This window comes from Phocoena phocoena, chromosome 5, assembly GCF_963924675.1.
Source record: "Phocoena phocoena chromosome 5, mPhoPho1.1, whole genome shotgun sequence".
NCBI classification, from domain to species: Eukaryota; Metazoa; Chordata; class Mammalia; order Artiodactyla; family Phocoenidae; genus Phocoena; species Phocoena phocoena.
In genome coordinates this window covers 52,258,212-52,330,300 of record NC_089223.1, presented here as the reverse complement: position 1 = coordinate 52,330,300, position 72,089 = coordinate 52,258,212, and the positions used below count along the sequence as shown (strand labels likewise).

The 72,089-nt window shown below is 36.5% G+C and overlaps 2 protein-coding genes across 2 annotated transcripts in view; both read left to right on the top strand.

Annotated features, from left to right (window-relative positions):
- Nucleotides 1-27,065: 27,065 nt before the first annotated feature.
- On the top strand, nucleotides 27,066-54,795 carry LOC136123162 (alpha-S2-casein-like). Its single transcript, XM_065877225.1, has 17 exons — nucleotides 27,066-27,116; nucleotides 28,553-28,579; nucleotides 29,344-29,367; nucleotides 29,451-29,492; nucleotides 29,884-29,910; nucleotides 31,443-31,466; nucleotides 31,564-31,608; nucleotides 33,193-33,315; nucleotides 33,679-33,716; nucleotides 33,826-33,847; nucleotides 35,034-35,060; nucleotides 36,517-36,540; nucleotides 36,629-36,673; nucleotides 37,545-37,664; nucleotides 50,262-50,411; nucleotides 52,360-52,447; nucleotides 54,764-54,795. The coding sequence occupies exons 1-17, from the start codon at nucleotides 27,066-27,068 to the stop codon at nucleotides 54,793-54,795; spliced, it is 909 nt and encodes a 302-aa protein (XP_065733297.1).
- A 15,343-nt stretch (nucleotides 54,796-70,138) lies between these two features.
- Nucleotides 70,139-72,089, top strand: part of ODAM (odontogenic, ameloblast associated) — a 6,593-nt gene continuing 4,642 nt past the window's right edge. Inside the window, 5 exon segments of the mRNA XM_065878007.1 lie at nucleotides 70,139-70,189; nucleotides 70,281-70,322; nucleotides 70,863-70,910; nucleotides 71,480-71,536; nucleotides 71,538-71,720. Of these exon segments, the coding sequence (XP_065734079.1) occupies nucleotides 70,139-70,189; nucleotides 70,281-70,322; nucleotides 70,863-70,910; nucleotides 71,480-71,536; nucleotides 71,538-71,720 (381 nt within the window).

The window sequence follows — 72,089 nt, the reverse complement described above, 5'->3', positions numbered from 1 at the left end:
ATAATAAGGCCACAGACACCCCAAAACACACCACCAGACGTGAACCTGCCCACTAGAGAGACAAGATCCAGCCTCATCCAGCACAACACAGGCACTAGTCCCCTCCACCAGGAAGCCTACACAACCCACTGAAACAACCTTAGCCACTGGAGACAGACATCAAAAACAACGGGAACTACGAACCTGCAGCCTGCAAAAAGGAGACCCCAAACACAGTAAGCTAAGTAAAATGAGAAGACAGAAAAACACACAGCAGATGAAGGAGCAAGATAAAAACCCACCAGACCTAACAAATGAAGAGGAAATAGGCAATCTACCTGAAGAAGAATTCAGAATAATGATAGTAAGGATGATCCGAAATCTTGGAAGTAGAATGGACAAAATGCAAGAAACAGTTAACAAGGACCTACAAGAACTAAAGATGAAACAAGCAACGATGAACAATGCAATTAATGAAATTAAAATCACTCTAGATAGGATCAATAGCAGAATAACTGAGGCAGAAGAACGGATAAGTGACCTGGAAGATAAAGTAGTGGAAATAACTACTGCAGAGCAGAATAAAGAAAAAAGAATGAAAAGAACTGAGGACAGTCTCAGAGACCTCTGGGACAACATGAAACGCACCAACATTCGAATTATAGGGGTTCCAGAAGAAGAAGAAAGAAAGAAAGGGACTGAGAAAATATTTGAAGAGATTATAGTTGAAAACTTCCCTAATATGGGAAAGGAAATAGTTAATCAAGTCCAGGAAGCACAGAGGGTCCCATACAGGATAAATACAAGGAGAAACATGCCAAGACACATATTAATCAAACTGTCAAAAATTAAATACAAAGAAAGCATATTAAAAGCAGCAAGGGAAAAACAACAAATAAAACACAAGGGAATCCCCATAAGGTTAACAGCTGATCTCTCAGCAGAAACCCTACAAGCCAGAAGGGAGTGGCAGGACATACTGAAAGTGATGAAGGAGAATAGCCTGAAACCAAGACTACTCTACCCAGCAAGGATCTCATTCACATTTGATGGAGAAATTAAAACCTTTACAGACAAGCAAAAGCTGAGAGAGTTCAGCACCACCAAACCAGCTTTACAACAAATGCTAAAGGAACTTCTCTAGACACGAAACACAAGAGAAGGAAATGACCTATAGTAGCGAACCCAAAACAATATATAAAATGGAAATAGGAACATACATATCAATAATTACCTTAAATGTAAATGGACTAAATGCTCCCACCAAAAGACACAGATTGGCTGAATGGATACAAAAACAAGACCCTTATATATGCTGTCTACAAGAGACCCACTTCAGAACTAGAGACACATACAGACTGAAAGTAAGGGGATGGAAAAAGATATTCCATGCAAATGGAAACCAAAAGAAAGCTGGAGTAGCAATTCTCATATCAGACAAAATAGACTTTAAAATAAGGACTATTAAAAGGGACAAAGAAGGACACTACATAATGATCAAGGGATCGATCCAAGAAGAAGATATAACAATTGTAAATATTTATGCACCCAACATAGGAGCACCTCAATACATAAGGCAAATACTAACAACCATAAAAGGGGAGATCAACAGTAACACATTCATAGTAGGGGACTTTAACACCCCACTTTCACAGATGGACAGATCATCCAAAATGAAAATAAATAAGGAAACACAAGCTTTAAATGATACATTAAACAAGATGGACTTAATTGATATTTATAGGACACTCCATCCAAAAACAACAGAATACACATTTTTCTCAAGTGCTCATGGAACATTCTCCAGGATAGATCATATCTTGGGTCACAAATCAAGCCTTGGTAAATTTAAGAAAACTGAAATTGTATCAAGTATCTTTTCCGACCACAATGCCATGAGACTAGATATCAATTACAGGAAAAGATCTGTAAAAAATACGAACACATGGAGGCTAAACAATACACTACTTAATAATGAAGTGATCACTGAAGAAATCAAAGAGGAAATAAAAAAATACCTAGAAACAAATGACAATGGAGACACAACGACCCAAAACCTATGGGATGCAGCAAAAGCAGTCCTAAGGGGGAAGTTTATAGCAATACAAGCCCACCTTAAGAAGCAGGAAACATCTCGAATAAACAACCTAACCTTGCACCTCAAGCAATTAGAGAAAGAAGAACAAAAAAACCCCAAAGCTAGCAGAAGGAAAGAAATCATAAAAATCAGATCAGAAATAAATGAAAAAGAAATGAAGGAAACAATAGCAAAGATCAATAAAACTAAAAGCTGGTTCTTTGAGAAGATAAACAAAATAGATAAACCACTAGCCAGACTCATCAAGAAAAAAAGGGAGAAGACTCAAATCAATAGAATTAGAAATGAAAAAGGAGAAGTAACAACTGACACTGCAGAAATAAAAAAAATCATGAGAGATTACTACAAGCAACTCTATGCCAATAAAATGGACAATCTGGAAGAAATGGACAAATTCTTAGAATTGCACAACCTGCCAAGACTGAATCAGGAAGAAATAGAAAATATGAACAGACCAATCACAAGCACTGAAATTGAAACTGTGATTAAAAACCTTCCAACAAACAAAAGCCCAGGACCAGATGGCTTCACAGGTGAATTCTATCAAACCTTTAGAGAAGAGCTAACACCTATCCTTCTCAAACTCTTCCAAAATATAGCAGAGGGAGGAACACTCCCAAATTCCTTCTACGAAGCCACCATCACCTTGATACAAAAACCAGACAAGGATGTCACAAAGAAAGAAAACTACAGGCCAATATCACTGATGAACATAGATGCAAAAATCCTCAACAAAATACTAGCAAACAGAATCCAACAGCACACTAAAAGGATCATACACCATGATCAAGTGGGGTTTATTCCAGGAATGCAAGGATTCTTCAATATACGCAAATCTATCAATGTGATAAACCATATTAACAAATTGAAGGAGAAAAACCATATGATCATCTCAATAGATGCAGAGAAAGCTTTCGACAAAATTCAACACCCATTTATAATAAAAACCCTCCAGAAAGTAGGCATAGAGGGAACTTTCCTAAACATAATAAAAGCCATATATGACAAGCCCACAGCAAACATCATCCTCAATGGTGAAAAACTGAAAGCATTTCCACTAAGATCAGGAACAAGACAAGGTTGCCCACTCTCACCACTCTTATTCAACATAGTTTTGGAAGTTTTAGCCACAGCAATCAGAGAAGAAAAGGAAATAAAAGGAATCCAAATCGGAAAAGAAGAAGTAAAGCTGTCACTGTTTGCAGATGACATGATACTATTCATAGAGAATCCTAAAGATGCTACCAGAAAACTACTAGAGCTAATCAATGAATTTGGTAAAGTAGCAGGATACAAAATTAATGCACAGAAATCTCTGGCATTCCTATATACTAATGATGAAAAATCTGAAAATGAAATCAAGAAAACACTCCCATTTACCATTGCAACAAAAATAATAAAATATCTAGGAATAAATCTACCTAAGGAGACGAAAGACCTGTATGCAGAAAATTATAAGACACTGATGAAAGAAATTAAAGATGATACAAATAGATGGAGAGATATACCATGTTCTTGGATGGGAAGAATCAACATTGTGAAAATGACTCTACTACCCAAAGCAATCTACAGATTCAATGCAATCCCTATCAAACTACCACTGGCATTTTTCACAGAACTAGAACAAAAAATTTCGCAATTTGTATGGAAACACAAAAGACCCCGAATAGCCAAAGCAATCTTTAGAACGAAAAAAGGAGCTGTAGGAATAAGGCTCCCTGACTTCAGACTATATTACAAAGCAACAGTAATCAAGACAGTATGGTACTGGCACAAAAACAGAAAGATAGATCAGTGGAACAGGATAGAAAGCCCAGAGATAAACCCACGCACATATGGACACCTTATCTTTGATAAAGGAGGCAGGAATGTACAGTGGAGAAAGGACAGCCTCTTCAATAAATGGTGCTGGGAAAACTGGACAGGTACATGTAAAAGTATGAGATTAGATCACTCCCTAACACCATACACAAAAATAAGCTCAAAATGGATTAAAGACCTAAATGTAAGGCCAGAAACTATCAAACTCTTAGAAGAAAACATAGGCAGAACACTCTATGACATAAATCACAGCAAGATCCTTTCTGACCCACCTCCTAGAGTAATGGAAATAAAAACAAAAATAAACAAATGGGACCTAATGAAACTTCAAAGCTTTTGCACAGCAAAGGAAACCATAACCAAGACCAAAAGACAACCCTCAGAATGGGAGAAAACATTTGCAAATGAAGCAACTGACAAAGGATTAATCTCCAAAATTTACAAGCAGCTCATGCAGCTTAATAACAAAAAAAAAAAACCCCATCCAAAAATGGGCAGAAGACCTAAATAGACATTTCTCCAAAGAAGATATACAGAATGCCAACAAACACATGAAAGAATGCTCAACATCATTAATCATTAGAGAAATGCAAATCAAAACTACAATGAGATATCATCTCACACCAGTCAGAATGGCCATCATCAAAAAATCTAGAAACAATAAATGCTGGAGAGGGTGTGGAGAAAAGGGGACACTCTTGCACTGCTGGTGGGAATGTGAATTGGTTCAGCCACTGTGGAGAACAGTATGGAGGTTCCTTAAAAAACTACAAATAGAATGACCATATGACCCAGCAATCCCACTACTTGGCATATACCCTGAGAAAACCAAAATTCAAAGAGAGTCATGTACCAAAATGTTCATTGCATCTCTATTTACAATAGCCAGGACATGGAAACAACCTAAGCGCCCATCATCGGATGAATGGATAAAGAAGATGTGGCACATATACACTGTGGGAAGCCGGTGTTCTGCCATGGGAAGCCGTTGTTCTGCCATGTCGCAGATAACGCTTATCAGGGAGTAGCCCAAAGGCTATGTGCCACACATGCGCCACGACGAGCCAATATGCTAATAAAGGCTCAGAATTGCAACCAATAAATTGTGAACAGCACATATCTTGTTGAGTTAACCAGCCAACCACAGATTGAGTTAACCAGCCAACCACAGGTTGAGTTAACCAGCCAACCACAGGTTGCCACAGGTTCTAATGCATTATAAAAAGCCAGTGTGAACAAAGCTCGGGGTCTTCCTTCCATCTGTCTAAAACCAAGCTGTACTCCAATAAAGTGTGATACGAGAAGAATCTAGCGTGTGGTGACTTGTCTTTCTGCTGGTCAGAAGAGGCTCGCCGCAAGTGGTGCCGAAACCCGGGAACTTCGCACCCCGCGTGGGAGACCGATTCAGAACTCGACACACGGAGTGGACCGTCGGTGAGTAGTCCAGGTATGCTATTGTTGCTTTCGTCCTTTTGTGGTTCTCGCATTTTTGTCTGCATGTAGCTGCGGGTCCATCAGCTTGACCGAGTGTGTCTCCCACTTTAGTAAGTTGTTTGTTTAGGAGAGTGAACTATGGGGAACAGTTTATCTACGGAACCGTCTGCTGGATTTCATGAACCCATTCAAGCTCTTTTGAACAGCCAAGGACTTAAGCTTTCGCACAAAACGATTAGTAAGTTATTGCAGGATATTGATGGTGCCGCTCCATGGTTTGCAGTGTCCGGAAGCCTGACTGTTCCATCTTGGGAAAAATTGGGGGAAGACTTAGCTGATCGTCATGAAATGGGGGAGCTCTCTCGAGGCACGTTTCCGTTATGGAGAATGATACATTCGTGCTTAAGAGAAGGGAAATGCGAAGATATTGTACAGATGGGCCGTAAAGCTCTTAACATATATCAAGATAGTGCGTCAGAAAGTGACAATATAGGGACTACAGTAGATAGGCCTAAGACTCCTAGGAAAAGGAGAGAAAAACAAACAGAAAAATCGGATCCAAGAGAAAAACAAATAGAAAAATCGGATGCAACGCCAGGATTGTATCCACTTTTAGATGAATTTAAAGCGCTTTATTTGTCTCAGGATGTTGATACTAGAGCTGATCGCAGTATTATTACTGCCACCTACTGGCCAAAATCCTGGCCTTTACAGACCTCCTCTCAGACCTTACAGGGTTTAGGATATGCCAAAGCACCCCAAATTAGCTCTAAAACACTGACCTGGATTTTTGAAGATCAGAAAGGGAAGTTTCAACCCTTTGTGGTTGAAGGATTGCCACTTAATCTGTGGGGAAGGGATGTGCAAAGCCAGATGAAATTAAAACTTACTAATGATTATTCCGAGGCTGCACAGCAAATGATGCTCAGGTCTGGTTTTATACCAGGCAGAGGGATAAAGAAAAATTTACAAGGTACTGCTGCTCCTATAGAAGCTCAGGGAAACCCCAATCGCAGGGGGTTGGGTTTTTCTCAGGGGTCACTGAGTTAATGATTCCTATTACATGGAAGACCACGATGCCCGTGTGGATTCCTCAGTGGCCATTGTCTAAGGAGAAACTGGAAGCAGCGTCACAGCTTGTGGAGGAACAATTACAATTGGGACACTTGGAACCCTCTCAATCACCCTGGAATACTCCTATTTTTGTTATTAAAAAGAAGTCGGGGAAGTGGCGCTTGCTCCATGATTTGAGAGCAATAAATCAACAAATGCAAGTTATGGGACCCATACAGCGCGGTCTACCGGCCTTGACAGCCATCCCGCAAGGGTGGCCTGTTATAGCTGTTGATATAAAAGATTGTTTTTTCTCTATCCCATTGAATAAGAAAGACAAAGAGAGGTTTGCCTTTACATTACCCTCAATTAATCATGAAAGACCTGATAAAAGGTATCAATGGGTCGTGCTTCCTCAGGGTATGGCCAATAGCCCCACCATATGCCAGCTTTATGTTGACACTGCCTTACAGCCAGTACGGGAGAAGTTCCCGGGTGTTAAAATCATTCATTATATGGATGATGTTTTGCTGTCAGCCCCTAGCATGACACTGCTTGAGCAGGTTTTAGGAGATTTATCAATGAATTTGGAGACTAGAGGTTTATATTTGGCCCCTGAAAAAATTCAAAAGGGAGATTCTATTAGTTTTTTGGGAGCCGTTATAAATAAGACCACAATAATACCTCAGAAAATTGAAATTAGAACTAATCATTTAACAACTTTGAATGATTTTCAGAAATTGCTCGGGGATATTAATTGGCTTCGACCGTATTTGAGTCTGACTCGCTTTGAACTACAGCCTTTGTTTGCTGTATTGGAAGGTAATCCTGATCTTAACTCCCCGCGTCAGATGACCCCCGAGGCCCAAACAGCTCTTCAGAAGGTGGAACAGGCTCTTATGAAAGCACAATTACAGCGTTATAACAATGCCTTGCCTATTTGGATGTGTGTTCTTCCAACCTTAGGATTTCCAACAGGTGTTCTTTGGCAAGATGGGCCTTTGCTTTGGATTCATACCAAGTCTCTGGGGATGAAGACGCTGTCTCACTATCCATCTATGGTTGCTGAGGTTGCCTTTTTGGGTATTAAACAATGTGTTTCCGCCTTTGCAATGTTGCCGGAAAAACTTGTAGTTCCCTATACTAAAGATCAAATAGAAATATTAACTGCCACTACCTCTGAGTGGTCTATACTTATGTATACCTTTTCTGGAATTATTGATAACCATTTGCCCAAGAGTGAAATTTTGAAATTCATTATCCAACAACCTGTCATTTTTCCAAGGGTCACTGTAGAGCGACCACTAAATGATGCCCTGACCATTTATATGGACGGATCAAAATCCAGAAAAGGAGCTTATATGGTTCAGGGTCAGCATCCTGTCGTTATAGACTATCGACCTGATGCTCCTCAAGTGGTGGAATGTCATGTGGTTTTGGAAGTTTTTCAACGATTTCAAGAACCTTTTAATTTGATCTCTGATTCATTGTATGTGGTTAATGCAATGAAACATCTCGAAGTGACCCCCCATATTCGATCATCCAGCACAGTGGCATCCTTGTTGGCCGGAATAAGGTTTCAGATATTGCGCCGCCAACACCCCTTTTATGTTACCCATATACGGGCTCATTCCCTGTTGCCTGGTCCAATGGCGAAAGCCAATGAACAAGTTGATATGGCAACGCGTGTTTTCTTATCCTTGGATCAAAAGCAGCAAGCACAAGAATTTCATGAGCTATATCATGTATCATCTGCAGTGTTGAGAAAGAAATTCTTCATTACTAGAGCCGAGGCCAGACATATTGTTAAGTCTTGTTCCACTTGTGCCCAATTTTTGCCAGCCCAAAAGACTGGTGTAAATCCCAGAGGTTTGTCCCCAAACGAGCTGTGGCAAATGGATGTCACTCATGTTCCCTCCTTTGGGAAGCTCCAGTATGTTCATGTGTCTGTGGATACCTATTCCGGGGTGGTACATGCTACCCCTCTCTCTGGAGAACGGGTTCAACATGTTATTACTCATTGCCTTGAAGCCTGGGCAGCCTGGGGCAAGCCTGCTAAACTAAAGACAGATAACGGCCCAGCTTATAGTTCCAAGAGCTTTGCTCTCTTCTGTCAAAAAATGCAAATAGAACATGTTACAGGCCTGCCTTACAATCCACAAGGCCAAGGTATAATAGAGCGAACTAATCGCACACTTAAAGAATTGCTTTTAAAACAAAAAGGGGGAATAGTGGAGAATTGCACCCCGAAGCAGAAATTGTCGCTTGCCTTATTTACTATTAATTTTTTAAATTTACATGATGAGAAAAAAACTTCTGCTGAACGCCATACTATACATGAACAAAAGGAACATGGTATAGTGATGTGGAAAGATGTATTGACCAATCGATGGAAAGGCCCGGATCGCGTTGTTGCGCGATCCAGGGGATCTCTTTGTGTTTTTCCGCAGGATCAAGATCCAATTTGGGTCCCAACAAGATTAACAAGAGTCGTGGAAGAGGATCCCAAGGGCGATGCAGGGCGCTCAAGGGATGATGCTGAGCTGGATGGTGTTGATGAGCCTTTCCCTACTCAAGGCGGAGGACAAGATGTTTTGGGGAATTAGCCGGTCCTGGCCAGTTCCTCTACCGGTCCATTCCCATAGCAGAGTGCTTCCAATATTTTATTCCACCAGTTGTGAGATGAATACAGCCTGCACTGCATCGTTAAATGATGAATGGATGCCCTGAACCGGAGCAGGGAGATTGGCAATTTCCTGAGAGGAAATTGGTCCCGAGAGGCTGAATTGATGCTGTTAAACCAGAAGATACAGATTAAGACTTTAAATGCTACTAGGCTATACCCCGTTACGCTTGGGGACTTTACTACCTGGCTGTCTTCTGCCTTTACTTTCTTTAAGGAGTGGGTCGGTGTAGGGATGTTTGCAGTGTGTTGCATGGCGGGACTTGTGGTGTGCCTGTGGTTGATATGTCGTTTACGAACTCGGACAAAGCGAGATAAGATGTTGTTCACGCAGGCATTGGTGGCCATTAGTAAAGGCGACTCCCCTGGCGCCTGGATCTCCATCTTGAATGACCCGTAGTGATTGCCCTTGCACAAAAAGGTTTATGACCATTGCACTTTTGATGGGAATCACGAGGCAACATCAGCCCCTGCACTCTGCGGTCTGTATGGACATTGCACGACGGGGAGGGTGATGAGCCAGCTTCTCGAACCAGCTCTTGCTCAGCGAGCATCCCATGGGGTGAGCGCTTGTGCGGACATTGTTCGAGTTCAGCTCCTGGGTCTAAGAAAACAAAAAGGGGGAGATGTGGGAAGCCGGTGTTCTGCCATGGGAAGCCGTTGTTCTGCCATGTCGCAGATAACGCTTATCAGGGAGTAGCCCAAAGGCTATGTGCCACACATGCGCCACGACGAGCCAATATGCTAATAAAGGCTCAGAATTGCAACCAATAAATTGTGAACAGCACATATCTTGTTGAGTTAACCAGCCAACCACAGATTGAGTTAACCAGCCAACCACAGGTTGAGTTAACCAGCCAACCACAGGTTGCCACAGGTTCTAATGCATTATAAAAAGCCAGTGTGAACAAAGCTCGGGGTCTTCCTTCCATCTGTCTAAAACCAAGCTGTACTCCAATAAAGTGTGATACGAGAAGAATCTAGCGTGTGGTGACTTGTCTTTCTGTTGGTCAGAAGAGGCTCGCCGCAATACACAATGGAATATTACTCAGCCTTAAAAAGAAATGAAATTGAGCTATTTGTAATGAGATGGATAGACCTAGAATCTGTCATACAGAGTGAAGTAAGTCAGAAAGAAAAAGACAAATACCGTATGCTAACACATATATATGGAATTTAAGGGAAAAAAATGTCATGAAGAACCTAGGGGTAAGATAGGAATAAAGACGCAGACCTACTGGAGAACGGACTTGAGGATATGGGGAGGGGGAAGGGTGAGCTTTGACAGGGCGAGAGAGAGTCATGGACATATACACACTAACAAACGTAGTAAGGTAGATAGATGGGGGGAAGCATCCGCAAGGCACAGGGATATTAGCTCGGTGCTTTGTGACAGCCTGGAGGGGTGGGATGGGGAGAGTGGGAGGGAGGGAGACGCAAGAGGGAAGACATATGGGAATATATGTATATGTATAGCTGATTCACTTTGTTGTAAAGCAGAAACTAACACACCATTGTAAAGCAATTATACCCCAATAAAGATGTTTAAAAAAAAAAAAAAATCTAGGCCATGGCAGAGGTGAGGCTACATAAAAACAGAATGTTAATAATCAATGAACATAATAACATCTTCATTTCCTCTAACCATATTCTAAATCATCCTGTATAAAATACTCCTTAGAATATGTGGGTACAAAAATTGGTCAGAAAAACAACATGTGATCATAGTGAGTTCTTACAATTCAAGTAGGTTACTTGTATTTTAAACCACAGAATTACCACATGATGGAGAAACAAGGTTTAAATAATATTAAGATAAACTATCTTAGCACATTCACTGTCTGGACTTCTTTTCTTTGTTTCACAAAACAAGGTAATATTTTCATATATCCTTTCTCTCATACTTCTTACCTATGAAGAATATCTGTACAACAAATACTATTATATAGAAAAAAATACAAACTATTTTAAAAGATAATAGAATGTTTTAAAGAAGATTTCTTCTAATTAGCCCAAGACTCTTATTTATCATTCTTTACCAGGTTTTTCTTGATGAAACTGACATTTAGACACTAGAAACAGTTTATTGTATTTTTTTTTTATTATTATGTGCTCAGACCTTGCTTTTGATGCAGGGAATTAAAAATAAAGATTACAGAAACTCAGGAGAATCTCCCTCTGTAAAATAGAAAAAAAGTTATTCACCTTACATTACTCTGGTGCAGAAAATACACATAACATGACTAGCAGAGTGAAAATAGCAGATGCTGAGTGATTAGTAGATCTTTTGTTTTATTTTTTAAACCTACATTTTAAGAAAATTTGTTTCTCATTTAATTTTTTATGATATAATTTATTTCATTAATCTAAAGAAAATTCCTAACTATAACATATTGGGAACAGCTGTGGTGAATAAGCTTATTTCACATCATTAAATGTCACATAATATTAAAGATGTTCTAATGAAAATGTCCTTTGTTATATGAAATTTAACTTTAGTGTACAATGTTAGGGAAAATACAATTTTAATCTGTCTACTTAAATATAAGTAAATTTATTTATATATCAAAACTATGCAACAAATATACTATATGAAAAAGAGAAATTATGCAGCTTACTACTTGGAAATTATTTATTAATGCAAATCTTGAGATAGAAAATTGAGGGAAGGAGCTTCAAGATGGCTGAAGAGTAAGACACAGAGATCACCTTCTTCCCCACAAGTACATCAGAAATACATCTACGTGTGGAACAACTCCTACAGAACACCTACTGAACGCTGGCAGAAGATCTCAGACCTCCCTAAAGGCAAGAAACTCCCCACGTACCTGGGTAGGGCAAAAGAAAAAAGAAAAGACAAAAGAATAGGCACGGGACCTTGCACCCGTGGGAGGGAGCTGTGAAGGAGGAAAGGTTTCCACACACTAGAAGCCCCTTCGTGGGGCGGAGACTGTGGGGGGGGGGGTGGAGGGGGAAGCCTCAGAGCCATGGAGGAGAGCGCAGCAACAGGGGTGCGGAGGGCAAAGCAGAGAGATTCTCGCACAGAACATCACTGCTGACCAGCACTCACCAGCCCGGGAGGATTGTCTGCTCACCCACTGGGACAGGTGGGGGCTGGGAGCTGAGGCACGGACTTCAGAGGTCGGAACCCAGGGAGAGGACTGGGGTTGGCTGTGTGAACACAGCCTGAAGGGGACTAGTGCACCACAGCTAGCCGAGAGGGCGTCCAGGAAAAGGTCTGGAGCTGCTGAAGAGGCAAGAGACTTTTTCTTGCCTCTTTGTTTCCTGGTATGAGAGGAGAGGGGATTCAGAGCACCGCTTAAAGGAGCTCCAGAGATGGGTGCGAGCTGTGACTATCAGCGCAGATCTCAGAGACGAGCATGAGCTGCTAAGGTTGCTGCTGCTGCAGCCACCAAGAACCCTGTGTGCGAGCACAGGTCACTATCCACACCGTCCCTCATGGGAGCCTGTGCAGCCTGCCACTGCCAGGGTCCTGTGATTCAGGTAGAGGTGAGGCTTGCCCAGGAGAACAAACAGCAGGCCTCAGGCTGCTGCAACATCACGCCAGCCTCTGTCACCGCAGGCTCACCCTGAACTCTGTACACCTCCCTCCCCCCAGCCTGAGGGAGCCAGAGCTCACGAACCAGCTACTCCTTTAACCCCATCCTGTCTGAGTGAAAAACAGATGCCCTCAGGCGACCTACATGCAGAGGCGGATCCAAATCCAAAGCTGAACCCCAGGAGCTGTGAGAAAAAGAAGAGAAAAGGAAATTCCTCCCAGCAGCCTCAGGAGGAGCGGATTAAATCTCCACAGTCAACTTGATGTACCCTGCATCTGTGGAATACCTGAAGAGACAACGAATCATCCAAAATTGAGGAGGTGGACTTTGGGAGCAATGATATACATTTTTTTTTCTCTCTCTCTCTCTTTTTCTCTTTTTGTGAGTGTGTACTTGTATGATTCTGTGTGTGATTTTGTCTGTATAGCTTTGCTTTTACCATTTGTCCTAGGGTTCTTCTGTCCATTTTTTGTTTTGTTTTGCTTTTTAGTACAGTTCTTAGTACTTGTAATCATTGGTGGATTTGTTTTTTGGTTTGGTTACACTCTTCTTTCTTTCTTTTTTGTTACTTCTTAATTTTTTTTTTAATAATTACTTTTTATTTTATTTTATTTTATGTCATTTTACATTATTTTATTTTATCTTCTTCTTTCTTTCCTTCTTTATTTCCTCCCTTTTATTCTGAGCTGTGGGGATGACAGGTTCCTGGCACTCTAGCCAGGCATCAGGGCTGTGCTTCTGAGGTGGGAAAGCCAAGTTCAGGACACTGGACCACAAGAGACCTCCCAGCTTCATGTAATATCAAATGGTGAAAACCTCCCAGAGATCTCCATCTCAACGCCAAGACCCAGCTCCACTCAATGAACAGCAAGCTACAGTGCTGGACACCATAAGCCAAACAAGTAGCAAGACAGGAAAAAAACACCATCCATTGGCAGAGAGGCTGACTAAAATCATAATAAGGCCACAGACACCGCAAAACACACCACCAGACATGGACCTGCCCACGAGAAAGAAAAGATCTGGCCCCATCCACCAGAACACAAGCACTAGTACCCTCCACCAGGAAGCTTACACAACACACTGAACCAACCTTAGCCACTGGGGACAGAAAACAAAAACAATAGAAACTACAAGCATACAGCCTGCGAAAAGGAGACCCCAAACAGAGTAAGTGAAGCAAAATGAGAAGACAGAGAAACACACTGCAGATGAAGGAGCAAGGTAAAAACTCACCAGACCTGAAAAATGAAGAGGAAATAAACAGTCTACCTGAAAAATAATTCAGAATAATGATAGTAAAGATGATCCAAAATCTTGGAAATAAAATGGAACACATACAAGAAACATTTAACAAGGACATAGAAGAACTAAAGAGCAAACAAACAGTGATGAATAACACAATAAATGAAATTAAAAATTCTCTAGAAGGGATCAATAGCAGAATAACTGAGGCAGAAGAACGGATAAGTGACCTGGAAGATAAAATAGTGGAAATAACTACTGCAGAGCAGAATAAACAAAAAGGAATGAAAAGAATTGAGGACAGTCTCAGAGACTTCAGAGACAACATTAAACACACCAATAGTTGAATTATATGGGTCCCAGAAGAAGAAGAGAAAAAGAAAGGGACTGAGAAAATATTTGAAGATATTATAGTTGAAAACTTCCTAATATGGGAAAAGAAATAGTTAATCAAGTCCAGGAAGCACAGAGAATCCCATACAGGATAAATCCAAGGAGAAACACACCAAGACACGTATTATTCAAGCTATCAAAAATTAAATACAAAGAAAAACTATTAAAAGCAACAAGGGAAAAACAACAAGTAACACATAAGGGAATCTCCATAAGGTTAACAGCTGATCTCTCAGCAGAAACTCTGCAAGCCAGAAGGGCATGCCAGGACATATTTAAAGTGATGAAGGAGAAAAACCTACAACCAAGATTACTCTACCCAGCAAGGACCTCATTCAGACTTGATGAAGAAATTTAATGTTTAACAGACAAGCAAAACATAAGAGAATTCAGCACCACTACACCAGCTTTACAAGTGCAAAGGAACTTCTCTAGGCAGAAAACACAAAAGAAGGAAAAGACTTACAATAATAAACCCAAAACAATTAAGAAAATGGGAATAGGAACACACATATCGATAATTACCTTAAATGTAAATGGATTAAATGTTCCAACCAAAAGACATAGACTGGCTGAATGGATACAAAAACAAGACCTGTGTATATGCTGTCTACAAGAGACCCACTTCAGACCTAGGGACACATACAGACTGAAAGTGAGGGGATGGAAAAAGATATTGCATGCAAAGGGAAATCAAAAGAAAGCTAGAGGGCTTCCCTGGTGGTGCAGTGGTTGAGAGTCTGCCTGCCAATGCAGGGGACATGGGTTTGTGCCCCGGTCCAGGAAGATCCCACATGCCATGGGGTGGCTGGGCCTGTGAGCCATGGCCGCTGAGCCTGCGCATCTGGAGCCTGTGCTCCACAACGGGAGAGGCCACAACAGTGAGGGGCTCGCATACCACACCCCCAAAAAAAAGCTAGTAGCAATTCTCATAACAGACAAAATAGACTTTCAAACAAAAACTATTACAAGAGACAAAGAAGGACACTACATAATGATCAAGGGATCAATCCAAGAAGAAGATATAACAATTGTAAATATTCATGCACCCAACATAGCAGCACCTCAATACATAAGGCAAATACTAACAGGCATAAAATGGGAAATCGACAGTAACACAATCATAGTAGGGGACTTTAACACCACACTTTCACCAATGCACAGATCAACCAAAATGAAAATCAATAAGGAAACACAAGCTTTAAATGATACATTATACAGGATAGAATTCATTGATATTTATAGACATTTGGACATTCCTTCCAAAAACAATAGAATACACATTCTTCTTAAGTGCTCATGGAACATTCTCCAGGATAGATCATATCTTGGGTCACAAATCAAGTCTTGGTAAATTTAAGAAAATTGAAATTATATCAAGTATCTTTTCCAACCACAATGCTATGTGACTAGATATCAATTACAGGAAAAAACTTGTAAGAAATACAAACACATGGAGGCTAAACAACACACTACTTAATAACCAAGAGATCACTGAAGAAATCATAGACGAAATCAAAAAATTTTTAGAAGAAAATGACAATGAAAACACAATGACCCAAAACCTATGAGATGCAGCAAAAGCAGTTCTAAAAGGGACTTTTATAGCAATACAATCCTACCTCAAGAAACAAGAAACATCTCAAATAAACAACCTAACCTTACACCTAAAGCAAGTAGAGAAAGAAAAATAAAAAAAACAAGAGTTAGCAGAAGGAAAGAAATCATATAGATCAGATCAGAAATAAATGAAAAATAAATGAATGAAATGATAGCAAAGATCAATAAAACTGAAAGCTGGTTCTTTGAGAAGATAAACTCAATTGATAAGCCATTAGCCAGACAGATCAAGAAAAAAAGGGAGGGCTTCGCTGGTGACGCAGTGGTTGGGAATGTGCCTGCCAATGCAGGGGACACAGGGTCGAACCCTGGTCTGGGGAGATCCCACATGCCGTGAAGCAACTAGGCCCGTGAGCCACAACTGCTGAGCCTGCGCGTCTGGAACCTGTGCTCTGCAACAAGAGAGGCTGCGACAGTGAAAGGCCCGCGCATCGTGATGAAGAGTGGCTCCCGCTTGCCTCAACTAGAGAAAGCCCTCGCACAGAAATGAAGACCCAACACAGCCAAAAATAAAAATAAATAAATACAAATTAAAGGAAAAATGTATAGCATTGTCTAGAGTCTGTGCCTGTACTTTATTTCTAAAACAAAAAGAAAAAGGAGATTAAAATCAGCAGAATTAGAAATGAAAAAGGAAAAGTACCAAAGGACACTGCAGAAATACAAAGAATCATGAGAGATTACTACAAGCAGCTATATGCCAATAAAATGGATAACCTGGAATAAATGGACAAATTCTTAGAGATGCACAACTTTTAGAGACTTAACCAGCAAGAAAGAGAAAATATGAACAGACCAATGACAAGCACTGAAATTGAAACTGTGATTAAAAATCTTCCAACAAACAAAAGCCCAGGACCAGATGGCTTCACAGGGGAATTCTATCAAACATTTACAGAAGAGCTAACACCTATCCTTCTCAAACTCTTCCAAAATATAGCAGAGGTAGGAACACTCCCAAACTCATTCTACGAGGCCACCATCACCCTGATTCCAAAACCAGACAAAGATGTCACAAAGAAAGAAAACTACAGGCTAATATCACTGATGAACATAGATGCAAAAATCCTCAACAAAATACTTGCAAAAAGAATCCAACAGAACATTAAAAGGATCATACACCATGAATAAGTGGGGTTTATCCCAGGAATGCCAGGATTCTTCAATATATGCAAATCAATCAATGTGATAAACCATATTAACAAATTGAAGGAGAAAAAACTTGTGCTTATCTCAATAGATGCAGAGAAAACTTTTGACAAAATTCAACACTCATTTATGACAAAAACCCTCCAGAAAGTAGGCATAGAGGGAAATTTCCTCAACATAATAAAGGCTATATATGACAAACCCAAAGCCAACATCGTCCTCAATGGTGAAAAACTGAAACAATTTCCACTAAGATCAGGAACAAGACAAGGTTACCCACTCTCACCACTATTATTCAACATAGTTTTGGAAGCTGTAGCCACAGTAATCAGAGAGGAAAAGAAAAGCAATCCAAATCAGAAAAGAAGAAGTAAAGCTGTCACTGTTTGCAGGTGACTTGATTCTATACATAGCGAATCCTAAAGATGCCACCAGAAAACTACTAGAGCTAATCAATGAATTTAGTAAAGTAGCAGGATACAAAATTAATGTATAGATTTCTTGCATTCCTATACACTAATGATGAAAAATCTGAAAGTGAAATAAAGAAAACACTCCCATTTACCATTGCAACAAAAGGAATAAAATATCTAGGAAAAAACGTACCTAAGGAGACAAAAGACTATGCAGAAAATTACAAAACACTGATGAAAGAAATTAAAGATGATACAAAGAGATGGAGAGATATACCATGTTCTTGGATTGGAAGAATCAACACACTGAAAATTACTATACTACCCAAAGCGATCAATAGATTCAATGAAATCCCTATCAAACTACCACTGGCATTTTTCACAGAACCAGAACAAAAATTTTCACAATTTGTATGGAAACATAAAAGACCCTGAATAGCCAAAGCAATATTGAGAAATTAACACAGAGCTGGAGGAATCAGGCTCCCTGACTTCAGACTATACTACAAAGCTACAGTAATCAAGACAGCATGGTACTGGCACAAAAAAAGAAATATAGATCAATGGAACAGGATAGAAAGCCCAGAGATAAACCGACACACCTATGGTCACCTTATCTTTGCAAAAGTAGGCAAGAATATACAGTGGAGAAAGGACAGCCTCTTCAATAAGTGGTGCTGGGAAAACTGTACAGCATGTAAAAGAATGAAATTAGAACACTCCCTAACACCATACACAAAAATAAACTCAAAATAGATTAAAGACCTAAATGTAAGGCCAGACACCATGAAACTGTTAGAGGAAAACATAGGCAGAACACTCTATGACATAAATCACAGCAAGATCCTTTTTGACCCACCTCCTAGAGAAATGGAAATAAAAACAAAACTAAACAAATGGGACCTAATGAAACAAATGCTTTTGCAAAGCAAAGGAAACCATAAAAAAGACCAAAAGACAACCCTCAGAATGGGAGAAAATATTTGCAAATGAAACAACTGACAAATGATTAATTTCCAAAATTTACAAGCAGTTCGTGCAGCTCAATATCAAAAAAAAAAAAACCAACCCAATCCAAATATGGGCAGAAGACCTAAATAGACATTTCTCCAAAGAAGATATACAGATTGCCAACAAACACATGAAAGAATGCTCAACATCATTAATCATTAGTGAAATCCAAATCAAAACTACAATGAGATATCATCTCACACCAGTCAGAATGGCCATTATCAAAAAATCTAGAAACAATAAATGCTGGCAAGGGTGTGGAGAAAAGGGAACACTCTTGCACTTTTGGTGGGAATGTAAATTGATACAGCCACTATGGAGAACAGTATGGAAGTTCCTTAAAAAACTAAAAATGGAACTACCTTACGACCCAGCAATCCCACTACTGGGCATACACACTGAGAAAACCATAATTCAAAAAGAGTCATGTACAAAAATATTCATTGCAGCTCTATTTACAATAGCCAGGACATGGAAATGACCAAAGTGTCCATCAACAGTTGAATGGATAAAGAAGAAGTGGCACATATATACAATGGACTATTACTCAGCCATAAAAAGAAATGAAATTGAGTTATTTGTAGTGAGGTGGATGGACCTAGAGTCTGTCATACAGAGTGAAACAAGTCAGAAAGAGATAAACAAATACCATATGCTAACACGTATATATGGAATCTAAAAAAAAAAAAAAGGTCATGAAGAACCTAGGGGCAAGATGGGAATAAAGACCCAGACCTACTAGAGAAAGGACTTGAGGATATAGGGAGGGGTAAGGGTAAGCTGGGACAAAGTGAGTGGCATGGACATATATACACTACCAAACGTAAAATAGATAGCTAGTGGGAAGCAGCCGCATAGCACAGGGAGATCAGCTCCGTGCTTTGTGACCACCTAGAGGGGTGGGATAGGGAGGGTGGGAGGGAGGGAGACACAAGAGGGAAGAGATATGGGAACATATGTATATGTATAACTGATTCACTTTGTTATAAAGCAGAAGCTAACACACCATTGTAAAGTAATTATAGTCCAATAAAGATGTTAAAATAAATAAATAAATAAAATAAAGATACAGTTTTGTAAAAAAAAAAAAAAAAAAGTAAAAGATTGCTCAGTAAAGAAGTGGGGTGACAGAATACTCTTGAATATAAAAATCATTGGAATAAAAGTCAGTGTTTCCTTGCATGAGTCCAACTGTGTCTTTATACTCATCACAAGACTTCCCTGGACCTCACTTCCACTTCTGGTAGAGAACCTTCTACCTCAGGTATTCCTTGTATCTAATTACTGGGAACATCATACACAATTAGTGGCAATACTCCAAATACTAACACATGCTGTATTCTGAGTTTAAAATTACAAATGAGTTATGAAACTATCATTTACTACCACCTCATATGGCATGGAAAAGAAAGGGGGGGAAAACAGAAAAGAAGAAAAATAAGCAGTTTAATGAGCCTATCAGCAAAGCAAATATTTGAATTTAAGAAATTCTTGTTTTTTGAAACTGGTAAACATCTTTATTTTAATATGTCATCACTAGTTATATAATGTCGTTAAATAGACTTTGTTTAATATACAAATTATCGAATGATCTGTATCAATTCTATGTTTAATCATGATAGTGGCACTGTGATCATTTTAATTTTACCTTAGGAAATTATTTGACAGTCTATGTAAATATTCAATGTGCATATACCATATGACACAGCCATACTATTCCTCTGCCTTATCAGAGATTAAAAAAAAGTCTTCAAAAATCCTTGTACAAATAATATTATAATATCTTTATTCATGATAGTCCCAAACTAGGAATAGCCATGGTGTCCTTCTAGAGGAGAGGCATAAACAAAGTGCAGACATTCTTACAATAGACAACTCAGCAATAATTACCCTGGATAAATCTCAAAAACATTATGTCATGAGACAAAAGCTAGACACCACAAAGTATATGCTCTATAATTACATACAAAAGATGCTCTAAAACAGAAAAAATGAATTATTGATCAATTCAGATGAGTGATGGTTTCTGAGAGGGGTGATCAAGTGGGAAAGGGTAGGAGGAAATTTCATGGGGTAATAGGAAAGTAACATACTTCGACCATGGTAACTGATCCACCTATACACTTAAAATATGTGCATTTCATCACTCATAAATAATACTTTATTAAAAGACTTTAGTTAATGAAAAGAAAATAAATTTTGTCACTACAACTGAAGCTTCATTGTCCCCACTCAATTCCATTCCCATCCCTAGCTCCTCAGAGGTAATCAGGATTTTGAAATTAGTATGTATGCTTCCCAGACATTATATTATGCCTGTACTACACATGCATATAGCTCTTCCAATAGATAGCAGACATTTCGTTTAAAAGGGTTGTTTTCTGTGTAATAAAGTAACATTTTGACATTAAAAATAGAAATAACTGGGCTTCCCTGGTGGCGCAGTGGTTGAGAGTCCGCCTGCTGATGCAGGGGACACTGGTTCGTGCCCCGGTCCGGGAAGATCCCACATGCCGCGGAGCAGCTAGGCCTGTGAGCCATGGACACTGAAGCTGCGCGTCTGGAGCCTGTGTTCCGCAACGGGAGAGGCCACAACAGTGAGAGGCCCGCGTAATGCAAAAAGAAGAAAAAAAGAAAGAACTGTGTATGTTTTAAGTTTTCATAAGACTGCATTCATGGATTTCTCAAAGAGTATAAAATATATTGAATTAAACTTCTTTTTAGAAAAAATGGTTAGATACATTTCTCATAAGTCATTCTTCACAGCTTACATAGCTAATGTATTTTTCTGCCAGAGATCACTTCATTTTAGACTTAGAAACTAATAAAAGTTTCCACGTTTTCAATGAGCCAATATTCACTAATCAAGTAGTAACATTTTTTAATGATAATTTACATTTATTGAATTATTTCTAGCTCTTATGAACCTGTGTTCAAGTTTCATTTCCATCCTCAGAGGTCTCTTGGGCTTTTTGTTTGCTTATGACCTAACTCTCAATTCCCTCAACTTTGCACAAACTCCCTCCATTCATTATTTTCTTTCTGGACTACCTGATTCTTATACTTAAGGACAGTTCTGTATATAAGTTAAGTGTCTTGATGAACTATCGATATAGTCATTGTAATGTATTAAACGTATGACAAGAGATATATACCCATTGAAATAATATGGGACTTTTGATATTTTAGGATTTCCTTTCTTTCTTTATTTACTTATATCCTACAGAACTTATGTACTCCAGGCCTTTTATTTCTAACTGGTGGTAAGATTTTCCTTTTCTTTATGTTCTTATATTAGTTGTACATAAATAGCATCAGAAAAGGCTGAAATCATGATGGTTGGTAACACTGATAAGGGCTTTGCCTGTAGTCTGTTCTTTAATAATTTTCATCAATCCCATTAGGTAGTTAAGTATTGTTGTACACTGTTTACTCTGTATTCCAACCTAAATTTCTAACTGGAACTTCAAATTTAACTTTTATAAAACTAAGCTCCTAAAAGAATAGATATATGTGTATATATAACTGAATCACTTTGCTGTACACCTGAAATAACACAACATTGTAAGTCCCATGTAAAATAAATATTTAAAATTAAATACATAAATAAGATAAGGGGGGGAAAATATCTAAGCTCCTAATAGTTTTCCCCTAAACTAGCTCCTCTCTCAATATTTGTCATATCAGTAGGTAGTAACTACATTATTCCAGGTGATCAGAACAAAAACCTGGAGTAATTGTTGACCTTTTCCTTTCTCTCACACCTCACCTTTAATCTATTAAATTCTATCTTCTCTAAGTTTCAAAGTATATCTAGAATATTACAATTTCTTACCATCCTCTCTGCTGGCATAAACACAACTAGATTATTACAATAGCCTCCAACTTGATCATATTTCTTCTTTTGACCCTTTCAGTCTACATTTTAGTAGGTAATCCCAAGTTATCTTCTACTTGACATCACTTTCCAGTCAGTGTAACTGTTTCCTAAAGTCTTTTCAATACCTAAGAACCTTGCCTTATTGGTCCCATTTGCCCCTTTGACATTGTTTCCACCAAATTCACTATTTTTCAACCATGCTGGTTTATCCAAAAATTTTCAAACTTGCCAGGAATACTCATAAATCAGGGCCTTTGCAGATGAGTTCTTCCCAAACTATCTACAGTACAAGGTTTATTTCCTTTAAGTTTTTACTCTTTTGCTCATGGAGACATTTCCTGGCCACACTATCTAACAGTGACTACCCCATCCCTGCTAATACTTCCTATCCTCTTTCTCCAGTTTTCTCCTTAGCGTGCATCATAATCAAACCAAGAATGTCTTACTTATCATGGGTCTATCTCTTTCAGCCAGTTGAAGTATAAGCCCCATGAAAGCAGAGATTTCTCTTTTGTTTATGGCTTTCTCCTAGATGCTTAGAATAATTCCTGGCACATACTCAAGAATTATTCACTGATTATATCTTAACTACATTTCCAACTTCAACAACTGTCCAAATATTTCATTCATAGCATATATTAACAAGTTCAAGTACATCGAAGATTTGGGTAATCTTTTCACAGATGGCTCAAATTTCAACTGAATCTTCAGAAACACTTGGGCATTTGCAAGGCAGGTAATGTGATAGAAGCACATTCCCAGTCAGAAGGATCATGGGACATTCCATGGTGCCCTGGAAAGATTGTGAATGAGGAATACAACATGTCAAGAAATGAGGTCAGAAAAATCTCCTCGGAAGATTTTGAATGACCTTGAATTCTATGTTAAATATCTTGAACATTACCCTCGACAGTATAAAAAAAACATAGAAATGTTTTGATTCAGTAAAATTACTTGTTACATTGATTATAGAAAGAAAATATTTGTGGAATTTATGGAAAATCCATTTTGGAGATAACAGATGAGAGGTTACAAGATCTATTAGAAACTGTAGTTATCTAAACAGTGGAAGATAAATTGGCACAGAAACAATAGATTGAAGAGGTTAGGAGGAATAAGTCACAAGTATGAAGACTTCCAAGAAGTTTGGTGGTGAGTGAAAGGAAAAAAATAGGTGCAGTGTCCAGTTAGTGACAGAATGATGAAATAGTATCTGTAAAATGAAGGCGAATTCAGGATATTGTAAGCTAAGCAAAGGAGCAAGTACAAATGAAGCAAATAAAACTAAGAGGAAAAAGGGATAAACATATAGGTAAGTGCTTAGAGGATGAGAGAGAAGCAGGTGAACCCACATCTCATAGAGAAGCTACTCATAAAACAGTTACTGGAGAGCCACAGAAATGAACAAGCATGTTTGTCTGATTTTCACACTCTCAAAAGTTAAAAGCAATGGAAAACCGTGGCTTCCAAAGGCAAGTAGTCCTGATTGTAAAGGGAAATTAAAGTGTTTACTAAGTATCCACCAAGTGTCAGGCCAACTTAAACAGCAAATATGTAAAGATGAAAAGCCAGATTTCTTCTGCTCCAGAGGACAAAGTGATTTAAATAATTCCATACAAACAAGATGATTGCTAAGCAGAAGCAAAGGAGACATAGAAATCAGAAACAGATTTAAAAAGGGCAGTTTCATGAAACATAATCCTATGGGGGAAACAGCTTTAAGCTCTTAAATACCATGTGTAATAATTGGTTTTCTTTAGTTTTAAGAGTGCAGTCACACTGTAGTAAATTTCACAAGGATTTCTATTGAAACTTAGGAATTTTAATAACTTGATGCCTAAACATTAATGCTTTGGTTAACCAGAATATGTGGTTTTCCAAAATGATTTATTTTTCAATAATTACATGCATCTAGAAACTAACATTCTCTCCAAAGATCTCAAATTGGCAGCACTTGAGCAAAATCTAACTGTGCATGGGTTCTGTCTTCAGACACAATATTTTAAAATAGTTTTAACGTATTGACAATCAATATACAAAAATGTTCTGAATAAATAATAAGACACTTAGACTAGCCTAAAAAGTGGAAGATTTGGCAACAATGGAGCATATATATTACATGTCAAAATTGACTGGAGCTGAGTATTTCCAGGCTTGCACTTTCAGGAAGACCACATTACAGTCCCTGTGATACATTCTTTTCCTTCAACCTAGGCCTACTTCAGGCAATTACGTTTCCTGCCTGGTTATTATAGCCATTTCATTCTGTGATTTCTGAAAAAGTAGGTGCCATGTAGATACCAATTCACTTTACATAAATTATTTCTAATCATTATAATTTTATAAATTGGATTCAATATGAATATCATTATTTTAAAGATTCAGAAAATACTGAGAAAAGTTAAGAAAGTAAATTCTTATGAAAGTTACTGCTAACTAGTTGGAGAGCTGAGTTTTCCAGTATATCACATAGACTTGCATATGGCTAACCATATTTTTAGTGTTGGCAAATGATAAGCAATGAATATGAAAAATGTATTTTTTCACATATTAATGAAATTTTAGTTGAAATATCCAAAATGTCATTTGAGACATTTATTTAAAATGTTTTAGATTAGAAGAGGCACTGAGGTACTTCTAGGAAAGCAAACAAACAAAAAGTTTATCCTGAACAACCCAACTAGTACATGGAAGAGGTGAGCTACACAAACATGAAATATAGATAATCACTATACATTATAAACTCCTCCTTACCTGTTATCATGTTCTAAATCAACCTGAGCGGAAGCACTCCTTGGACTATATGGTACAAAAATTGGATGGAAAAACAATTCTAATCTTCATGACTTCGTAGAATTTGAATTCTGTTTAGGAATTTCAAACCACAGAATTACCATGTTATGGAGGAACAAGGTTTAAATAGCACTGGGATAACCCATCATAGATCTCCCACTCTCTGGACTACTTGTCTTCCTTTTAGGAAACAAGGTAATATTTTCATTTATCTTTTTATTATTCTATATAACTTGTAATATTGTAAAACCTAATAACATTGTTCTAAAAAGTATTTTTAAAGAAACCAATGTCAGTGTACCTTAAGATTCTTTGAGAAATTGGTAACTAACATAGCTACTGATTTATCTCCTTTTCAGTGCTTCTGAATATAATCAACATGTAGACACTGGAAACTATTATAGTGCTCTATCTTATGATGAAATGCCACAATCTTATTTTAAGGATGAGCTCATCATAATGAGGTTTTTGGAAATCCAGGGTACTGTGTATTTGATGTATGACCTCCTGAGTCATTTTCTTCATCTGTTAATAAGACTCATGTACCTAACAAAATTGTTCCAGAGACTAGAGAAAGAATTTACAACATACCTAACACAATGTCTGGCAATAGCAGTTGCTTAGTAACTACAACCATTTCTATGGTTCTCATTTATCAACATGCTAAAAGCATTTCTTTAACTTTTAGTTAACGTTTGCCCATGTTCCAACTTCCTTCATCCATGGAAAATAAAATCTTAAGTAAAATTAAGGTAAATGGCTATATATAATAAATTTATTTCAAAATTTTAAATTATAAAATTTAATATATATCTAATCTTATTTTAAAACTTACTCATTATGAAATGCTTCTAAAGTGAGTGTCATATGCCTCACCCTGTAAGAGTAAACAAACATATCTGAGATTCTTTAGTAGGAATGAGAAATTAATAACAAAATCAGGCAATGCAAATCTTAAGATAGAGAATAATTCCTGTGCATACACATTCTCTAGATGTGCATAGGTAGAGATCACCAGTAAATTTAACAGTTTGAGTCAAATAAAATCTTGCCCTTTAAGAATAATTAATTTCATATTTGTAGATCTACAGAGTAAAACACTGTTATATGTCAAAAAGCATTAGAATAACTTTACTTCACTTTTCAGTTCTCTGTTTATCCACTGGAAAAGTTGAACTGATATGTGGTCAGCAAACCTGGGGGACTTATATGTAGTCACAGTATTAGAGATGGAGCTGGAGGGGGTCTTATTAATCAAATATTTTTAGTTAAACCTCTCTTTGGCTAGATATTCTAAGTGAGGTTCAGCGATGTTCAGTGACTTGCTCAAGGTTCAGCAGCCTGTCCCAGGCTGATCTGGGATCAGCAGGCCTCCTTGTACCCATCACAGTGTTATTTCTACCTGATAATTCTTCCCCTTATGAGGGAGCCAGGCTCTTTTTTCCTCACCTGAAATCTGATTTCAAAATGATTTTGCATTTCTGATAGTGATTCTCTACAAGATTAAAGAAGAATTGTAAATAATATGGCCTTATTAGTATAAGCATAACTTATTATTTTCACCACTGTATCTTCATGTCTAGAATGGTACCTGAAACAGGGTAGCAAGTATTCATTGAATAAATTAATAAATAAATTAACCATTTATACATAGGGTCAATTATTCTACTAACTTGCTAAGCCCCAGAAGAACTTCTACAATTTAGAAACTAAGATTTTTCATTATGTTGTGTTAATTTTTCCTTATAAAAAACTCATCATATTCATATCCATGTGTTTCTCGGTGAATCTGCTTTTATCAGTCTTCATTTACCTTTCTTAATTAACTGGTACAAAGATAAATAACACATAATTAACAAGGAAATATGTGATTTTAAGGAGAGTAAAACTATTATTGGTTAGCTCCCTATCTATTTCACAGGACCAAGTAAACATGAAGTTCTTCCTTTTTACCTGCCTTTTGGCTGTTGCTCTTGCAAAGCATGTAAGTATAATAAGATATTTATGAGTATCTATTACCTGAATATAAGAATAGTGAATCTTTTATGCAGACAATGGCAGGGGTAGGCAGCAAGGAAGTGTGACCTTTAAAACCTATAATCAAAGATGACGTTGGCCTCACCTTACACAAGATATCAAGGTGGACAAAAATACTTTTTATAAAGTGTTCTCCTTGTAGGGTTGGAAAGATTTTAGTCTTAGGTTAAAAGGCATACACTTTCTTCCATATCTGTTTGAATTTACTGGGGAACTATTTTCACTCCAAGAACCACTTCCTAAAAGTTAGAAACATATTAAACCATAACACGGACATCGTTCAAAGTTCAGGAGAGCGACAGGTAAAATGTAGATTCCCAAACCATCTCTCAAGCACATGTCAGAATTCCGTCATTCTTGACTACAGTACCTCAGCAGATATGATACTTAGACAGGAAACAAGCATGTGTTGAAGAGTGCTAACTTTGAAAATTACTTGCCAAATAACCTAACGCAAAGTCATCCCTTAACTTCTCAAAGCATCGTATTCTTCTAGTAAGAATGTAATAATAATATTCATATCACACGATGATAAAGAAGGACTAGATTCTTCATGTGAAGTGCTTCGAAGACACAGGCACACAATCTATTAACTTCCTCAGGAGTAACTCAGTTTTTTCCTTACCCTGCAGCCTGTGTTGCCAATCCCTCTTCCACCCAGTGTCTCACTCCCTACAAATGCACTATATCATCAGGGTAACCAGAGTTCTTTGCCTCCTTTGCATTTCCATATCTCACATATCAATCTTGAAAAGTTTTTGTTATTAAGTTTAGAGCCAATCCAAGAGCATAGCCAGAGTAAGAATTCTAGTTAGGCAAACAGAAAAATATAGTAATAATACTTCAGGGATCAATCTTACACCAAGCTTCATTATTTCTTTCTTCTGTTTATAATCTCCTAGTCTTAACTACTCTTCTTCCTTTCTCTCTAAATCAGTAATTGTCAGTATTTCCCTTAAGATTAATTAAATCTAGCAATTAACATAAATGAAATAAAACAAAATGTGATGGTATTATAATATTTTAAAATTCTGTAGCACATCTGCACATACATCATATTATATTTTAAACTGTGACAGGATTAATATCAAATATTGAAAAACTAACTCAACACTTCCTAAAAGCAATAAATACATTAAGCTATAAAAAGGATTCATTTGAAGTACAGAATGATTTGCTTATTAATATTAGAGCATATAATATTACAATAATAATGAAAAAAATCAACTAAACACTACACACTTCCAGAAACAAATTTCTAAAAGTCTCTTGCCATCAAAACAAGAACAATAAAAACAAAACAAAACAAAAATAGTGAGATAGCTTTGCATTTAAAATCTACCATAAAACTGAAACTTGTATTTGTTTTTGTTTCTTTTATAGGAGATGGAACATGTCTCCTCCAGTGAGGTAAGACACTTTGGTGTCAACATAAAATCCTTTCACTTAGTAAAAACATAATATGCCCTAAACTCTTGTCCTTAAAATAGTTTTTCACCAGTGAGTCTAGAACTACAGTCAGAGACAATTAGAAGTGAAGCCATAAAAAAAAAGTAGATATGGAGGAGTAAAGACCAAGAAATCTACACATTCAAATCACCAAGATTAGATTTGTGCATTTTTTCTGAAGACCTCTCAATATTAATGATGTTTGTTCACAAGTCGTGATGAACATTTTGTGAGTACAATGACAGGAATCCATTCTATGTTTCTGCAATGAGGACTCAAGCTTTTCTGGAACTATGTTAAATGCTACTTTCCAAATGACTTCCTGGCCATAACAGATGCCCACAGACAACTTCAAGGTCACCTAAGCATTTTCTTGTTTTCTTGTGGTGTATTTAATCTCTTTTAAAAAGACAAAACATGATAACAATAAAAAAAAAGAACATTGGAAATTGTACAGAGGAAATATTTTCTTTCTTCTCTGTGGATGATATTTGGGAGAGCTTTTGATTCAGTTATTCATAAACCAAAGCACAATGAAAAATTAGTTAGTTATCTGAAATATAATAATTATGTAGAGGGAGTGAAACTTTGGCTAACTTTGTTGTGTAATTCAGGTAAAAACTAATATGTTATCTACCCAATGGATAATGGTTGTAGATTGATATTGTATTAAGCTAGAATGAATTTAATTTAGGTAAATAAGTAATATTGTCTTTCTCTTTAAGGAATCTATCAACATGTCCCAGGAAGTAAGTCCTAAATTCTTAAATTAAATATATTTTAACTTTCTTTTTTTAATCAAAGTTATAAAATAAATTTATTTAGTTCGTAGAAATATAAGCAGGGAAAGAATATGGTCCTTCATCCCAGCAAGGTACATCCTGATTACTTTAGTTTGTTAATCTTCGATTGATGAGACTGCTTTTCCTATCAAACATGGGTCACTTTCTCATTCAGCCAAAAAGATTATTATTTTTTATTATGATTATGAAAATGGTGATGTTTTCATTGTTTCGCCAAAATGCTATGGACTAACATGAAAAGAATTCCAGGAAAAGACTTGTGAGCCATTTTTGAGCCACAATTTTAAAGCAGAATATCTTAGAAAGAATTTCTTGTTAAAAGTTCATCACCTTTACTTTTCTTCCTTAATTCTGTACCCTTTTGTTCAAAAAATTATATTTTCTTTGCTATCACTTTATGCTCAAGAATATTACCCTGGATTTCAGTAAATGCTATATCTTTTTGGTTTTGTTTTCTTTTAGGAGAACATTTGTTCCACATTCTGTGAGGTACATATTGATTTCACATCAGTAGTACAATGTGAAGTAAAATATAGTATTAGAACCACATTGAAATTAACCTGGATTTGGAAAATATATTTCAAGTCAATCAAATTTGAAAACCAAGATTATCTTTAAAGAATGAGACCAAAAGTATACCATCTTCTCTTAGTTCTATGACTAATTCAAATGAAGAAAATATATCTTCCCATGAATCAACTAATACATTTCATTCCCAGATTCTATGAGGAATGAAGAACTTGTCTTTTAATGGTTTTCATTCTTGAAGTCTCAAACTTATTTTCTTCTTTCTAAAATTATTTTTCTATTGCAATATTTTCTTAAAATTGACTCAATCAATTTGTTTATCACAGAAACAATATATATTTACTTCCAAAGGCATGTTAGTTGGGTTAATGATTTATTTTTCCTAATACATAATAAAATAAGTAAGGACTATTACAATGAGAACGAAAAGCTTATCCATGACTTGCCTAAAATTATCTTGTGCATCCATTCATTCCCTTGACAAAGCACTTATTCAACAAGAACTATGCCCCCAACACTACCTTAGCCTCTAGGAGTACAATAATAAATGTGTTAATCTCTGGAGATACAACAATAAATGCAATAAACAATGATAAATACCACTGGTTGTATGTTTATCACCAAATAGAAAATTCTACTATAATTCATACAAAACTCTTACAATGTACATTGGTGCTCTTTGACAGACATATCCGGTATCTGACTCCAGAGGAAAGTACATTTTAAATCAAGCCAGTGTCAAATCAAGAACCTACCATTCACCTTCAGTGTAGTTTTAGCCTGAAAAACCTCTCAATATTGCTTAGGGCAGTGTTTCTCAAAGCGCTACCTTTCAAGTAACAGCATCAGCATCACCTGGGCATGCTTATGCACTTTAAAATTTGAGAACCTCTTGTTTAAGCGGAGGTGAAAGAGAGAATGGTCACTAGTATAATAAAGACATGCTGTGGTAGAAATATCCAAGCAATGAGCACAGTGGGAAAAAGTGTCTGGAAAGGAAGAAGCATAGCCATGGCCCGGAAGCTTGTGTCCTGAGGCATAGCCTGAAGACTTCCTGCTTAGTGTCTAGGAAGTCTGCTTTACGGTTTCTCTAAGCTTCAGGTCTGTCTCAAACGGAGAGCCAATGGCAGCCTCTCATAAATAACAATTGTGTCCTGTAGAAAGGGTTTGCAGGATTTAGTTTGTCACACACCTCACTAGTCCTACTTTGTAATATTTTTGTCTCCTGTCTACACTCCCTAGGCATCTGATATTGTATGAATAACATAGAATTGATGAAAGCTTTAAAATGAAACATATTTTCAGTCACATGTTATTAATTTTACATAGAGTGAGGGCTCTCAGTAATTTATTTAATCTGTAATAAATAACATAATTTCTCAGTAATAGTAGCTTGGGCCATAATTATATTTAATTAACTGCCCCTTCTACTCTAGTACAACTTTAAGGCTAAATCATGCAGGTTAAGTTAATTCTTCTTTTCTTCCCCTAAGGAACCTGCTGAAGTTCCCAGGGAGGTAAGTAATTTTCATTCAAATAAAATGGAATTCATATCACCCAGCCCTGTTTTCTTTTTGTGTATTTTTATAGCAAGTGCTTTTGTTTTCTTAACAGAAAGTTAAGGTTACTGTGGAAGATAAGCAATACCTGAAACAACTGGTAAATTTCTTGTACAAATTATAATTTCAAGTAAACCATGATAGTGTTGTTGTTTCTTCTCCCAAATGTTCACACAACTCATTCCATCCCAATGAGTTATTTACCCCCAATTTATAGTAAGTAATATATTTTTTGTTACTTTAATTTCCAGCTATTATCTTATCAAACTTGTGGATTTATAGTTTAAGAAAAATGAGTGTTGGGCAATTATCCAACTGATTTTGAAGGAATTACGAACTTTAGAAAATGTATTTCAAGTTTAAATGGTGTGAGTGAGATACCAGTGTAGTTGAGGTGTCACGTTTTTGTCCACTCAACTTCTCTTTGACAACAGTGTCATAGAAAGATACCGCAAGTGTAAAGGTTTCCAAGCCATATATAGGAGGTCATGTAACCCATCCTCTGCGGATTAGAGAAGCTTGCTGTGTGCACAAGGAAAGAGAACCTGTTTTGGAGTTAGCAACTTATATTCCAACCACAACTTCACAAATCATTACTTAACCTCTCCAAGCTACAGTTTCCTCAACTAAAAATGAAGATAGTTATATTGACCCTGAGGAATTACATTAGATGATATGTATTTCAATTATGCAAAAAATTGCTTGGAGCACAGTAGTTAGGTGCATCTAAAAAGAAGGTAACAATTATTATTATCATATCCCTACACAGAGCAGACATACCTGCTAAAACCTTTAGAACAGAAGCAGTCTTTCTTTGAATACTTAAAAATTGGGACTCCCCAGATAAGACCTCTCTTTTTAGGAAATTCTGACTGCCAGAAAGGCCATTCTTAACTTTGTCAAAATGCTTCTAGTAGCATTTTTCTTTTGTACCACTCTTTTAAGGTAATTCTGAATTCATCCAATAATTATTCCCAGGCAATTCTAAAGATGAGTTGACATTCTACATGCCCATTTATTTTCAAATCTCTATGAAATTAAAATTCTCCTGAGTGAAGATGGCACTGTGGCTTTATATTTAGTCTCTAAAACAATCATCAGAGTCAGATCAAAGGCTCTGGAATTTACTAGAATATTTATTGAGCCTGATAGATAGATAGATAGAAGACAGATAGATAGATAGACATAGCAGGCACTATGAAAACTGCTATATATTTTAACAAATATAATCCTACATGGTAAACAATGCTCAGATAAATTAAGCAATATGAGCAGGGTCATGGATTCCAATACCCAGGATTAAGGGAATTAAAGTTCAGTTCTATCTGACTCCAAAGACCAGACTTCTTACATACATGGAAAAGAAAATGACAGACACTTACCTTCTAATTCAAGAAATGTTCCTTTCCTTTCTTATACATACCTTTGGTTTTTCCACATAGATATTGTTCTGGAGGCCTTAATAATCAGATAATTTCTTTAATTTTGCAATTTATTATAAATGTAGGAACAGTTACAATAAATGTTATGTTACTAAACTATTCTTGTTAGGTAAATTTGCCACCATTTATAAATTATCTAATTCAATAAAGTTCTAAGTAACTTGGTTCTTCCAAAATCTGCTTTTGACACAAGGAGGAAATTCAGCATTAGAGTAAATATTGATAATTTTCTTTCTCTCTAGAGCAAAATAAGTCAGTTTTATCAGAAGTTCCCCCAATATATCCAGGCTCTATATCAAGGTCCAACTCTTATGTACCCATGGGTTCAAGTTAAGAGAAGTGCTGAGCCCTTTATTCCCACTGTGGTGAGTGCTGCTTTTTTATTTGTTGTTTGCTTGTTTGTTTTTCTTTTTGTTTTTGGTGAGGGATGAGTTCAGGATAAATATATGTAAAATAGCTAGAGGCAAAATGTCCCAACGACTTGTAACTGAGAAAGCAGAACAAATGCAAATAAAATCTTGTAGTCCAGAAATTAAATAGCAAACAAAAAATAGCCCAAATGTAGTAACAAATAACAATAGTAACCATAGTGACAAATAAGAAATTTAATTTGAATTGTTCTAAGTGTATGTTCCTACATCATTTTGCTTGGCTCCTCAAACAAGTCTCTAATATATGAGGGGATAGTAATCATTAATTTCATGTAACAAAAATATTGTATTGTTAAGAAAATACGAGAAAGTGAAGTAACTTGCCCAAGTTCCAAGTACTCTCTACCATTTTGTTTCATAAAGCAGTCTGTCTTAAGGAACTTTTTCTCATATGAGGAATAAATAACAAAAGTTTTCCTGACCCTTTTTTTGGTTACAAAGCAGACAGCAGCTCTCTACCAGTGAGGTAAGGCATTTTCCTACAAAGTCAATACCCTGGTAACTAGCAAGATATTATACACTTATTATACACTGTACTAGACAGTCTTTGATGTAGTTTTTAAGCAATAAATCTAGATTTATATAATATAGGAAAATCGGATCTTTAGATCTCAAAGAAAAATCTGGGGAAGGCAGAACAAAAATGTACACATCCAAGGATACAAAGATTAGATCTGTTCTAGTAGACCTTGCCAAAAATGTTAACACTACTTCTTTTTAAAGGTCACCATTAATATTGCTATCACACCAGAAGACATGGTGTAGATATTACATTTTATAAACAGAGTGGGAGGAATCCAATGTATCATTCTGAAATAAGAACTCTAATTCATCCAGATCCATACAAAGTGCTGTTATCCAAACGTCTTCCAGCATATCACACATGATTAAATACATTTTCACGTTACACAAGAAATTGCCTAGTTTTTTTTTTTTTTTTTATGGTACACGGGCCTCTCACTGTTGTGGCTTCTCTCGTTGCGGAGCACAGGCTCCGGACACGCAGGCTCAGCGGCCATGGCTCACGAGCCCAGCCGCTCCGCGGCATGTGGGATCTTCCCGGACCGGGGCACGAACCCGTGTCCCTTGCATCGGCAGGTGGACTCTCAACCACTGCGCCTCCAGGGAAGCCCAAGAAATTGCCTAGTTTTATTCCTATTTAATAATGAATGAAAAAGTTCAGAAAACAGAAATAATTTTACGAGTAAGATTAAATGCATCATTTCAATTTTTTTTAAGGAATCTGTCAGTTCCTCTCAGGAAGTAAGTCAAAACCACTTATATTAAATATAGTTAAGAAATTACTTTTTAGTTTGTTATGGTTATAAAGTAAATATTACTTATTTTGCATAAATATAAGCGGGAAACAATGTGGCTATGCATCCAGTCAGATAAAATGTATTTATATATTTATTGGTTCATTGATGAGATATGTCATTCATCACTCACTTAAGAAATATGTATTTAGCAAGTATTATGTCCTTACATGATCTTAGATCTTTGGGATACAACAGCGATTGAAAACACAATAAAAATAAAATTAATTATTCTTCTTTATAAAAGAGGGGTTTTCTGCATATATTCAAGATGAAATTATGTATAACCAATACAGTGAGAATAAAATGCCTAATTCGTTTTTAAATTTTTTTAAGGAAAATTCAAAGAAGACTGTTGATATGGTAAGGTATTATTTCTATATGAAGCTCTATTTAACTCATATTTTCAAAAACTAATATGAATAGTTAGGTCTATCTGAAATGTTCTGCTTTTAATAAAATAGAGTTATATTTGTAAGTTACTTAAAAATATAATTTCTCTCCACCTTTTAATGTGTTTCTCTCAATTGCCCTGAATTCTTTCAATTAATCCTTCCATGTAAGCCAGACTTTCCACATAAGTTTTATATGGTTCCACTACCTCTTTCTTTTTTTTAATCAAACTTTTACTATTTTTTGAACTGGAAATTTTACTTTTTCTTTTTTACCTTTCATACTAATATCCTTTTTGTAACATGAGAAATATCTTTAATTCCACAAATATCAAAAATATACTGCTAAGGATTCAATCATCCTGGTCCCCAGATTTTGATTACTTTTTTTATTTCTCAAGGAATCTTCTAGTAGCTTATATAGTGAGGAGAATGGTACTTTTAATATAAAACAATTAGTTTATTAAGAAATACTGTGCTTTCCTGTTAATTATTTTAAGTAAATTAGGTATTGATAATTTTTTAACAGAGCCACATCAAAATAGCCATTAGACATAAAGAAAAACGTGTAAGAAATATACACAGAGTCATTTTAGAGGTCTGAAATGAAGTAGATACATAGCCAAGAGTAGCTGTTTTACTCCATGCTTTTGATAATGTTCAACTGGACTCTGGTTCATTGGTAATAGTAATTTTTAAAATAAGCCAAAGCCAAATCAACATCCTGTCAATTGCCTTCACCATAGTTCTACCCTGAGTCTCTCTCACTGTTTAAAGTGTTGAATACTGGATTGGGTTATGAGTTGTGTAAATCACAGGTTCAAGAACACTTGCTGTGTTACAGTGAGCCAAATGTGTAAGCACAATGGGAAAACTTCCTGGGAGAGGAAGTTTTGGAGAGCATGGATTGTAGCCCACAGTCTTGTGGCCTGAGGCACAGCCCAACATCTTCATCTTCACTGTAGGAGGAAGCATTCTTTACCCTTTCTCTCAAATTGGGGGTACCCAGGCACTAAAAAAAAGAAAACAATGATCTTCCCAGAAAGGGCATGCAGGCTCTGCCACATACCTCAACAGCCTGATTAGTTTTAGTTTTTCTCCTTTCTCTCTCTCTCTCTCTCTCCTCACCTTTGCATCTGCATATACTCCATGAGAATTTGACATTATATGAACAATATAGGTAAATGGAAAATTCAAAATATATTTTCAGTCAAATATCATATGGACACAGAGAATGCTTTGATAATGAATATTTAAACTCATTAAATCCATAATACATTCCTATAATGTAGTACTTTGTTTTTTGGTAACAGTGGTTTTGCCTTGAATTATTAAAATAATTAGCTCTAATTCTCTACTATAATGATATAGACAAAATTACTCGTGAGCTATCTAAGTAAAGCTGATCCTCATTTTCTTTCCCTAAGGAATCAACCGAAGTACTCACTAAGGTAAGAAATTTCCGTTCAAACAAAACTAATTACATATTATCCCATATTTTCTTTTGTATTTATCACAGTTTATTTTTATTATTAACAGAAAACTACATTGACTGAAGAAGGAAAGAATCGCCTAAATTTTCTGGTAAATTTTCCATGCAAGCCTTTGTAGCACAACCAGTCTCAGCTTGGACACTGAACTGCGATCCTCTCAAAAAATATAAACAAAAAAATGCTATTTTTAATACAGTCTAATTTCTATAAAAGTCTTCCCTATACTTTGTCAAAACTATTACAAAAACATTCTCCCATTGTACTAATTGGATCATTGCCATGTATCCACTCAACCATTATTCCCCAGTTATTCTAAAAACCCATTGATTTTTCATTTTGTAAAAACAGGAAATTATCCTGAAGGCAGATGTCACTGTGTTTAATTCCAATTTTAATCTCTATAATAATCTATAGTTGGACCCATATAGATGGTTCAAAATACAACACAGAGGAGAGGGATATTTATTAATATGTGACAGGCATTATACCAAGTGCTCTCTCTATATTAATTCATTTACTTCTACGAGGTAAGTGACACTCAGAGATTAACAACTGACTCAGTGTCACAGATTCTTCTAAGATAAATCACACATTCTATATGACTCTCAGGACAAGGGTGTTTCCACCAGACATGGAAAAGAAGCCACAATCTGAGACACTTATTTAGTAAATTAAGAAATTATCCCCTTGCCTTCTTACACACACCTTTTTTTTCTTTTCTTTTTTTTTCTGCTTAAATACTTTGGCATTAGGGTCTGAAATAACCAAAGAATATTCTTAATCCTACAGTTTATTTTATGAATGTAAACATAGAGTTAATTTTATATGAATAACCTCTCCTTTGCTTAAGTCTGTTTGGTATCATTTAGAATTTATCGAAATAAATAAAGCTTTAGTTTATTTGGTTATGTCCAAGAGTGCTCTGACGCATTGGATAACGGAAAAGTTATATTTTTTTCTAGGACAAAATCAACCAATATTATCAGAAATTAACCTGGCCCCAGTATCTCAAGACTATTTCTCAGTATCAGAAAACTATGAAGCCATGGAATCACGTTAAGACAAATGTTGTCCCCTATCTGGTGAGTTCTCCCTTTTATTTTTAATTTTAAAAACGGATTTATCTTTTATAGTAAAAATAAGATAGGGAAATTAAATTCCAGCAAGCTCTCAAGTAGAAGCTGAAACAAAATTAAGTAAAAATTCTAGGCTGGAAATTAAATTAAATTAATCATATAGTACAAATATAGTTACAATAAGCAGAAATAATTATAATGATAAATTGTGTTTACATTGGATTTAAATTTCTTAAGTGTTTGCTTATAACATTTCAGTTTATTCCTACAGCAATTTTTCAAGTTGGGTCAGCATAGAGAATATGACTTCCATTTCACAGAAGTATCTGAAATTCCAAAAAGTAGCCTGACACAGCTCTAATTAACATTTCACCTTTATTTCATTTTTTAAAAAATGTGACTTAGGAAACTTTTTAAACATTAGGAATAAGTGGGAGAGCAGGAAATTGCACCCAGAGAACTGACAGTTTAACATAAAAATATAGGATTGGAATCAGAAGCCCTGACATAAATAAGCTTTTGACTTTGGTCAAGTCACTTCATTTTTTCAGGATTTTAAAAATATGATTTAATTTATTAGATATACATGTAGCATTTAAAGATATCTGTCCTATAATTAGAAAAAATAAGAATTTAGCATCTGTAGTTTGAATATGAGATGCCAAAATGATGCTCTAAATATTTCCATGGGGTGGTAAATATTCTTTTTGCTTTTTATTATAAGCACATAACTAAAATATATTATTCCTTTCTCTTTTAAAGAGATACCTTTAAGATTCTTGAATTAACTGCTTCTACTTGATTATGGTATCTTTAGGCTTATAATTTAAACAATAAATAGGATTTTTGTATGAAGAATGCATAATGTTAATAGAGTTTCAACTTTAATTAAGTCATACTTGGTTTATGAAATATTTTAAATTTTGCTTACACCTTTTTGATTCACAAATGTAAGTGATCTGTGTATGTGCATGCATTTTATAAATATTTTGAAAATAAATTATAGGAAAGTTTCTCTATAGCTGATAACACATTCAGCCAGAAGCAACAGCTCTGGGTGGAAATTGTCACAAGCTTAATGGTCACAAGGATGTTAACTTATCACCTTTGAGTTCAGACTCAGAATTTCAGTTTGGTGGAAGAGAGTTTTCCTACACAAGCTAGTTTAAAACAAATTCTCTCCATTATTTTCTCTGGAAAAATCACCACTGTTTTAAATACACAAAATCTACTTTTCTTAGTGTCTCTCTTTGACATTTTAACCATTGCTTTAAAGCCAGGATGAAGGGCCAAGGAGACGAATAAACATCAGTGTTGCTTTTTTGTGCAGTCACCTTTTCTTTTTCTTACGTTGTCCTTGCAGTATATAGGTCATCTCCAATCTTGGAATTCTGTCTCACTCAAGTTATCTTCTTGTTCCTTTTATATGTCCTGCAATGAGACAAAGTAGGTTTCAGAGAAATGAGTAATAACAGTGGTAGTAATTTATTGAGGCCTTACAATGCTAGTCACAATTCTAAGCCCTTTGCCTATATTAAAAAATTTCATATTCACAAAAAACCAAGGAGGTGGTTAATATTATCAGCCAATTTGAGATAAGGAAACTGAGGCCCATGGAAGTTAAAAAAACTTGTTCATAATCACCCTGCAGAAGTGGAAGAGCCAAGACTCTAACACAGATTTCCAGCTCTAGGACTCCAACACACCACTACTGATGCCAAACTACACCTAAAGTCCACCTAGGGGATTTTTTGGCTTTAAGTACATTGTCACAAACATGATTTGCTTTGTCATGTCATTTTGGCTCTCCAAATGATGAAAATGGATCAGACAACTTCAAAAAATGATTTTATGTGAGAAGAATAATAACTATTGTGAATAAGAGCTGAAATCACAGCTGTATTTTATAAATAGCAATATGTCCATTGCTATAGTTATTTATACATTTGTTTTACACTTTTCAAAAGCTGATCACGTATTCTATACTGTGAGAGACATGAGGGAGACAGAAATAAGGTACCAAACTTATCCTCATTAAGCTCTATGCTAGACAAAGATACAGGAATGGCAATACGAGGTGCCAGATGCTAAATTAGAGGCATGAGAAGTAGCTGGTAGTACAAAAAGTTCGTGATGCATCAGACTTAAGTCATAAACTAAGTCTTTCAGATAATTAAAACTAGACTAAGCAAAGCAATGGCAGAGAAAAAATGAAGTCAAAAGGTATTGAATTGGCAGAAAAATTACAAAAGAAATAGAGAAACAAAAAAATGCACAATAGATTTTAATAATTTTAAGCAATTTCTTAAAGTATCAGCCCAAGGTCATTTTGCATAATGATTTTTTTCCCTAAAACCTAGATTTCAATTAGATAAAAGGGTTTTAAATGTAGAAAGCATTTTATGTCTAATAAACTATTTAGAAAATAAGAATAAATTTTCCTTCAAAATTGGCTAAAAATGTAAATATTTACCACTTAATGAATAAATATAAATATTTCTTTTATATGCAGGATTGAAGAACCTGGCTATCAATTTTCACTCATTCATTAAATTGCTCCACAAATAGTTATTAAAACCTTACTATGGGGCTTCCCTGGTGGCTCAGTGGTTGACAGTCCACCTGCCGATGCAGGGGACACGGGTTCGTGCCCTGGTCCAGGAAGATCCCACATGTCGCGGAGCGGCTGGGCCCATGAGCCATGGCCGCTGAGCCTGGGCGTCCGGAGCCTGTGCTCCGCAACGGGAGAGGCCCCAACAGTGAGAGGCCCGAGTACCGCAAAAACAAACAAACAAAAAAACATCTACTATGTGCTAGGTATCATGTTGAACACTAAAATATATTAACTAATAATCATTATAAATAACAACATTCTGCTAGAATAGGATGGATGGGTGTGTGTTCTGTATACAAGCATACATTGTTTCTTGAATATAAATCTAATAGATAATATTGTATTATCTTTTTCTTTTTAGGCTTGACTGGAAAATCTATCTTCTACATTTTCTTATCTACCACTTTACTTCATACTACCAACATGTTTGGAGAGGCCCACTAATAAGACACAAATGTTGAGAGAAAGGAAGACTGTGCAGAATATTTCCTGAATTATTTATATTCTCCCTGTTAGTTCATGTTGAATATACTGGGTTTGTATGGTGGTTTCATAAAACTTAGTTGATGATTATTTAAAATACTTTCCCTACTCTTTCTGAGTTGCAGAACTACATTTCTTTTCCTCTGAAAATAAAATTTCAAGTGCATTCTTTGGTGTGTAATCATCATTTCCATTGTTCATACTGGCCCACTAGGCTATGGATGATAATATAAACGGTCCTTTAACAATCAGTTTACACCAGCTTGATTACCACCAAAATAACTGTACACTTTCTGGGTAATGCAATTTTAGTTCTCATAATGGATAACCTTGAACACTACAAATTATATTCTCCAAACACAGCTAGGTTTACAGTACTATTCAACCATTGTTTTACCAATTTTTGATTTATTTGTGCTCATAATCTATCACAGCATTAATCCCAAATCTTCACCAGATCCCTCAATCCTCCTATCCCGGGTCACATTGTCACACTAAAGTAGGGAGTCAGGCATTGAGAACATAAACCTTCCAAGGCCCCCCATAAATGGTATCAACAAATGGAGAAACAGGAAATGCAAAGAAGTGGATTCATGCATGGAATGTAAGGGAAAACTCTAAGGGGGTGACATGTCCAAGAAGACAAAGGGATAGGGAAAGATAAAGGAAAGTTGATTTAGGAGGAAGGAATAAAGATGAAAATTATTTGAGCTTAGAAATTTGTGTTAAGCATCTGCTTATGATGGGAAAACACTGGAGGAGTTTTCACAGGGGAGTGACATTACATGATATGTACCTTTGGTGAAAAGATTTGAAAATTGGAGACTTTTTCTTAGACACGGTAGAATACTCCAATCCTTTAACCCTCTCATTGTATTCCATTCTGTCCAAGCCCTCTTAGGCTCGCTTCTTATTCAAGCTGAACACTGAAGTGTTTTTCAGAAGGAGGTAACATATGCCATATATTTTGAAAGGGTAAGAGGTAGAAGCTAAGATAATTCTTCTTTGCCTTCGTAGAACACTCCATCCCTTTTTTCTTTGTCTTCGTAGAACACTCTATCCCTTAACACTCTTATTACATTCCATTTCCTCTATTTCTTATTCGCCTCACTTCCTTTCTTGCACAGCTCAGAATTCACCCTTGATTTTTTAAAATATCATCTTGATAACTCGTGTAATTCTTTGCACCTCTGTACTTAATCCTATGGGAAAACATCCAAACAGGAACTAAATTTCTATTGCCACTCCATGCAAGGAGCTGAGCACTAAAGTAAGTTTGTTTTTTAACATTGTTGGTCACCAAAGACTACTTATCAAAATTTGTCTTGTTGGCATTAGAGTTAGCAGCCTTCTTCAACACTCCCTGGAAAAAATCTCACTGGAAAAATATTTGCCTTTCTACTTTATTGACAAATATTTTGTCCATCAAGCCTAAACACTATCCACCTCCCTAGTATGACACTTCAATAACTTGATCTAACTCTGAACGTAACTTTAACTGTCTCCTTCAAGTCTCAAGGGATGTGGTGATCTTCCTCTAGTTCAAAGCTAACAGCTTTTTGGTGCTTTTTAAATTTACTCTGTAGGCTTTCCTGGTGGCGCAGTGGTTGAGAGTCTGCCTGCCGATGCAGGGGACACGGGATCGTGCCCCGGTCCTGGAGGATACCACATGCGACGTAGCGGCTGGGCCCGTGAGCCATGGCCGGTGAGCCTGTGCGTCTAGAGCCTGCGCGTCCAGAGCCTGTGCTCCAGAATGGGAGAGACCACAACAGAGAGAGGCCCGCGTACTACAAAAAAAAAAAAAAAATTTCCTCTGTAATCTATCCTTTTCAATGATGTTCAGTGGGGCAAAGTAATAATGATGATTATCATATCTAAAACCATTTGAACAGCTATGTGCAGGGTAATTTATATATTTGTCTCAATTATCCTTACAATTATTAATATTACTCATAGTTCCTTTTTTTTAGAAGAGATTAGTGTTTATTACATCTGCCATATTAATTTAATATAGGCCACATTTATTTATGATCCAGTAAAGGTTTTTTATGTGTTATGTGCAACCTTTAGTGTACATATAAGGGTCATTAAAATTATTGTGCTCAGTACATTTAAATATATATATATATTTAACATCTTTATTGGGGTATAATTGCTTTACAATTGTGTGTTAGTTTCTGCTTCATAACAAAGTGAATCAGTTATACATGTACATATGTTCCCATATCTCTTCCCTTCTGCATCTCCCTCCCTCCCACCCTCCTTATCCCACTCCTCCAGGCTGTCACAAAGCACCGAGCTGATCTCCCTGTGCTATGCGGCTGCTTGCCACTAGCTATCTACCTTACGTTTGGTAGTGTGTATATGTCCATGCCTCTCTCTCGCTTTGTCACAGCTCACCCTTCCCCCTCCCCATATACTCAAGTCCCTTATAGTAGGTCTGTGTCTTTATTCCTGTCTTACCCCTAGGTTCTTCATGACATTATTTTTTCTTAACTTCCATATATATGTGTTAGCCTACGGTATTTGTCTTTCTCTTTCTGACTTACTTCACTCTGTATGACAGACTCTAGGTCTATCTACCTCATTACAAATAGCTCAATTTCGTTTCTTTTTATGGCTGAGTAATATTCCATTGTATATATGTGCCACTTCTTCTTTATCCATTCATCCGATGATGGACACTTAGGTTGTTTCCATCTCTGGGCTATTGTAAATAGAGCTGCAATGAACATTTTGGTACATGACTCTTTTTGAATTACGGTTTTCTCAGGGTATATGCCCAGTAGTGAGATTGCTGGGTTATATGGTAGTTCTATTTGTAGTTATTTAAGGAACCTCCATACTGTTCTCCCACCAGCAGTGCAAGAGTGTTCCCTTTTCTCCACACCCTCTCTAGCATTTATTGTTTCTAGACTTTTTGATGATGGCCATTCTGACTGGTGTGAGATGATATCTCATTGTAGTTTTGATTTTTATGATTAATGATGTTGAGCATTCTTTCATGTGTTTGTTGGCAGTCTGTATATCTTCTTTGGAAAAATGTCTATTTAGGTCTTCTGCCCATTTTTGGATTGGGTTGTTTTTTTGTTATTGAGCTGCATGAGCTGCTTATAAATATTGGAAATTAATCCTTTGTCAGTTGCTTCATTTGCAAATATTTTCTCCCATTCTGAGGGTTGTATTTTGGTCTTGTTTATGGTTTCCTTTGCTGTGCAAAAGCCTTTAAGTTTCATTAGGTCTCATTTGTTTATTTTTGTTTTTATTTCCATTTCTCTAAGATGTGGGTCAAAAAGGATCTTGCTGTGATTTATGTCATAGAGTGTTCTGCTTATGTTTTCCTCTAAGAGTTTGATAGTTTCTGGCCTTACATTTAGGTCTTTAATCCATTTTGAGCTTATTTTTGTGTATGGTGTTAGGGAGTGATCTAATCTCATACTTTTACATGTACCTGTCCAGTTTTCCCAGAAGCACTTATTGAAGAGCTGTCCTTTTTCCACTGTACATTCCTGCTTCCTTTATCAAAGATAAGGTGACAATATGTGCATGGGTTTATCTTTGGGCTTTCTATCCTGACTTCAGACTATACTACAAAGCTACAGTAATGAAGACAGTATGGTACTGGTACTCTTATATTTCTAATAGCTATTAATATTATAACTTGCAGATGAGGAAATTTTAGTAGAAAAAGAATAAGTTGTCCCTAGGGGCATCATTCTATTTGGACCTGTTGATATTTACTTCCTGGTAATTTTCCCGTTGTGGAGCACAGGCTCTGGACGTGCAGGCTCAGCGGTCATGGCTCACGGGCCCAGCCGCTCTGCGGCATGTGGGATCTTCCCACACCGGGGCACGAACCCGCATTCTCTGCATCGGCAGGCAGACTCTCAACCACTGCGCCACTAGGGAAGCCCCGTGGTAATTCTTATAACAGTCTTTATCTAGCTACTTTTTATAGGTATTTTGCAGGACTTCTTTTCTTTCTCCTGCACAAACATTGATGTTCTCTAGGGCTCTGACCTCAGCCACTTCTTTTCAAATTCAACATATTTTTTCCAAAATGTGTTATCCACTTTAAACATTTTAATTGCCACATAACAATCAGCTGATAAAATCAACTCCTAATTATCTAGATAACTTCAGCTCTAAATTTCTGTCCCCCAATATTAGACAAACATACTCAATTGACTTCTGAAACTCTCTATATGGTTAGCTTCCCAAATTAAAATGTAAGTAATATTAGAGGTAACATGTAAGCAGAGCTTCACTTGAGTCCCCAGTGTTAAAACATTATCTGGTATTTGGATGAATTCCATATATTCCATATATTTCAGACCTAATATTTTATTACAGTAGACTAAACTGGAGCAAAGCATTTATCATAGCTCCTAAATTTTTATGCCATAGCACATGGTGAAAACACCTTTAGGACCTGAAATGTTTCCCAGTAGGTGATACCAATCTCCCAGTGAATCTATAAAAAGAAAATCTCAATAAAGCACCCATAGAATGGCTATGTTTAAGCAATTTTATTTCCTGGTAAGCCCTCCAAGACAAATTAATTGCAAAGTGTATCCCTAGGTAAGTAAATGAGATGACTTCCACTTAAGGAAGTTTAGCCAGAAGCCAATTAGTTGTTGAAAGACATCTGCCAAAAAACATAGTTTGGACTTTGATGTCATTTATGTTAAGTAATGCTGACAGTAGTTAAATAGCGGAACCAGATTTTATGTGAAGGGTCTTCCTAGTCAGACTAATAAAGCCATACATTCTTTTGTCACTCTCTAGAAGAGAAGTACAAAATACATTTTATATTTTCTGAAACAACCAATTTATAATATTAATGTTCATAGGGTCAATCAAAATGAAGCTTTTATTTTGGGCCTGCATTGTGTGTGTCGCTTCTGCAAGGGTGAGCAAATGGACTTTTTAAATTACAGCAATAATATACCCATCAAGTAATTATAGACAGGGATTCGTGTTAATGGTATAAATTATTATAGTGTTGATAATGATGCAGCAGAGAGATATGTTAATGGACATGTGGTTTGCTGTGCCAAACTTTTCAAAAGAAATTTTTAAAAATCTGAATTTAAAAAGTTGTGTAATCTGAAAATGAATAAACAGCAAGGAGAAGAAGTGAATTCAGAAATGCAGTGGGCTGGAGAAAGATAAAATTAAAGGGAACCAGAATTCCATGAAGATGATCTTCACTGGTTATATCTTCAAATTATAGAAAACTGGATTAGGCTTCCTCTGGCAGTGAAGTCCCACTGCTGGAAGTATTTATGTAGAGTCACAAGGAATACTTAATGGAGTTAAAGTAAATGGACTTAATGACTACCAGTGTATTATAAATAGATGAGCCTCTAATGTAAGAAATAGCTGATGGAAAATTCTTAATCCTAGCCAACAAGTGAGCTAAATATCCTCTTTTGGAAAAAGAGAAAATTATGACATCTACTCCATAGGATGGCTTTGAAGATTAAATATGATAATTATGTAAAGTACTTAACAGAGCACCTATGATATAGTAGGAGCTCAAATGCTACTTGATATTATTAACTATTATTATCAGATTATTGACTGATACTACTAATTATCACCCTGTGAAAATTTCAAGATATTTTCCAATCTCCTAAAATCACCTGAATTAAACTCTAATTGTTAAAATAGTAAATGATGAGTTTCCTACACTATCTTGTCATTCTTATCTCATACTCTGTTGTATAATCTGTGAGAAATTCATAAAAGATATTGAAGCTTAACTGGAAAACAACTGGACATATGTTCCTTCTGCAACTGTTAAGAGGTGGCTACAAACCACATACATACAGACAAACACACACACAAATGCAAACAAAACCTGAAAGGTGAAAGAGAACAGCAAAACAAGATATATGAAAAAGACTGAATGATTTTTCAGATGGTAAGATTTATGTACATGTAGAAAATTACAAACCGAAATCTATCAGCCAATATAAAATTTCCTGAGACAATGGTCTATGTTAAAAAAATATAATGATGATAACAATAATAAACAACTAATTTATACTAGCGATTTATATTTCAAGAAGAAATTAACTATATTAATAATACAGTTGTACAAATTCTTCAGTAATAAAATCTTGGTACAGATGTTTTCAAATGAATAACCATAGTCAATTAATATTTTTCCTTTTGTTTTAGAAGTGTTTCTACTTCATTGATGAGGTAAAACTTTTTTTCATCTGTGTATAAATGTATTTGTTTTTACCTTAAAGTATATTTTACATTTTAAAACTCTGATTTTTTACAAGGCAATTTTGTGACAACTATTGCTGTTAAATTATATTTATATTATTGAATATTAATGCTATTAATCTCTTCTTATTTGATAGAAAAATATTTGTGGAGTATAAATGTATTTGTGTTAAACATATTTACTGTAAGGTCTTTATTTCTTTTAAATGAGCAGAAGCATTAAGTAAGTGTACTCCCTTTAGAGTGTGATAAAATTTTTGCTATACCCAGGTTTCCTCCTCATGCCTCTATGAAATTTTATGACAATACTTTACTAAGTTTACTTCAGCAAACTAAGAGATTAATCTGGGAAGGCTTTGCCTGTATGAAAGATTAGAGCAGAAGAAAGCATGACCTAGGAATTACCAGCAGGAGGAGTATGTCCCAAAATGTTAAATGACTTCTGTGCAGCAAATACTCATAAATTATCACGACGCAGGACACTAAAACATTCATCACTTGACATATATTAGAATTTTTTTAGTTCTTTGTCATTTTTACCTCAATTCTGATGACAGGAGCATGCTAAGAACATGATACTGGTATCTACCCACAAGCGTGCAGTAGAGAAACATGACAATCTAGCAAGGAAAGGCCAAGAGATATGATCTGGATGTGTGCAGTTTGAACCAAATACCATTAGATATATGGAGAAGAAGTAGAAAGGTTTTGAAAATAATTTTTTAAATGAAAACAATGAGATAATACTTTGAATTTCTTATAAGAGTTAAGATTTTAATCTTAAGAATCTAGGGCTCTCTGGTCACAGTATGAATCATTGACATTTGTCTCTGTGAACACTCTGGAACATCTATCACTTGTGTATTATGCATCATACCTTCAGGTGACAATATGATCCAGGAGCAAATATTTTATCTCAGTAATTCAGGAAACCAACCTAAAATTGGAGAGAATATGATACACAATATTAAATTTTAATGAAGAAGCTTGATAGCTGGGAAACAGTAACCCAGACACAAGCAAAGAAACCTTGTCTGTTCTTTCCAATATCTAAGATCTAGCATGTGGACAGCACAGAGGAGGCACTCTATTTTTTTTTTTTTAATTTTTGAAAATCTATCAAGAAAAACAAAATATCCCAAAGCTACTGAGGAAAAATCTACATTCATTGATAAGTTATATTGCAAAGCCTTGTTTAGTCCCTAGGGATTTTGTGATAAACCTAAATGATGATCTAATGTAAATATCTGGTGTAAATAAGTCACTAGCCAAAGAATTAATCAAAACACTTGGTTCCCTGTACCTAAGTATTTGTAAATAGTTATGAACAAGAAAATTTAAAGAGGGTGTAGAAAAACTGGAACCAGTAGGACATTAAAATCAGTCATTGCCGATCTACTTTGTAATAAGGTATTTAGAATAACAGGACTGGGTCTACACAGTCATAGGAAAGCAAAGCAAACAACTATATTGCTTAAGAAAGAAAATTCTACGTTACTCACACAGTTTTGGCAGTTATAGTCACTCAGAATGCCAGTAGAGATCTAAAGAAAGATTTTTTTCAGGGACCTGAAACTTAAAACCAACTTTGTTTTCTTTGTTGTTTTAGAATTTTGTCTCATCCGGTGGAGAGGTAAAATATATCTATATTTGTTTATATTTTAAGAAATATAAATATATTTTAAGAAATATATTTTATATTATTAATTTTCTTTTTAAAATAGCATTTTCTGTCTAATAACATTAAATAATTCAGTATTATTAAGTTTTTCCCTGAAAAGCTAAATAATTTCATAACATGTTATCTTTTCTTGTTGTGATGGTCTCACTTAAAAATGCATCTATAAGGATGAGCATATTTATATTTACACATATTGTAATTTTTTATTCATATTGATATCCTGCCCAATTTCACTGCCACTTCATTAGGTAAATACTTTTAAATGAAAATTATATAAATAAAGTTTTATATCATAGAAATGTATTGCTGATTAAAAAAGGCAGCATTTTCCAACAAATATGAAAATTGGGTCTATGTTTATCAATAGTGCATGTTACTGACAGGTTAACTTGGAATACATGAAAAGAAAATAGCTCCATCAACCAGTTACCATTAAAATAAACATATGATAAGAAATATTAAATATGGCTTTTTATATTTTAAATGATATTTATGTTATATAAATTTTTACTTTCTTGGATTATAATTGGGCTATGCAATGAATCAAAGAATCTAGAGTCTTAATATATAAACAAATACATACCAAATTTGCTCAGAAAACTGACAAAGTTATAATAGGAAATAAAACTTCATGTGTGTGAGACTAAGAAATGTCTTAATTTTCTATAAATTCTTACATAAGGTTGTGACCTTGGAGCTCCCTGACAGTTTTACATACATGTAATAGACAAAGCTAGAGAAGTTAAAGGAAAATGAGGAGGTCCTTCTACCAAAAAATAATCATGTGAAATGTAATAGTAAATGCATTAGTAATATTTAGAATTTTCTCATTTAAAACACTATCGGGAAAATTAAATATGAAAAGCCCATAGTATATATTGTGAAATGATCATCACAATTAGTTAACATCCATCACCACGTATAGTTACACTTTTTTCTCGTGATGAAAACTTTTAAGATCTGCACTCTTAGCAACTGTTAAACACACAATATGGTATTGTTAACCATAGCCAATTATATCTCAATTGGGAAAAAAAAAAAAAAAAGCCAGCAGTCATCCACATCCAGTCTGCTTTCCTTCTTAATAACAATTTAAGATGCCTAGCCTTGAAGGAGTAGAAGCTTTGAGGAAGGGTGGGAGGAATTCAGAAGGACAGCTAGAAAAGGTATAACTAAGTGAATGCACCCTTGGGGGCACTTTAGAGACTCAGCGGGTCCTGAGGGCATCCAGCTAGGCGTGCTGTGCAGATAAAGAGGCTTGGAAGGACTGATCCTACACTGTGCATCTTCTTTTCTTCTATTGTTGTCCTGGCCTAGCTGGCATATTGTGCAGTTTATAACACTCCAAGTCACTGACACACAAAATATTTCCTTTTACATTGAAGTTTTTTTCCATTTTCTTCAGAAATGATTAGTTCTTATTTTGTAAGTGATGCAAGCACATTAGCCTTGAGAATGAGACTAAATTGGAATTCTTTAAAAAATAACCTTTACTCATTGTACATCATCACAGTCATAACATAAGTAATGTAGCGATAAGATAGAGGTAATGACTTTAACTGACTTCTTTGCTCTCGTTTAGGATTACAGCGGCAATCCTGACAGTCCTTACCCAGTTAACCCAACTCTGAATATTCCTTATCCCATACCAGACAGTGATTTCACTCCTCCTGTCTATCTTACAAGGAATAAGTTCCCCAATTACCCTGGGAATCCTGACCGTGATGCCGGGGTACCCTCATATCCCTGGGTTCTCACTGCTCCTGGAGCACCCCCTACCACATTCCTAGTTTTCCCATACCTTCTTGGTTGTCCCATCATCCTCCCCCTCCTTGGGCTTTCCGCCTTCTTCCTCCCTCAAAAAGACCTATGGGACCTTATTTCCCACCTGATACAGCTGCACCTACTGCAGCCGATCCATATGTACCTAAGTCTCTTGCCCCACCTACAACAAACCCACCTTCTATCCCAGAGACTGAGCCACCTGCTGTGACAGAGCCTGATGAAGCAGAAATTGCAGCAGCTGCCCCAGGACCTCAGTCCTCTATTTCTCTTGACCAGGTGGGTTGCCTCAGTCTTACTCCTGTTATGCATGAGAGGTGTAGGAGCAGGAAAGAAACAGTCTCTCCACAAGCAAATATATACTGTATCAGCTGAAATATTTTGTACAGCTTTACTGAGACACAATGACATACCAATACTGAAAGTGTATACTTTGGTAAATTTTGACATATTTATACACACCCATGAAAAAAATCACCAGGATAATGAATATATCCACCACAGCCAGAAGGTTCCTCCTGTTTTTTTTTAATATTCCCACCCTCCCCTTTTTTCTTGTCCTTGATCTATTTTCTGTCAGTACAGATTGGTTTGCATTTTCCAGAATATTATATAGGTAGAATCATACTGTATATACTTTTTTGTGTGTGGTTTCTTTCACTCAGCACAATTATTTTGAGATTTATCCATGTAGTTATGCATATCAATAGTTCAGTCTTTTTATTTTTTTAGAAAGTAGTATTAGATTATATGGATGTATCATAAATTTTTACCCATTTATTTGCTGATGAACATTTTAATTTCCAAATTTGATGCCATTTATTTATATCCAATTATATATTGAATACCGTACTGGCTTAAATTGCAATATTCAATAAAAGGGATTAGATGGACAGCCCTGTCTTATTTCTGACATTAGGGGAAAGTTTTATTTTAGGATACCATTAGGTTACTGTGATTTTCACATTTAGTAAACAGGAACAGAGAAACATTTTGATCTAAAGCTAATTTTTCCCATTGCAGAGATCAAACTATTCTGAGTGCCTTGTGAAATCTGAGCTTTTTTTACTCTGGCTTGTATGATCAAAAACTTTTTCCTGCTCTGTGCGAGCGCTAGAAATTGTTCCATTTTGTCCTTTCAGGTGGTTCTTTACCTGACCTGAGGTAGTATCTTCATATGAATAATATATACTTGGTTGAAAACCTTAGGATAACATATTTATTTATTTATTATTTAATTTATTTATATTAAAGTATAGTTGATTTACGATATATTAGTTTTAGGTATACATCATAGTGATTTGATATTTTTATAATTATACTCCATATACACTAATATGTATAAAATAGATAACTAATAAGAAAAAAAGTTGAAAGAAAAAAAAGAGTTATTACAAAACAGTGGCTGTATTTCCCTGTGCTGTACAATATATTTTTGTTGCTTATCTATTTTATACATAGGAGTTTATATCTCCTAATCCCATACCCCTATCTTGCCCCTCCTAGCTTCCTTCTCCCCATTGATAACCACTAGTTTCTTCTCTATAATTGTAAGTCTTTTTCTGTTTTGTTATATACATTCGTTTTAATTTTTAGATCCCATATATAAGTGATAACATAGAGTATTTGTCTTTCTCTGTCTGACTTATTTCACTAAGCATAATACTCCTACATCCATTCACGTTGTTGCAGATGGGAGAATTTCATTCTTGATTATGGCTGAGTAATATTCAATTGTATGTGTGTATATGTATATATATCACATCTTTATCCATTCATCTATTGATGGACACATGCATTGTTTTCATATCTTGGCTATTGTAAATAATGCTGCTATGAACATAGGCTAACATTTTTAGATCTTTGTATCTATGTCTTTGTCCCCCATTTTCCTTCAGATTCTCTGCCTTGTGAATTTCAGCTATCTTGGTCTTCCTGGGCACCCAGGTCCATCTCCTTCACTAAGTCCTGGAAACAATCCAGGCAGTAAGATAGGACAATCATAGGGTTCATCTCCTTTGCTTCCTGTCTCTTAGGGATTGGTGTTCTTCATAACTTGATGTTTAGATCTTGAGAAACTGTTGCTTCTCATATTTTTGTTATTTTAAAAATTTGTTTCAGGCAGTTTATCTTACTCATATTACCTAAAGAATAGTTCTCTGAACTTTTTTAAAACAATGATTTTTTGAAAAATATTTAGAAGCACTTTGTCCCCAAGTTTTAGTAAATGTCCCTATTTTATAAAAGGGAAAGTGGGATTCCAAAGTACTTCAAAGATACTCTGAACCCTGGGCACAGGCTGAAAACAAATGAGAGCTTAAACCCAGCAGTGAATAATTTCTAAAGTATATTGTTACTAATTGAATATTCCTAGTAGTTGTTTCCTAGAAGGGGGTACCAACTTTTCTTCTTGTTCCCTTGTTCTGACAGGGATCAGAATCAAGTTAAATGGTTGCTTGGAACTGCTCCAGAGAAGTCTGAAGAGCCATCATTATTCTCCAATACTCCACACATTAACATGTTTCTTCAGTAGGTTTCTTTGACACAAAGCACTCTCCTTCTACCAGTATATACATACTTGTAGTTCATGACTGACACGAAGGTAGAGAGAAATTTAAGAAAGTATGGATAAAAAGAAATTGATAAAAAAAAAAGGACCTTGAAAACACTGCTAAATATCTTAGACTGTTTCCTGTAGCCAAAGGAATTTATAAATGACCTTCATTGGGTAATTTGACCAGTTCTTTGTTTCCAAAAGCTAAGTCTGATGGCTTAGAGTATTCTAAATATGAGTTATGAAGAAATCACCAGGGCACACTTCTTAAGGAATAAAGATTACCCAGAAAAGATAGGTCTAATACTAGGAAATGAAGTACATTTTATCATTTTGTTGTGTGTTTTGTTTTTTAGGTAAAGAAATGAAATTTTCAAGAGAAGAGAGTGCCATGCATTTGTTTCTGTAAGTCATACATGATCATGAGATTTTAAAATCATGAATTATATAGATGTCATCTTCTGAACCCACTTTTGAATATATTTTTACTATATGAAATTCAGAAAGTGGGGTATGGAGAGGTACTGCCAGTCTGTGCCTAAGATCTCTGAAATTAGGAACACATACCCTGTGTAAGAAACTCAGGCAACTTTTGGACAGTTCTTCCTGACATTGATCCATATGGATTATGACTTGAATATCCTAAAATAATAGAGGTCAATATAGGGAAGAAACTTCCATAGGGGGAAGGGGGTTGGGTTGAGTTATGGGTGAAAGAAACCATTGTTAAAGTTCTCACAGATCATTTTCTATGTTATTTATTCAACTGCCATTCTTACCCCACATTGAGAACCACTGCTTTAGAAAACAAATAAACAAAGAGACAATTTAGATCTCAAATCTCCTGTCCCCACCTCCTCCCTTGCACCAGCCTTGCCTCCCACTTGTCATTACACACTGTCCTGGGAAGAAAGGCACTGGTCAACTAGCTCATTGGTTACACTCATTCCAAGCTCTTATTCCTTTATCCCTTTGTAAAGCTGTTCCAATTTTACTGTTATAAACATTCACTGGACAGGAAAATGGCAAGGCTTTATTTGACTGTCAGCCAAATCAGAATTTCTACTGAGGTGACATCAGTACTTAAAGTAGAATTGAAGACCAAACTTGATAGCCTTTAGTACTGTTGATGCTGCCTCTTAACAGCAGCTTTGCCAAGGAAATTAAAAGGCTTAAATGTTGAGTTAAACCCTGTCTACTGCTATATTCTTTGGGTTTTTTATTTGTTTTACTCTTATATAAGATAAAAGGATATTAATTAGGGAATTAGTTCAAGATATTATGTAAATTTAACAATTTTCAATATGTATTTGCATTTCATTCCTTATTATATTAATTACTTAATTCACAACAGATAAAGGAAAGAGTACTACTTTTCTGGAAAAGTCTTTTAAGGCAGAGAAGGAATTCTACTTCAAGTCATTCAGTATTAGGAGACTGTTGATCTGAACCCAACACTCATACACAAAAAAGTTCTGTATAATATATACATATGTGCAAATAAATCATAGCATTGAATTAACATTGCACTTTTAAATTGTTACAAGAATGCATAATATCTACAAGAAGATAGAGGAAAACAAGCTTGATTCTCTTAAATGTGCCATTGAATTGTAGCATGAATTTGTACATGACCATTCAATATAGTCCCTTAACATTAAAATCATAAAGCAGCAAAAGCAATTCTCTATAATACAAGTCATTTGGTACGTTTTACACAAAACTAATATTTTTTTTTCCCTTTTCAGGAATAACTGGTGGAGAAATCAGTGAAAGCTAGAAAAATTTATTTTCCTTTCCAAAGACTACCATTCTGTTATATTAAAATATACTTCAATAAAAAAATAAAATTTAAAAAAATCAGTCTGACCATATTGGTTGGTTTGTGATATTTTTTCATTAGACTGAATTCATATAGAAATGAAGTTTATGGTGTATTATTTTTCCAATTTACAATTTTAAAAGGTTACTTCCTAAATATATACATAATAATTGTCAGACATTTAAACATGTGATGGCAATATGCGCCTTTTTTTTCTGGCTGAAAATTATTCTGGGCCTTTATTTTTATTTATTTATTTTTTTAACATCTTTATTGGGGTATAATTGCTTTACAATGGTGTGTTAGTTTCTGCTTTATAACAAAGTGAATCAGTTATACATAAATATATGTTCCCATATGTCTTGCCTCTTGCGTCTCCTTCCCTCCCACTCTCCCTATCCCACCCCTCCAGGCTGTCACAAAGCACCGAGCTAATATCCCTGTGCCTTGAGGCTGCTTCCCCCTAGCTATCTACCTTACTACGTTTGTTAGTGTGTATATGTCCATGACTCTCTCTCGCCCTGTCAAAGCTCACCCTTCCCCCTCCCCATATCCTCAAGTCCGTTCTCCAGTAGGTCTGCGTCTTTATTCCTGTCTTACCCCTAGGTTCTTCATGACATTTTTTTTCCCCTTAAATTCCATATATATGTGTTAGCATACGGTATTTGTCTTTTTCTTTCTGACTTACTTCACTCTGTATGACAGACTCTAGTTCTATCCATCTCATTACAAATAGCTCAATTTCGTTTCTTTTTAAGGCTGAGTAATATTCCATTGTGTATATGTGCCACATCTTCTTTATCCACTCATCCGATGATGGACACTTAGGTTGTTTCCATGTCCTGGCTATTGTTAATAGAGCTGCAATGAACATTTTGGTACATGACTCTTTTTGAATTTTGGTTTTCTCGGGGTGTATGCCCAGTAGTGGGATTGCTGGGTCATATGGTAATTCTATTTGTAGTTTTTTAAGGAACCTCCATACTGTTCTCCATAGTGGCTGAACCAATTCACATTCCCACCAGCAGTGCAAGAATGTTCCTTTTCTCCACACCCTCTCCAGCATTTATCGTTTCTAGATTTTTTGATGATGGCCATTCTGACTGGTGTGAGATGATATGTCATTGTAGTTTTGATTTGCATTTCTCTAATGATTAATGATGTTGAGCATTCTTTCATGTGTTTGTTGGCATTCTGTATATCTTCTTTGGAGAAATGTCTGTTTAGGTCTTCTGCCCATTTTTGGATTGGGTTGTTTGTTTTTTTGTTACTGAGCTGCATGAGCTGCTTGTAAATTTTGGAGATTAATCCTTTGTCAGTTGCTTCATTTGCAAATGTTTTCTCCCATTCTGAGGGTTGTCTTTTGGTCTTGATTATGGTTTCCTTTGCTGTGCAAAAGCTTTGAAGTTTCACTGGGTCCCATTAGATTATTTTTGTTTTTATTTCCATTACTCTAGGAGGTGGGTCAGAAAGGATCTTGCTGTGATTTATGTCATAGAGTGTTCTTCCTATGTTTTCCTCTAAGGGTTTGATAGTTTCTGGCCTTACATTTAGATCTTTAATCCATTTTGAGCTTATTTTTGTGTATGGTGTTAGGGAGTGGTCTAATCTCATACTTTTACATGTACCTGTCCAGTTTTCCCAGCACCATTTATTGAAGAGGCTGTCCTTTCTCCACTGTACATTCCTGCCACCTTTATCAAAGATAAGATGTCTATATGTGCGTGGGTTTATCTCTGGGCTTTCTATCCTGTTCCACTGATCTATCTTTCTGTTTCTGTGCCAGTACCATACTGTCTTGATTACTGTTGCTTTGTAGTATAGTCTGAAGTCAGGGAGCCTGATTCCTCCAGCTCCTTTTTTCATTCTCAATATTGCTTTGGCTATTCGGGGTCTTTTGTGTTTCCATACAAATTGCGAAACTTTTGTTCTAGTTCTGTGAAAAATGCCAGTGGTAGTTTGATAGGGATTGCATTGAATCTGTAGATTGCTTTGGGTAGTAGAGTCATTTTCACAATGTTGATTCTTCCCATCCAAGAACATGGTATATCTCTCCATCAATTTGTATCATCTTTAATTTCTTTCATCAGTGTCTTATAATTTTCTGCATACAGGTCTTTCGTCTCCTTAGGTAGGTTTATTCCTAGATATTTTATTCTTTTTGTTGCAATGGTAAATGGGAGTGTTTTCTTGATTTCACTTTCAGATTTTTCATCATTAGTATATAGGAATGCCAGAGATTTCTGTGCATTAATTTTGTATCCTGCTACTTTACCAAATTCATTGATTAGCTCTAGTAGTTTTCTGGTAGCATCTTTAGGATTCTCTATGTATAGTATCATGTCATCTGCAAACAGTGACAGCTTTACTTCTTCTTTTCCGATTTGGATTCCTTTTATTTCCTTTTGTTCTCTGATTGCTGTGGCTAAAACTTCCAAAACTATGTTGAATAAGAGTGGTGAGACTGGGCAACCTTGTCTTGTTCCTGATCTTAGTGGAAATGCTTTCAGTTTTTCACCATTGAGGATGATGTTTGCTGTGGGCTTGTCATATATGGCCTTTATTATGTTGAGGAAAGTTCCCTCTATGCCTACTTTCTGCAGGGTTTTTATCATAAATGGGTGTTGAATTTTGTCGAAAGCTTTCTCGGCATCTATTGAGATGATCATATGGTTTTTCTCCTTCAATTTGTTAATATGATGTATCACGTTGATTGATTTGCGTATATTGAAGAATCCTTGCATTCCTGGAATAAACCCCACTTGATCATGGTGTATGATCCTTTTAATGTGTTGTTGGATTCTGTTTGCTAGTATTTTGTTGAGGATTTTTGCATCTATGTTCATCAGTGATATTGGCATGTAGTTTTCTTTCTTTGTGGCATCCTTATCTGGTTTTGGTATCAAGGTGATGGTGGCCTCGTAGAAGGAATTTGGGAGTGTTCCTCCCTCTGCTATATTTTGGAAGAGTTCGAGAAGGATAGGTGTTAGCTCTTCTCTAAACGTTTGATAGAATTCATCTGTGAAGCCATCTGGTCCTGGGCTTTTGTTTGTTGGAAGATTTTTAATCACAGTTTCAATTTCAGTGCTTGTGATTGATCTGTTCATATTTTCTATTTCTTCCTGATTCAGTCTTGGCAGGTTGTGCATTTCTAAGAATTTGTCCATTTCTTCCAGATTGTCCATTTTATTGGCGTAAAGTTGCTTGTAGTAATCTCTCATGATTTTTTTTATTTCTGCAGTGTCAGTTGTTACTTCTCCTTTTTCATTTCTAATTCTATTGATTTGAGTCTTCTCCCATTTTTTCTTTATGAGTCTGGCTAGTGGTTTATCTATTTTGTTTATCTTCTCAAAGATCCAGCTTTTAGTTTTATTGATCATTGCTATCGTTTCCTTCATTTCTTTTCCATTTATTTCTGATCTGATTTTTATGATTTCTTTCCTTCTGCTAGCTTTGGGGTTTTTTGGTTCTTCTTTCTCTAATTGCTTGAGGTGCAAGGTTAGGTTGTTTATTCGAAATGTTTCCTGCTTCTTAAGGTGGGCTTATATTGCTATAAACTTCCCCCTTAGAACTGCTTTTGCTGCATCCCATAGGTTTTGGGTCGTTGTGTCTCCATTGTCATTTGTTTCTAGGTATTTTTTTATTTCCTCTTTGATTTCTTTAGTGATCACTTCATTATTAAGTAGTGTATTGTTTAGCCTCCATGTGTTTGTATTTTTTACAGATCTTTTCCTGTAATTGATATCTAATCTCATGGCGTTGTGGTCAGAAAAGATACTTGATACAATTTAAGTTTTCTTAAATTTACCGAGGCTTAATTTGTGACCCAAGATATGATCTATCCTGGAGAATGTTCCATGAGCACTTGAGAAAAATGTGTATTCTGTTGTTTTTGGATGGAGTGTCCTATAAATATCAATTAAGTCCATCTTGTTTAATGTATCATTGAAAGCTTGTGTTTCCTTATTTATTTTCATTTTGGATGATCTGTCCATGGGTGAAAGTGGGGTGTTAAGGTCCCCTACTATGAATGTGTTACTGTCGATCTCCCCTTTTATGGCTGTTAGTATTTGCCTTATGTATTGAGGTGCTCCTATGTTGGGTGCATAAATATTTACAATTGTTATATCTTCTTCTTGGATCGATCCCTTGATCATTATGTAGTGTCCTTCTTTGTCCCTTTTAATAGTCCTTATTTTAAAGTCTATTTTGTCTGATATGAGAATTGCTACTCCAGCTTTCTTTTGGTTTCCATTTGCATGGAATATCTTTTTCCATCCCCTTACCTTCAGTCTGTATGTGTCTCTAGGTCTGAAGTGGGTCTCTTGTAGACAGCATATATAAGGGTTTTGTTTTTGTATCCATTCAGCCAATCTGTGTCTTTTGGTGAGAGCATTTAGTCCATTTACATTTAAGGTAATTATCGATATGTATGTTCCTATTCCCATTTTCTATATTGTTTTGGGTTCCTTATTATAGGTCGTTTCCTCCTCTTGTGTTTCTTGTCTAGAGAAGTTCCTTTAGCATTTGTTGTAAAGCTGGTTTGGTGGTGCTGAACTCTCTCAGCTTTTGCTTGTCTGTAAAGGTTTTAATTTCTCCATCAAATCTGAATGAGATCCTCGCTCGGTAGAGTAGTCTTGGTTGCAGGTTTTTCTCCTTCATCACTTTCAGTATGTCCTGCCACTCCTTTCTGGCTTGTAGGGTTTCTGCTGAGAGATCAGCTGTTAACCTTATTGGGATTCCCTTGTGTGTTATTTGCTGTTTTTCCCTTGCTGCTTTTAATATGCTTTCTTTGTATTTAATTTTTGACAGTTTGATTAATATGTGTCTTGGCATATTTCTCCTTGTATTTATCCTGTATGGGACTCTCTGTGCTTCCTGGACTCGATTAACTATTTCCTTTCCCATATTAGGGAAGTTTTCAACTATAGTCTCTTCAAATATTTTCTCAGTCTCTTTCTTTTTCTCTTCTTCTTCTGGAACACCTATAATTCGAATGTTGGTGCGTTTAATGTTGTCCCAGAGGTCTCTGAGACTGTCCTCAGTTCTTTTCATTCTTTTTTCTTTATTCTGCTCTGCAGTAGTTATTTCCACTATTTTATCTTCCAGGTCACTTATCTGTTCTTCTGCCTCAGTTATTCTGCTATTGATCCCGTCTAGGGCACTTTTAATTTCATTTATTGCGTTGTTCGTCATTGCTTGTTTCATCTTTATTTCTTCTAGGTCCTTGTTAACTGTTTCTTGCATTTTGTCCATTCTACTTCCAAGATTTCGGATCATCCTTACTATCATTATTCTGAATTATTTTTCAGGTAAGCTGCCTATTTCCTCTTCATTTGTTAGGTCTGGTGGGTTTTTATCTTGCTCCTTCATCTGCTGTGTGTTTTTCTGTCTTCTCATTTTGCTTATCTTACTGTGTTTGGGGTCTCCTTTTTGCAGGCTGCACGTTCGTAGTTCCCGTTGTTTTTGATGTCTGTCTCCAGTGGCTAAGGTTGTTTCAGTGGGTTGTATTGGCTTCCTGGTGGAGGGGACTAGTGCCTGTGTTGTGGTGGATGAGGCTGGATCTTGTCTCTCTAGTGGGCAGGTTCACGTCTGGTGGTGTGTTTTGGGGTGTCTGTGGCCTTATAATGATTTTAGGCAGCCTCTCTGCTAATGGGTAGGGTGTGTTCCTGTTTTGCTAGTTGTTTGGCATAGGTTGTCCAGCACTGTGGTTTGCTGGTCGTTGAGTGAAGCTGGGTGCTGGTGTTAAGATGGAGGTCTCTGGGAGATTTCCGCCATTTAATATTATGTGGAGCTGGGAGGTCTCTTGTTGACCAATGTCCTGAAGTTGGCTCTCCTACCTCAGAGGCAAAGCCCTGACTCCTGGGCTGGAGCACCAAGAGCCTTTCATCCACACGGCTCAGAATAAAAGGGAGAAAAAGTAGAGAGAATTAGTAGAAGTATGAGGAAAGAAAGAAGGAAAGGAGGAAAGGAAGGAAGGAAGAAAGAAGCAAAGAAGGAAAGAAAGGAGGGAGGGAGGGAGGGAGGAAGGAAGGAAGGAAGGAGGGAAAGAAGGAAAAAAGAAAGAAAGAAGATACAGTAAAAATAAAATAAAGTATAATATAGTTATTGAATTAAAAAATATTTAGAAAAAAAAATAGGGACGGATAGAACCTTAGGACAAATGTTGGAAGCACAGCTATACAGAGAAAATCTTACACAGGAGCATACACATACACGTTCACAAAAAGAGGTAAAGGGGGAAAAAATCATAAATCTTGGTCTCAGAGACCACCTCCTCAATTTTGGGTGATTCGTTGTCTAAAGGAGGGAAGGAAGGAAGGAAAGAAAGAAAGAAAGAAAGAACGAAGGTAAAGTATAATAAAGTTATTACAATTAAATATTAAGAAAAAAAATTTTTTTAAAAACCATGGACGGATAGTGCCCTAGGACAAATGGTGGAAGCAAGACTATACAGACAAGATCTCACACAGAAGCATACACGTACACATTCACAAAAAGAGGAAAAGGGAAAAAAATAGATCTTGCTCCTAAATTCCACCTCTTCAATTTGGGATCATTCCTTGTCTATTCAGGTATTCCACAGACGCAGGGTATATCAAGTTGATTGTGGAGCTTTAATCCGCTGCTTCTGAGGCTGCTGGGAGAGATTTCCCTTTCTCTTCTTTGTTCTCACAGCTCACAGGAGCTCAGCTTTGGATTTGGCCCTGCCTCTGCGTGTAGGTCGCTGGAGGGCGTCTGTTTTTTGCTCAGACAGGACGGGGTTAAAGGAGCCGCTGATTCGGGGGCTCCGGCTCACTCAGGCCGGGGGTGGGGGGGGAAGGAGGGGCACTGCGTGCGGGGCGGGCCTGCGGCATCAGAGTTGGCGTGACGTTGCGACAGAGGCCGGCGTGACGGTGCACCAGCCTGAGGCCCGCCGTGCGTTCTCCCGGGGAAGTTGTCCCTGGATCCCGGGAACCTGGCAGTGGCGGGCTGCACAGGCTCCGCGGAAGAGGGGTGTGGAGAGTGACCTGTGCTCGCACACAGGCCCCTTGGTGACGGCAGCAGCAGCCTTAGCGTCTCCCGCCCGTCTCTGGGGTCCGCGGTTTTAGCCGCGGCTCGCGCCCGTCTCTGGGGTTCGCGCTTTTAGCCGCGGCTCACGCCCGTCTCTGGAGTTCCTTTAAGCAGTGCTCTTAAACCCCTCTCCTCGCGCACCAGGAAACAAAGAGGGAAGAAAAAGTCTCTTGCCGCTTCGGCAGGTGCAGGCTTTTCCCCGAACTCCCTCCGGGCTAGTCGTGGTGCACTAACCCCTTCAGGCTATGTTCAAGCCGCCAATCCCAGTCCTCTCCCTGCGCTCGGTCCAAAACCAAAACCCAAGCCTCAGCTCGCAGCCCCGCCCACCCTGGCGGGTGAGCAGACAAGCCTCTCGGGCTGGTGAGTGTTGGTCGGCACCAATCCTCTGTGCAGGAATCTCCCCGCTTTGCCCTCCGCACCCGTCGCTGTGCACTACTCCGCGGTCCCGAAACTCCCCCCTCCGCCTCCCGCAGTCTCTTCCCGCGGAGGGGCTTCCTAGTGTGTGGAAACTTTTCCTCCTTCACAGCTCCCTCCCACTGGTGCAGGTGCCGTCCTTATTCTTTTGTCTCTGTTTTTCCTTTTTTTCTTTTGCCCTACCCAGGTACGTGGGGAGTTTCTTGCCTTTTGGGAGGTCTGAGGTCTTCTGCCAGCCTTCAGTAGGTGTTCTGTGGGAGTTGTTCCACGTGTAGATGTATTTCTGGTGTATCCGTGGGGAGGAAGGCGATCTCCGCGTCTTACTCTTCCGCCATCTTCCACCATCGCCCGAGTCCATGTTCTTAATCTCAATCCTTATATAGCCCCTCTTTGAGATGGAGACAAGTTAAAAATTGGTAACAACTGAATGCAATAAACTGGGAGGTTTTGTAAGGGATTTCGGAAATTAAATTTTTATAGCCCTGGATTATTCTGGTACCTCACAATGCTAACCTTTCTGGTGTATGCTCAGCAAATCTGCCAGGTGCTTTTTATCCTAGTGAGATCTCTGTTCTCTCTCTCTCTGAAACTTGGTCAGAAATGCATTGCAGTGATGTAGTGGGCGGCAAGTTTTATCAACCATTCTATGAAAAGAATAACCAGCAATAATTTTCCAGCATGGACTCTATATGTAGGGCCTTAGTGTTTTCTTGTTTAGTCATTTTATGACCCATTATATCAGATAATATTGGTTCTTATTCAATATATATCTAATTGCTAACATATATAATAGTAGCAAGTCTAATGAGAAGTTTAGTTCTGGGTATTAGACTATGGCCTAAGGCATAGGAAGAACATTCACAATTCAACACACGATAAATGAGACTAGTGTGTTAGAGGTTATTGCTCAGAAGTAATCTATTCTCTGTAGTGATTCAGAGCTGGCTAACTAATGAGAAATAACACTTGATGAACAGGCAAAGGGAGAAGTCAAGCTGCTGTACAGTCAACAAAGGCTTCAGTCAATCCCATAAGGAATTCTGGAGCTAGGATGGCGAGAGGTCTGGCCACTAGTGGGTTAGTTAGATGGTGTTTGTTGGCCAGGGAAGGGAGAATACCCTTGAGGGAGGGAGGTGAGGCAAACCCTGAAGAGACTGTTGTCTGGCAGCACAGCCAGCAGCTGGGATAAAAAGTCCTTCATTTTAATTGTTATATTAAACAATATAATGTCTTATCATCCTGAGTGGGACTCTCGTTGGGGCATTGAAGCATCCCTAACAGAGACTAATACAGAATTCTGAAAAAGAAGAGTTTGAAACTAAAGATGACTTTTTTTCCATCACTAACTCCAGAGGACAGGCTAATGTGAATATGGGTGACTAAATGACCGACACTAGTAATTTGGACACAGTTATTCCCAAGGTGAAGCAGGAGACAAACTAGAGTCTGTAGCACTTTTACTCATATTTGGCTCCATAATCTAAGCTTGTAATATTGCGTGACCTCCAGAATACAGTTCCCATTCACAGCATTGTTTTTCATAAATTCATACTGATTATTTTTCCTATTTCTGATCATTCTGTCTGCTAATTTAGCTCCCATTTCTGGCCTTGACTACATAATTAGATTTGACAGTCAGACTTATTTTCCAAGCAACAAATATAAGTTCCCCTTTCATTGTTCAAATAGCAAGCAGAAAAAAATAGATATTTCTAAGATCGCTAAGGTGTGGATTAAGATATTACAAATAGAGAAACACATAATTACAAATGACTACTCCTTTCTACTAAATTCTTCATATATATATATATATATATATATATATATATATATATATATGTAAGTTCACCAGAAATGAGGTAACAGATTCTATCGTACAGAAGTATTTAAACCAAGCTAGATGTATACTTTTTGTTTGGACTATAAAAGACATTGCATTAACAACTTTGTGGTATCATAATACTCTTATACTACAGAATGAGTTTCTAGAAAGTTTGTTATATTAAACAATACAATATCTTATCACCAAACATGTCAATGACTTTTTTTTAACATCTTTATTGGAGTATAATTGTTTTACAATGGTGTGTTAGTTTCTGCTTTATAACAAAGTGAATCAGTTATACATATACATATGTCCCCATATCTCTTCACTCTTTCAATGACTTATAATATTTTTTAGTGCTCTAAGAAGCATTAAATCTCTTTATGTTCAAGTGTGTCTTTGGAATTTATTCAGACCAATCATCATGCAATTGTTCAACAAATATTTGAATATCTGATATGGGCCAAGCACCATTCTAGGCACTGAGGATAAAGAAGTGAACAAAACAAAGATTCTGCTCTAATGAAGTTATACTCTAGTGATGGAAGGTAAAAAATAAAAACAAATGTTTATGAGTGACACTAAAAAGAATGAATAATCAAATAAGTAAATAAATATATCAGTTATGAGACACTGGCACATGTTTTGCAGGGAATTTAAGTAGGGTGATATGACAGAGGTAACTTCTCTAGATTGGGTAAAAGTCTGGGAACATCCTTTTGTGGGGTGATTCCTAAGTTGAATGACAAGAAGGCATCAGCCTCTCAGTGGTCAGAGAAAGGGCATCCCAGGCTTAAAGAACAAATACAAAGTCCTCAAGGCAGGAATAAATTTAATATGTTCAATATTCAGAAAGAAAGCTGGCATGGTTGGAGCTTAGCAAACAAGGACCCGAGTGAGAAGCAACAAAGTAAGAGAATAAAACAAGGATCAGATAATTGAGAGCTTTATAAACCAGGTTAGGTGGAAGAAGAAAAAAGAAATAGAGTAGGAGATAAAAGAAGATAAAGAGTAAATAGATGGAAGAAGGCAAGGGGAAAAGAGAAGAAAAAAGGAAGACAGGCTAGCAAATATTTTTTTTTTTTTTTTTTTTTTTTTTGGTACGCGGGCCTCACTGTTGTGGCCTCTCCCGTTGCGGAGCACAGGCTCCGGACGCACAGGCTCAGCGGCCATGGCTCACGGGCCCAGCGGCTCCGTGGCATGTGGGATCTTCCCGGACCGGGGCACGAACCCGTGTCCCCTGCATCAGCAGGCGGACTCTCAACCACTGCGCCACCAGGGAAGCCCAGCAAATATTTTGAGCAATAAAATATTGCTGCTGTCAGAAGACATAAAATCTTGTTGCAGTAAACTTTTAATGTAAAAAAATGAAAAACAAGACAATCCACAGAATTTTGAGGGAGACTAAAGCATACTGGCCTAGGCTCCCTTGACAGGACGTTCATAGGACAGTGAATGACCACAGCATGGGCTCGGCTCGATGTCTGAAAAGGAGAAAGCAAGAAATCAGCCAAAAACACTAATCTTAAATCAAATTACTAGAACTACAAGATTTTGATTAAAATGGATGTATTTGTTTCTGGGAGGTTATAGTACAGAAAAGAGGTTGGGGTCAAACTATGATGACAGGTCCAAAAAGAAGAAATTGATACAGGGTTCTGTATTCATAAAGAGCAAGGGACACAAATAAATAATCTAGAGGTCCAGTAGAAAAAGAAACCAGTTCAGGTCAGGGGACAAAAGAAGTGATTTTCTGAGAAGGCAGATGATGATTATTCCCAGGCTGTATTGGAGGGGTGTGCTTCCACTGCACACTCCACAGGATGCAATGCATGGCATCGCAGGCAGTTGCCATCCTATAGCCCGAGATTCATTGTGGGCTGGCTTCTCAGTTACTCTGCCCTCATGGGTCTTTTTGTGAAAGGAAGAGTTGTAGATTATTTTTCTTACTACCTCTATTCCTGAACAAACTACTCCTAGAAATTATACTTTATAGTCATAATTTACATGCACATAGCTACCAACCTTAAATATAATAAAATTAGACTCATATTATCAAGTCAGCACCATAGTGGACATGTGATCATTATATCCAGTAATGTACACTATTAAACAGAGCGATCGCTTTAGTATATTATAAGTGAACATTATGTAACAGAAGAGATTTGATTAAGAGCTTGCTTATTCTCTAATTATCTTTGGAATTGTGCTATGTATCTCTCCTCTCTGGTTAGGTAGCTTAGTGCTTTAGAAAGGCTACTTGGTTAAGAATCAAAAGACCTGCATACTGGGCACGTTTGTGGTACCTTTTTGACAGTGGAAGAAACAGCAATTTCCATGAAGGCAGAAACCATGTCTGTTTTATTAACATTAATTTCTCAGTGCCCAGAAAGGACATGAACTATAGAAGCTGCACAATAAGTATTTGTCATATGAATAAATGAAAGGAGGAAGTCACTGAACCTTCCGTACCTCAGATTTCTCTTTGAAACGTGGCTGGCAGTGATATATCTGTCCTGCCTAACTTGGTGCGTAATTAGAGTTCCTGGAAAAGTATAACTCATAAGCAAGAAATTTATTTTTATTATAAGCAGTGCTAAAATTCAAATCTCTTAATCCAAAGAATCTACTTCACAATGGTTCTTTGTAAACCTTTTAATTGATTTTCATGTTAGATGAACAACAACATAAAAAGTAGAGATAACATTTTGAAAGGACTAACTTATAACCCATTGTTGTTTCTGCTTCATCATTTATGTTATTGGAACAGAGAAAAGATACAGATAATTTCAAGGGTACATAATCCAACAGTCAGATATACAATAGTTGGCATTGTTATGTGTTTTTGTACTTTTATTTGAATAAAGAGATGTCTGGTGTTCTGGTAATTGAACTAAAACAAAATAATGAAGTCACAGTGAAAATACCTTGTTCAGGATTTCCTTATCTTCAGGTTCCTCTGCTTAATATCCCTGCCCCTTAATCCATACAGACTGACATTGCTCTGGACCTGGATGACCTTTTTCTCCCCTGAATGAAAGAACCCATTTATTTAACAAAAGCCAATGTAATACCTACTGGGTGACTGACATGGGATAGAAAAATTAGTAAGTTCAACACAGTTGAGCGGGAGAAACAGACACATACACTATTCACACTACAATGTGATAAGAATTAAACTAGAGCCCCTTGCTATTTTCCTTCCTACTCAGAGGAAGGAAACTTTGCCTCCAGAGATTTAGGAGATTGAAAGTGATCACATAGGAAAGCATAGCCTACCCTTCTTCCACTTCAACTTGTTACATAACTGGAGAGCTTCAATTGCTTTTCTTTAGAATATTCAAGTAATGGAAAATAAAAACAAAGTGAAAACAATGACAGAAATCTCTTCCCAACTACCTTCAGATTTGAGGAATGCAGCTAGGTGAAACTGTTCATCATCAGGGTAATAATGTTCACATTGACTCTAATTTGGCTGTGTGATAGAGGTGCTAACTTTTTCAGTGCTTGGCCCTGACAACTTTCTGGCTCAGTCGTGGGGTTAGCTGCCTAAGACCCTGCACAGTGCAGTAGCAAATCTCAGGAGATTGAGAGCTTATGGTTTACTAAATTTAATTTAACAGTATTCAGGATAAACTAAGGTCAATCACTGAAAACATATCATCAGGCAATTTAGAGCCATCACCCATTCAACAGACCTACTGGATTTTCCAGGTAACAATTGGTTAGATTAACCAACAACCTGGTTATAGTGAAATCTGCATTAATATCTGGGGTGGTCTAACTACTTAACTAATCTAAAAAGACAACTTTTCTAAATCTTGGGATGGTTCCTTTCTTCAATCCTTGTAGTAGCTTCTCTGCTTTAGTAAAGAAAAGGGTCTTGTTATCTTAAGTATTTTTTTGTCCCTGTAGTTTTATTTTTTGGCTAGATAGCAAATGGTATCATCATTTTAGTATTAATGAGTTATTCAAGTTCTAAGGGTCTCATTCTACTAAGGAAGAAAAATTTATTATAACTTTGTTTCCCCGCATGATAAGGCTACCGTTAGTTGTACAAGATTAAATTAACCAAAGAACTCTTGCACAATGGAAATTCACTGTTAATACATTATCACAAAATTTGTGATCTTTGACTATTTATTAGAGTCAGGTGAATATTAACAATAAAGGAAAACAAGACAAACGCAAAACTCACTTTATGAAGAAACTTTAAATAACAATAATGGGCAAATAGTAATACATAAGTTGTATTTTGAATGCTAAAATCATATTTAGCAAAATAGAATTTTTTTTTTTTTTTTTTGTGGTACGCGGGCCTCTCACTGCTGTGGCCTCTCCCGTTGCGGACCACAGGCTCTGGATGTGCAGGCTCAGTGGCCATGGCTCACGGGTCCAGCAGCTCCGCGGCATGTGAGATCCTCCCGGACCAGGGCACGAACCTGCATCCCCTGCACCGGCAGGTGGACTCTCAACTACTGCACCACCAGGGAAGCCCGAGAATTTTTTAAAACACAAAGTATTCACTCTCCATTGTTTTTAAAATGTATGCCATCATGCTTCATATTTATTAAATTATTTATTCCAAGCAACGTGATCACCTGGAAAAATATGTCATAGACACATAGATATTTAGCAATATTTTAAGGATTTAATTCCTAGGTAAAAGGAGATATACTGGTGTTTTTAAGGTTGAACCTAAATGAAATTAGCTCATATTAACTCAGTCCAGCACTGAAGAAACAAAGAATCTTCACTGCCCCTAAAGATATTTTGAATTTTTGTCTTTTAGACCCATGCTTTATGTCTAATAATTTTGTATTTTACTTTTAAAATAAAAATAATCACCCATTAATCCTTGAATAAAGTCTTTTAAAGTTGCTCTATTAAGGTATCCATTTTAAGGAGGGTAAAAGAGGGAGCAGAGAAAAGTTATTATTCTAAAAGAATTAGTCATAACCAAAGCAGAAGCCAGGAATGATCACAGGGAAACATTTCTGAGGATAATTTAATGACATTACTAAACCTGTGGGAATCCATATACCACCTAGATGATTAGGAAAGGGGTTAATAGCTAAGCCATTGTCTGAATCACTGGTCCCTTTGAAAACTGATTGGTCCTCCTCTTCTAAAGATGGGGTTTTAAAATTTAAGAGACGCTCCAAGCGGCAGAGCCAAAAGATAAAAAGGACACCGACCTTGAATGAGTCTAGATTTCTCTTCATAGGTAAAAGAGTGAGGTAAGATATCAAATCTTTGCTTTCATAATTTTAAGAGCACAAATCAGTCAACTCTGTAGGATAAACTACCAAAGTCACCCTAAATGCTTGTGTAGGTCAATGATTTGAACTAGGGCAGGAGTTTTCAAATCTGGAGGACAAGAAATAATATATTTCCACGGGATAGACTATAAATCAGTATTACAGCTTAATTTTATAAACTATTTCCTTGAATTAGAAAACTTTTGACTCTGTCACTTAGTTTTAATATATTTTAATGTTATTAGACTTTTAAATAGACACTACCTGGTACTGAACTGCTATCAGACCTTTATTGTGGTATTCTTACCACTACATTAAATAGACAATAAAATTGTTTGCGTAATAAAGACCTAGTTCATTGACCCCAGTCATGGGCCTCCCGTGGTCCAAAGGACCCACTACCTACAATGTAGAACAGCACAGGGAATGAGGCCATCTTGTTCATAAATTCATTCAACTACATCACATGCCACCAAATAAGTTATTTGAGGCAAGCTAAAAGGAAAAGCAAACAATTTTTGTTTTTATAAAAAGCTGCTCTGAGAAAAAGAATGAGTTCTGTTACAGATATTTATAAATGTACCTTTTTTATTTTAAATCCTAATATATACGTAAATACTGTAAAATTCAGCCAACTATCCTTCTGATTGAATAATACCAGCTAATTTACTGTTATCATGATTTTTACATAGAAAATCTTTTTTAAACCTAAGCTTCACAACATATTTTCTAGATATTTCATCTGAAAATGAAAACTATAATTCTTCTTGGGATACTGGGAGCCACAATATCAGCCCCAGTAAGTGATGTCATGGTACAATTGAAATCATTGTGTGAAACCCATAACAAGTTTTCTTTTACCATTTCTGTTTTTTGTTTTTTTTGTTTAGCTTATTCCACAGTGTCTTATGTCTGCAAGCAACAGCAATGAGGTTAGTTTAAATACTTAAAACAATGTCCCCCATTTTTTTATTTCTTTGTTTTATAGAAACCCAGTGGGGAAGAGATAAGAAGCTTTCTGTTGATTTATCCTGCAATTCTACCCACTAGCTCTTTATATCCAAATGCATTTCCAATGTTTATGTTTGTTTTGTATACCAAGTTGTTTCTAGAATATTACTTTTCCTCCCTTGTTTGATTGCAAATTCTTTAAAAATAGAGACAGATTCTTGTATACCTTTTTGTTCTAATAACACCTGATATGGTGTAAATAGGTGTTTAAGAGCATAAAATGACTAACTAAACCACTGGAATGGGCTAAAGTTGTGCAATCTCATATACAGCAGGGGAGAGGTAGTTAAATCCTAACCTCTAATCACTGTCATTTATTATAAGCTTAGTAAGAAAACATCTCACCTCTAACAGGAAATTATGATCAGCTAGCTCTGACTTGTGATATATTTGTAGTAAACGTTCTTAATAGTTTTACCATGTGTAGTAATCTTGTTTTCATATTATCTTTCCTCCTCTAGTTACTTCTGAACCTTAATAATGCTCAGCTTCAGCCACTACGGCTTCAGGTACCCCTACCTCAAAAATTATTTCAAGAATACATTTCTACCACTCATTTCTTGTGGTACTTGGTATGAGAACAAAATGTTTTCTGATTCTAAAATCTTAATTTTTAAAGTTATGAATTTGTCCTATATATTCTAACTACCATTTGTTTGAAGACTAAAGTAAAAACTATAATCAGGTGAACATTTATTTATTGAGAACTTGTTATATGCCAGGCACAAAGTCTCATAACTGAGATATTTAAATTAACCATTTTACACAAAGTCATATTCAGCTAGGTGGTTAAAAAAAAAAAAGAAGAAGAAGAAGGTTTGAAACCAGTCTGGCAACTGCAAAAACTGTAGCCTTTAACCACCTCATTCTGTCCCATATGTCACATTATGAGCACTGGGGATTTAGCATTGTTCCTGCTGCTTGCATGGCTCACAATGTGCCAGGATCTGCCCTTTTTTATAATGGAGCAATGGAAATATAGAAAATGTTTACATTTTGTCTCCTTCTTGCTCAGGAGTGATTTTAAATTCTTTTTGAAATGAAAGAGAAATGCTTCCTTTCTTTTGTGTCTTCCCAGGATCCATTTAATTCATGGATTCCTCCTTTCCCTGGAATTCTACAACAGCAGCAGCAGGGCTCAAATTCCAGGACTCTCCCGATTCCCTTTATCAACTCTTGACCGGTTTGCTGGACAGGTCCCAAATCAGATACCCTTCCCAGGACAGGTCAGTTTTGCCCAAGAAACCCAGGCAGGACAGCTGAACCCCTCACAGCCTCAAACACCACCGCAGACCAAACAGGGCCCTAATAAAATGTAAGTCGGACCTCTTCCATCTTGTTACCCAGAAGAGAGATAATGCACATGGAATGTGAAAAAGAATATGAACCAGCTTTGAAATAAGACAGGAGTTATTGAGCAAGAATTCTTTCTCATAATATATTTCTACCATCACTGGAAGTAATTCCTTATCTTTCTGATTTCTACCATAAAAAATGTTATTTAAGTCAGCAGTCTAGGACATCAAAAGTGTTAAAACATGTCTTGGAAAGGATAACTAGGGAAATATCATCTTTAAAAAAAGGGCAATTTGTGTTAATGATGGTACACACAATAGATGACTTTTTGTCATCATAGAAGTCTGCTAATACAAATTATACATTTATATGGCTAGGTCTAAAGAAAACAG

Excerpts from the sequence above, each read along its gene's own strand:
- LOC136123162 (XM_065877225.1), top strand. The coding sequence starts at position 27,066 with ATGAAGTTCTTCCTTTTTACCTGCCTTTTGGCTGTTGCTCTTGCAAAG. Across the intron at positions 27,117-28,552 it reads CTGTTGCTCTTGCAAAGCAT|GAGATGGAACATGTCTCCTC; the intron begins GTAAGTATAATA and ends TTTCTTTTATAG. Across the intron at positions 33,848-35,033 it reads AGCAGCTCTCTACCAGTGAG|GAAAATTCAAAGAAGACTGT; the intron begins GTAAGGCATTTT and ends AATTTTTTTAAG.